The 72,089-nt window shown below is 43.7% G+C and overlaps 1 protein-coding gene across 1 annotated transcript; it reads right to left on the minus strand.

The window, feature by feature from the left end:
* Positions 1-957: 957 nt before the first annotated feature.
* On the minus strand, positions 958-50,122 carry LOC143956572 (B2 bradykinin receptor-like). The gene is made up of 2 exons (XM_077466781.1): positions 49,979-50,122; positions 958-9,065 (listed from the first exon to the last, which is right to left on the minus strand). Exons 1-2 carry the CDS (start codon positions 50,015-50,017, stop codon positions 7,995-7,997), a joined length of 1,110 nt encoding a protein of 369 aa, XP_077322907.1. The 5' UTR covers positions 50,018-50,122; the 3' UTR covers positions 958-7,994.
* Positions 50,123-72,089: the final 21,967 nt, after the last annotated feature.

Raw genomic sequence — 72,089 nt, forward strand, 5'->3', positions numbered from 1 at the left:
TTGTCGTCTGTCCCTCGTTAAAGCCGGAGCTGGGACCCCCCGATTATGTGACTATACTGGAGCCCCCTCAGAATAGGTAAGTATACAGATTCTTCCTTTCAAAGGATAGATAGAATTGGCTAAGGCCTGTTTCACATGGGCTTCAGCATGTATAAGAGCAGTGTGAACAGCAAGCATTGGCAAAGCATTTTCAGAGCTTTCAGCAAGCTTTGTTGAAGCTTTTAACCACTTCAATACCGGGCATTTTCACCCCCTTCCTGCCCAGGCCAATTTTCATCTTTCAGCGCTGTCACTATTTGAATGACAATTGCGCGGTCATACAACACTGTACCTATATGCCATTTTCATTTTCATTTTTCCCACAAATAGAGCTTTCTTTTGGTGGTATTTGAGCACCCCTGTGGTTTTTTTATTTTTTGTGCTATAAACAAAAAAAGAGCGACAATTTAAAAAAAAAAAAAAAAACACTATATTTTGTACTTTTTTGCTATAATAAATAACCCAATTTTTTTTAAAAAAAGCTAATTTTTTTCTCAGTTTAGGCTGATAAGTCCTGGCAGACCAGACAATTCAGAAATATATCAAGCCATAGCCTCAACTCGCTTACCGCAGATCACAATCTATGAAGGATCGTTTGGTTACTAGTCACTTTACGTTTAATCGACAAACCAGACCCACTAGAAGGGGTACCTTCCCTTGTGGCTCTTGTGATGTCTGTCAATTTATCTCTAACTCCTCTTATGTCCCCTTACCGAATGGATCTCAACACACTATAAAATATAATGTTACCTGTAAAACTATTGGGATAGTCTACTTGGCCCAATGTTCGTTGTATTGTGTTTATTTGTGATTATTCATCTTTTGCTTTTTTCTATTGTGTTACTCTAAATTTACATGATTTATATATATATATATATATATATATATATATATATATATATATATACTTATCATGGATTTCTTGCCTGACCTTCCACTGATAGTTTGGTATAATTAGTTTTTTTCGCATATTTGAGTATTTTGCTGTTTTCAGTATTTATCATTTGATTATATTACTTCTAAAGCCCTATACACACTATCAGATTATCTGCTGAGTTTTTTCCTTCAGATTTACCAAAACCATATAATATGAGGACAAACCTTAGGAGTTTCAATGTGTATGCAATCAGGCAGGCCCTTCTACTACATGGTTTTGGTAAATCTGAAGGAAAAACTCAGCAGATAATCTGATAGTGTGTATGGGGCTTAAGGCTTTTGCTGCCCCTGGCTTGTCTCCTTGCGTCTCATTTAATGATACATTTTCCCTCCTGGTAAACCAGCTCAGTTTCTCGCCTCCTGGTGCCTGTATGGACGCCCCGGGCTCTGTATTGTGGAAACAGCGCCCGTTATTGCAATGCCCGTGTTTACCTACGCCAGCTCTGTGTCAATGTTCCCACTCCCCTGTCCGGCACTGTTATTCCAGAGTATTCCATCTGACTTCTCTCAGCATTGTCATCGCTGGCAGTTGCGTCGAACACATTGTTGTGATCATGCATTGCCAGCCGCTAAGCACTCTGGGGATTGTAGGCCTTGGATACGGAGCGAGCTCCCGCACGGACAGTGCTTGGTCCGCTCTCCGTCGGCGCATGCGCGGTGTGACGTTTACGTCGCCGGTGTCAGCGCTTGAGCGCTGAGGGAGTGGGGGGTATATAAGACCCTTCAGCCCAAGGCTGTTTGCTGGCTCTCTGGGGACGCCGTCCTGTTATGCACACGGAACGAAAGATTAGTTTAAAGGTTTGACTGATTGCGATCCACACCTTTCCAGCCTTCCTTTTAGTTGATCTATTACAATTTTTGCTTATTTTTTTTCTCTCTTTGCAATTTTAGGAGCTTTATTATAAAGCCACCTGTTCACTGTATAGCCTTATTTAGGCAAGATTTCCATGTTGGATACCAACTACTGCCCTCTATTGGCGAATATACTTAAATATTTCCAATTAAAGTGGTTGTAAACCCTTACAAACCACTTTGACCTACAGGTAAGCCTAGATTGAGGCTTACCTGTAGGTCCAAGAAATATCTCCCAAACCTATATGGTTTAGGAGATATTTGTCCGAAGACGGGCACCGCTATCTACGGCGCATGCGCCATAGACAGCGGCGCGCAGGCGCACTGGGTGGGGCATCGTCGATGACTAAGATGCCGTGCAATTCCGCGCGTCTCGGTTCCCGTGCGCATGTGCGGGAGTGACGTCATCGCTGCTCTGGCGAATCACAGCACCGGAGCAGCGAGACCCACGGAGACCCATCAAGAAGATGGACGCTCGGAACTACAGGGGACAGCAGGGACTTCGCTGGCTCCTGTGTCAGGTAAGTGACACATAATGGACTACTATGCGATGTGATGCGATGCGATGCATAGTAGTCCATTATGCTTTGCCTTTGCAGGGAATGAAAGAGGAAGTAATCTCATCAGGGTTTACTTCCTCTTTAAGGTTCAGGTGAGCCTATCTATAAATTATTCATTCTAAATCCTTGTTCCCCTATTTTTGAAGAGGCCCGTGTTTTTTACGGTCTTGTTTTTGTGGTATTTTATTTTTTGTGTGCATTCAGGCAGCTTGGCTGTGTGTCTCCCTTTTTTCTTTTTTTTTTTTTCAAACTTTTTAGAATTTTGGGTGTCCCTGAGATGTAGTTTTCTACACTATTTTCATATATGGTATGTATGAGATTTATATTTCCCCTGCATATCATTACTTTATTTTTACGCTTTGATTTTTTTATTTACAAATTATGTTGATCGGCTTCTCCTCTACCCCCTGCAGTCACCATAGGTCAGTGATGGCGAACCTTGGCACCCCAGATGTTTTGGAACTACATTTTCCATGATGCTCAACTACACTGCAGAGTGCATGAGAATCATGGGAAATGTAGTTCCAAAACATCTGGGGTGCCAAGGTTCGCCATCACTGCCATAGGTGATATCTAGGGCTGGATGTTCCATTCCTTTTTCCCTCTTGGGATAGTTTTATTGAGTGTGGGCCTGCGGATGAGCCAGGGGTAGGTATTTAATTTCAAACATGATCAAGATATTTCCACAAAAAAACTATTCAAGTCTAATTTTTATACTGATTATTAGCCTATACGAACTGTCTTGGCTAGGGTATCATGCAGTACTCAATTAATTACTATCCGTAATAAATGATTGTTTGTTATTTATCACTATTCATAGCTGTTGCTCGTCTTCCTTTGGGTAAAAAATGGTTCCCCTGAAGAAGCCATGGTAATGGTGAAACATGTTGGGACTCCCTTGACCAGCGATCAAAATTGAGTAGACGATTGTTTTACTTTTTGTACTGTGGAGTGTCCTGTATTCTTGAGAACACTTATTTTTATGAATATTTGTCTGTCCAATAAAGCTGTAATGTTAAATTTTTATGTATTGTATTACATTTAATTGTTTCCCATTTTTTGTAATCTGTTAAACCTGTAGGCACCGTAATAATCCCCTTCTCGCCAGATCCACACTTTAGGCTGATATGTCTTCTTCTACATATATTTGGTAAAAAAAAAAAAATCAACGTTGTCTTTTTTTTATGTTTTGGAAGGTTACACTCAGAGCGCTGTTTTTGGCATTTTGTCATACTTGATATTATGGTGTGTTTTTTTTTCTAAATAAAATTGAAGTAAATTCAGCCGTAGTGTTCAGTTCACTGCGACCCCTTTGGAAGGCCTTGCCCTTTCTTTTTTCTTATATGCACTTTTTGTGGTCGCATGGACTGCGCCATATTGTTGATACTACATGGTGAAAGGTTGAAGTAATTACTACATTAATTATCTAAATAGTTGTATACTAATAGTGCAGTAGATCCGGGCGCCAAAATATTTTTTCACCTTTGCTGAAATCTCTGCAAATGCTTTTTCAAAGCTTGCTGTTCACGCCGCTCTTATACAAGCTGAAGACCATTTGAAACGGGTCTTATAATGGGGCTGGGAGTACATTTAAAGTGTTACTAAACCCAGGAGCCTGTATTCACTATATCTGGTCTCCAATAGTACATGGAAATGCAAATACTGTAGTACCTTGACTTTTAAGCATAATCCGTTCCAGTAGAATGCTTGTAATCCAAAGCACTTGTATATCAAAGTGAGTTTCCCCATAGGAATAGAAGGAAACTCAGATAATTCGTTCCAGTTTCATGGCTATTGTATGCAGTACCGCATGTGGCCAGAGGTGGGGGGGGGGGCGGCACCGGAGACACTTGAAAACCACTCGGGGATGGAGTGTGTCTGAGTGTCTCTGAGCATTTGAGTGTCTCCAAGCGACTCTGAGCCTCACCGGTGCCCCCACACATCTGACCAAATGCAGTACTGCACACCCCAGAGGCTTGAATCCTGCTTGTCTTGCAAACCGATGTAGACAGCGCTTGCAAATCGAGTCGGAATTTAAAAAAAAAGATTGCATTGAGAAACGCTCGTAAACCACATTACTCACAATCTGAGGTTATACTTTGTTAGTAAATATAAACGGCTAAAAACCTTTTCTCATCGGTAGTATATAGCAGACTTCTCTCAATGTCCAACCGAACACTGGCTAAAGCTTGTAGAAGGAGTTTTCATTCTCCTCTGACTGTCCTATGAGGCTGCAGGACCCCCGACCCTCCGTCTGGACAGTGCTGATTGGCTCTGTGCTGATAACATGCAACCTCCCAAAAAAAAAAGAAAAGAAAACTCTCAAGCAAAACACACCAAACTGAGCGCGTGCGGAGTGCCCCCGAGGCTTCCGTACTATTAAGAGAATGATTGGGGACAGTAAAAGAAGTGAAGGATCAGAGAAGACAGGCTCAAATAGCCTTTCTGCACAATTCAGAGGATTAACCTCTTAGGTTCCACAGTGAGAATAACAAGCATGCTTCACTGCATATACAGTACAAACTGATTGTGGGTTTAGTAATGCTTTAAGTATAGTTTAATCAAAAATTGAACTTCCTTTAATGACACAATAGTGGATTTGTATAGTATCCCCATGCACACAGATTTCCTAAGTTTAAACTTTCTCCAGCCCCCAACCAACCAAACATATTTTAATAGTACTGGCCCAGGGGGGGCAAATTCCCTCCTACGTCTCCGTCCTGTCTGCCCCCGATGAAAGCAGGAAAACATATTTTTACTTAAAATATAAATAAAAAAGCATTTTACACACTAAAGACAAAAAATTAAAAATTAAAAAAAAAGCCATAACTTTACAGTCAGAATAATAATGGCAGCAATGAAGAGATGTAGTTGACATTGCTCGGGGTTCATTGTTATGTACAAGGAGGGAAGTGCTACAGTCCATCCTATTTCACTTATGAAGATCGCCGTTCTGTGCAAGACTGGAAGTCGGAGAATGGCCCAGGCTGGTCACTTCTGAATAGGTTTGTGGACCTTGGCTTTAAAAAATAAAAAATGCAATTCCAGTTGACGGAAAAACACGGGGGATTCAGAAAAATCCATTCAGCTGGATACTGTACATGAGAAGAAAGGCAGGATTGTTTTTTTGTGTCCAACTTTATGCAGCAGAGGCAGCCATCTTCAAGGACTGGTTACACCAAAAATGTCCAGGTGACCGCCGCTCTTCTAATAAAGAAGTATACTGTGTCCTTTCAGTCTCATCTAATCCATGCATAGGTAGGATTTTTTGCTTCTGTAGACTTCGCTTTCCTCAAGGCCGTTAAACTGGCCATAAATGTTACTGTACAATTTTCTTTAAATGTATGAAATCTTTGTCATGCAAGGACCTACCTGAGTAATCTATTCAAACGGTCTTTAAAACCCAACTGAACTTTCGTTCTCAATAAGCTAAATGCTTTAGGTCAGTGATTCTCAACCAGGGTTCCATGGAAACCTAGGGTTCCTCCAGAGGTTGCTATGGGTTCCTTCGGCATTGGGCAATTTTACATAGTTAGTAAGGTTGAATAAAGACACCAGTCCATCCAGTTCAACCTGAGTGAGGTGTCTACAATTGTCCCTATCCCTGTACATTGCACACTCACATCGGTCCCTACCCTCAAGGAGCCCACAATCCGAGGTCCCCATTCATATACTAGGATCAATTTTGGACAGAAGCCAATTAACCAACCTACATGTCTTTGGAGTGTGGGAGGAAACCGGAGGAAACCCACGCAGGCACAGGGAGAACATGCAAACTCCAGGCAGGTAGTGTCGTGGTTGGGATTTGAACCAGTGACCCTTCTTACTGCCAGGTGAGAGTGCTAACCACTACACCACTGTGCCGCCTTAAATTTCTGCCTCTCAGATAAGTTCCCACTGACACCACCAATCTTTTTACCTATCTGTAAGGAGGTAATTCTTCCCAATGACCACAAGTGTAAGGACCATTCTTCCCAATGACCATCACACTAAGTTCCAACCCTTTCCCACTTTTCTAAAATTGTCCTTTTTGTTTTAGTCTGTATCGTGATAAAATTTGTCATCGCTTCCTGGCCTGATGACCATAAAAAAAACAGCAGGGGCTTCAGCACTGTATAAAAAAAACCAAAAAAACGTGTGTTTTTGCTGGAGTTGGGCTTTAAAGTACATGAGAACCCTAAATCAATTTTTCAATTTGTTTGGCTTCGTACCTCACTGTATAATTTTTTATTTTTTTTTATGACAGTTTCATACCTGGAGATCCTGCCAGTAACAGCACTTTCTGTTGCAGACTAACAACGCTAAGCCACTGCCTTGAAATCTGTAGGTATAGAAAATATCCCAAGCGCTGCACACCGTGCGAACCTGTTTCTCATACAAGTGATAGCAGCCTCAGCCCGGCTGTGTCTAAGCCCTTGTACACACGGTCGGAGATTCCGACAACCAAATCCGTCTGAGTAATTCCGACGGGTTAATTCCGGAAGAGGTCCGGAAGTGATGTTGCATACACACGGTCGGACTAAGTTGTTGGAAAATCCGATTGTACATAACGTGATGACGTTATTTCGTTACGACGGGACTATGTTCAGGCTAGTAGCCAATAGCTTTGGTCTAGGAATTTGATCTGAGCATGCATGGCACTTTGTCCGTCGGAGTAGGCTACACATGATCGGAGTATGTCCAATCGGAGCATTTTGTCGGAAAATTTTACCGGCAAGTTGGAGAACTTGGTCCGTCGGATATTCAGACGGAAACAGTCCGATGAAGACCACACACAGTCGGAATATCCGACAAAACGCTCCGATAGGACACATTCCGATGGAATCTCCGACCGTGTGTACAAGGGCTAAGCCATGTCCCCCAACGCAGTTTGCCCTGCTGGGCAAAACACAACGGAAAGGGCTTCGATGCGGCAGGGCTGAGGCTGCTATCACTTATGTGATGGACAGGCTTGCACAGTATATGGAGTTTAGGATATTTTCTTAGCCTCCAGAGTGCATAGAGTAAAGACAGACTCCTCACTCAGCCTGCACATGGCTATAGAAGCCTGAGCGGAGACCCAAAGCTTTACACAGGTTCCCACTGCCTTGAAAGGTAGTGTTAACATTTGTCAGCTGCCATGCAGACTCCTTAAGTTGGCTGATGGGCTGCCTCTCTGGTAGACCTGATAGGCAACCCAACGGCCAACTATAAGAGTGAACAACATGGCAGGCTGACAATGCTGCAGCCAAGCAAGGCAGTGGCTAAGCGTCATCAGTCTGCAATAGGAAGTATCATCACTGTCAAGATCTCCAAGTGAGAAATTGTGCAACAAATTTTTTAAAAAATTATTTGCTTTAAAAAAAAAAAAAACTGTCTGCAGTAAGGCATGATGACATGTAAACTAAAAAATAGATTTGGGGCTATACTTTAAAGAGCAGAAAAAAGATGCAGTACCGAATGGTCACCTCAAGTATGTAGATAACTGATGCATTTTTACTCTTTTTTTTTTTTGCATTAAGCCTTTCTTTGTAATGTTAGAGGTCCAAAGTGATCAACCCTCCAATGTACACAGCTTACTGGATCACTGAGAAAATCCCTTTAAAGCAAAACTCCAGATTTGTGCATTCAAGAGATGGACTTCTTTTTCTGACAATCCAGATAAAAGGAAGATTGCGTTGTGTCCATGGAATAATTTGTTTGAACTGAAGGGCTCCTCGTCCTGAGCCTTGTCGGCACCAGTGGCCGGTAGACCTCTAATGCTTTCTTTCTAAAATTATTTCCAACAATTACATACAGGAGTGGATTAATGCAGCTGTTACTGAAGCCAATGTAGGTCGATATTTGGTTAAAGACTTCATTGGGCTGTTTTACCGAACACTCATCGAAGACCTTCAACTGCAGCAAGGTGTCGATAAAAGTCGATATTTGGAATGGAAGCCAACAGGCTATAAACACCAGCAACACGGATAAAACTAACAACGTGGCTCTTTTTTCGTTATTAATTTCCTTAAATTTCTGCATGGTGTTATTTCTCAAGACATTTACAATCTGGAAGGAGCAAAATCCAATGACGATTACAGGTATCAAGAAACCAATAACATTTAAGATGATATTGTTTACAAGAATCCACTCGTTGGATGGAGGTTTTATGATGCATGCAGTGATGTTAAACTCCGAGACAAAGTCAACTTTCCGGAAAATAATTTTTGGTAAGCTCACAACTACTGCAAAGGTCCAAATCATGGCGCAGATCACTTTGGCCCACCAAGGTCTTCTCATCCGACCGACAGACATGGTCTTCACTAAAGCCAAGTATCGATCAATGCTGACCATCAACAAGAAGTAGATGCTGGCAAAGAGGTTTAATATGATCACGGTGTTCACAGCAACACATAAGAAGTCACCAAACTGCCAGGAGAACCCTCTAGAAATGGAAATGGCCCAGAAGGGTAGGCCGCTGACGAAAACCAAGTCTGCAGCTGCCATATTCCCCAGATAGATCTCAGCCACAGTGCAGCGACTTTTATGAAGCAAAAAGACTGAAATGACAAATGCATTTTCTATGAATCCTAAGATGAAGATGAACCACATGTAGACTGGCTGGTATTCGAACAGCCATAGAAAGCCTTCAATGGTCAAACAAGACTTATTTGATAATGTGGAATTTCCAGGCATTGTGAGAGGGGTGACTGGCTCCTGTAAGAGAAACAAAAGTAGAGTTACTGGATATCAAGCAAGCTTTTAGCTGGCCTTATCAATCTTTTCTCTAAATTATTTGTTGCCCTACAGCCAATCAGAGCCAACTTAACAGCATCATGGGCCCCTGGGCAAGTAATGCACTGGGGCCCCTACCAGCCTGGACCCAATTTACGCACCTACTCCCAAGAATTAACGTATAAATCATGGGTCTTCAAACTACGGCCCTCCAGTTGTTCAGGAACTACAATTCCCATCATGCCCAGTCATGTCTGTGAATGTCAGTTTTACAATGCCTCATGGGATGTGTAGTCCCGCAACAGCTGGAGGGCCGTAGTTTGAGGATCCCTGGTATAAATAGTTGATAGAATTAAACATATATTTATCTAGTACTTTAAATAAAATAGATTTAAAAAAACGTCATAAATCAAAAGACTAACAAAGGGCACAATAAGGGGGGAGGGGCAGATGGGCACAGTCATGGGCGGACTGACAACTCATGGGGCCCCTGGGCAATAGGAGATTGTGGGGCCCCCAGGCATTAGGAGATTATGGGGCCCACAGGCAATAGATTTGCCTCACAGCATACACACACAGACACACAATATACACACACCGTATACACACACTGAAAAGGTACTGGAGAGGCGGGGCAGATATAATCTTGGGAAACCACATATTTTTACATACTGTCCCTGGTTTTATTGAGGCTGGCAACCCTGATGGGGCCCATTAGTGGCATGGGGCCCTCGGGCAGTGCCCGAATGGTCAGTCCGTCCCTGGGCACAGTACAGTGTGTGTGGGGGGGGGGTCAGGAGGGCACAATACTGGGATCAGGAGGGCACAGTACAGATTCCAAGATGTCGCCCAGGACACAGCCATCCCAGGACAGCTTAGCAAAAAGCATGACTGTCCCAGCAAATCCAGGACAGTTTACAAGTATGATATAATGCAAGGTAATCATGAGACCCCCATGCACCTGGGGCCCCAGGACAGTGCCAAGGTGTGTTCATGCACTAAGACAGTCCTGCAGCCAATAGACCTCAAGAGCAGGAAGAATTGTATTACACAGCCCACCGAATGACACAACCCCTTCCACTCTTCTAAAAGAAAGGGGTCCATCTGGCTTATATAAATATAGGCTGCCACCAAATATTCATTGGAAACGCAGTCATTAACATGTTCCTGCAAGCAGAGCGCATATATGAGGCAGCACAGCAGATGTTTCTTAACACCGGGTTGCCACATTTATGCATCCATGGGGCTCTGCCTTTTGTGCCGAGAGCATACTGCACACTCCCAGCACACTGACAGCTTCCAGTCAGTTTATAATTGGGATCCAGTGTTATGGGCTATCACTCATGTGACTGCTGCAAAAGCCAATCACAGTGATTACATGATCAGAAGCTCCACCTCCCAGCATTAGGATCCTCTAAAACAGGGATATGCAATTAGCGGACCTCCAGCTGTTGCAGAACTACAAGTCCCATGAGGCATAGCAAGACTCTGACAGCCATAAACATGACATCCAGAGGCAGAGGCATGATGGGACTTGTAGTTTTGCAACAGCTGGAGGTCCGCTAATTGCAGATTCCTGGTCTAAAAAGACAGAGGGGAGGCAGTAGAAAGGGCTTAATGCATCCTGTAATATACAGTAATATAAAACAAAACCATTTCTAGTACAACTCTGCATAACATTCGCATTTCCCATGTGCCCAATTATTTTGCAACTATAGAAAAATACTTGTTGATCTGCCTGAAATCCAGTGTACTTGTAACCTATTGTTTAAAGTATATGTAAACCCCTTACCTTGTACAACAACTCATTCAGTTTAAAATAGAAATTAAAGGCAAAACATTTGTGTATATGCAGTATGTAAAAAATATAGATATCGTTTCCCCCTCTTTTAAAAGTGATCATATACCCTCTGACCGTAGCTGCATAAGGAGCTTAGAGAGCTGGGGGAGGAGAAACAGCAGCACACTGATCTTCTCCCGGTGAATGGCTGTGTGTGTGTGTGGGGGGGAGTTTCCAGAAGAAGTCTGAGCGTTGGAGGAGAGCAAACTGACCCCGCTTAGTGTGGTCAGTTTTTAATAGGAAATTAGGGGGACTGGCAGGAACACCAGGGATTTCATCAGTGGTCACTGGTGCTAAACTTTTTTTTGGGGGGGGGCAGCAAAGAAACCTCCCCCAGGTCCGCACTCAGCCCTCTATGGTCCCCCGCACTAACCCCTCTATGGTCCCTCCCACACTAACCTCTCTATGGTCCCTCCCACACTCACCCCTCTATGGTCCCCCGCACTAACCCCTCTATGGTCCCTCCCACACTAACCCCTCTATGGTCCCTCCCACACTCACCCCTCTATGGTCCCTCCCATACTCATCCCTCTATGGTCCCTCCCGCACTCACCCCTCTATGGTCCCTCCCGCACTCGCCCCTCTATAGTCCCTCCCGCACTCAACCCCTCTATGGTCCCCCGCACTCGCCCCTCTATGGTCCCTCCCACACTCACCCCTATATGGTCCCTCCCGCACTCACCCCTCTGTGGCTTCATCAGCTTCTCTTCCCGGCCAACCCGATTCACCTCCTGTCCTGATTGGTCGGGAGGACAAGCCGGAAGACAATATCGAATATTGATTCGCTAGTGTCACAAGTGGGTGGGTGAGCCCAACCTCTGGCTCTAATCGCATGCATTAAAAAAAAAAACGTATAAAAACCTAGGAATCTGGAGGCCCGCATGCAAACTAGGGGGGGGGGGCCCTGCACCCCTTATGGACTAGCCGCTCCTTGGTTTTACAAAAAGGAAGCAATACAAAGAGGACGGGATACTTTTTCATGCAAGTACATGGTACAGCAGACACATATCAGGACTATGAAATGTTGGGTTAGGTCACGTACGTGTAAAGGTAGGTGTCCTAATACTTTTGGTAGTATATTGTACAAAAAGTGGGCTTTATATACACTTTAAAGGTGCAAAAATAATCCCCATGTGAACATCCAGAGACGACGTGTACCAATGCCAAAAAAAAAAAAAGTTGATCCAGAGGCCTTCCTCAGGATCAACTGTGGGTATAGAATTGGGTATATGGGATTGTATGATTTTTTTTTTTTTTTGTGGTTGAACTGGATGGACTTTTTTCAACCTAACTATGTAACAAACCACTTCTCTTTTCATTATTTCCTGCATCAGTTCCTTTCAACATTTGTTTTATTGTGCAATGCCAAGACATGACATGTTTTTTTATGTAGTGCATGCTAAACGTTTCTTTACACATCATTTGCTATCATTGCTCCTATAAATCCTTTTTTTTTTTGGAATGGCGAATGTTGAACAGAGTGGGAGTTGGGAGGACTTTAGACTTTGTGGCGTTACGCTCTTTCCACAAGTTAGATTTCGAAGATCCTGCACACACTGGTACCTGTGCATTCATTAGAGGTGAGGGATGGTAGTTCTTTGTATTGTACACAATTCTGATTGTCATGTTTGGAAAGCAAGCCCATTGTGAACCATATCTCAAACTGTTCCAACACCCTGTTATTATTTCTCTTATTTCTCCTTATCACCTCTCCTAATTACTACTATAGTACCTGGGATTACTAGGGTTATCTATTGCATTATCCATCCTCTCACTCTATTTTTCATTTTCCGATATCCTTTTCACTCCCCCCCCCTTCTCTTTTCTTCCTTTTCCCCTTATGTCCCTTTTCTCTTCCCCCTTCCTTTTCCCTTTTTTTCCCTTTCCTCCCCCCCCCCTTTTCCCCCCTTCCCCCTCCCTTTTTCCCCCCTTCTTTCCTCCCCCCCTCCTTTCCCCCTCTGTTTGGTGTTTTCTTGGGGGGCTTTCTCTCCTTATTAACCATCCCCAATGGCCGTTGCGACCTCAATTATATATTTGCCACAAGTGTGGGTGGAAACCACAGATGTGGATATTCATACATATTGTTGTGTTTTAATGATTTATTATTATTATTATACAGGATTTATATAGCGCCGTCAGTTTACGCACCGCTTTACAACATTGGGGTAGACATTACAATACAATACAATTCAAGACAAGGGGAATCAGAGGGCCCTGCTCTGTTTCAAACGTGCCTCCCATGTCCGCCCCGGGGGTGGCAGACCCTCTTTGTTTTAGGGAGCCACCCGTGCCTTTATATGGGCTTCTCTTGGGGACCCCGATTGGTAAGCCGCGCTTTCATTTACCCATTTGCTATGACTATAGAAACTACTCCATATCTCTAACATTGTAAACCTTTATTGTATGTAATTTTAGTTTTGTATAATTTTAATTATGAGATGTTATTCATTTAACTCCCAGATGCGCCAAGAGATCTCCTGAAGAAGCGACTTAGTCGCGAAACTAGTAGAGAAAAAGAATTACCATCAACTTGGGCATAAGCTTTTGGAGCACCGGCTCTGTTGAATGGGGGGCCGGGCATAGTATAATTTTGTTACTACATTGGCCGTGCCATAAAACTGTAAAATGGCTGGCTATTAACAAACATTTTTAATGTAAACCCTTTTTCAATAAAATTGTTGTAATTTCTATGTTATTTTGTCTAATTGCTGGTATCGAGACAGTCCTCAATTCCATTGGTATTACATGGCAACGCACTCGGAGTAGTCCATGTTAATCCCGTCTCCAGGGCTGGACTTACCATTGGGCTTGACTGGGCTCAAGCCCATGGGCCCCGCCCAACAGGGGGCCCTGTGGGCCCCATCGAGATACATAGCCGATGTGTACTCGGCTCGGCTCCACTCACAGTCATGCTCAGTCCCACCCTACGATGGACATAATACAGGGACTGGGCGTGACTGTAAGCCGAGCCGAGTACACCCGGCTACTCTTGGCTCCGCTCGGGACTGCGAGAGGACCCGAGAGGTACCGAGATACACAGGACTCTGTATCTCCGCTGCACCATTTTTAAACTTCAAGCCTATAATGACAAGGCTGCAAATGACAAGGCTGCAAATGACACTGGACAAGGCTGCAGATGGATGGGCAAGGCTGCAGATGGACACTGATAAGGCTGCATTGATGGGCATTTAAATTAAAGCTTTTTCCTTAAACTTCCCTCCTAAACTTGGGGTGCGTGTTATGCGCCGGTAATGTATAGAAGGTAGGGCCCGAAAGTAACTCAAGCCCAGGGGCCCCCACCACCCTAAGTCCTGCCCTGCCCGTCTCCCCTTTTTCACATCATTTGCTATCATTGCTCCCATAAAAATTTTTTATTTTTTTTGGAATGGCGAACGTTGAACAGAGTGGGAGTTGGGAGGACTTTAGACTTTGTGGCGTTACGCTCTTTCCACAAGTTAGATTTCGAAGATCCTGCACACACTGGTACCTGTGCATTCATTAGAGATGAGGGATGGTAGTTCTTTGTATTGTACACAATTCTGATTGTCATGCTTGGAAAGCAAGCCCATTGTGAACCATATCTCAAACTGCAGATCAAGTACAACCTGTCCTCACTTAGAACACATCTCCTCTCCATTCCCACAGCCATTCATCTTCTGCTAAAAAGGAAACTATTTGTTTTCTTTTACATTTCGTGAAAATATATTTAAAGGAAAACCATAGGCAAGACGTAAAATTGCCACCAATGCTATCCCCTGTCTGTATATTGGTTTTGGAAGCAGCGCTAGGGAGAAAACTGATACTAGACACACACTTTTTTTACACTTTGTAATTTACATTGTCCCTTCTATTTCTTTTTTTTTTCTTTATTTTTCTCTTTTTTCTTTTAAACAAGGACAAAAACTTGCATGAACAGTCTTTCCAATGCTTAACATTACATTTCTATATATGTACAACACAAGATAAATCAATACATTCTATTCCCTCTATCTCTAGACTTCAATAAAATATATATATAAGTTTAGAGAAACAACTAAGTTAGTAAGTGAAAAAGGTAGAATTGAGAGGTTCGAAAACGAGATAAGACCTCCCTCTAGATTCCACCCACCCCTGTACTTTTGTGCCTGACCCTAATGCCGCGTACACACGACCGGACTTTTCGAGGGACTAGGTCCGACGGTCTTTCCAACTGACTTTCGGCGGAGTTCCGACGGACTTTCCGAATGAACGGACTTGGCCACACACAATCACACCAAAGTCCAACGGATTCGAACGAGATGACGTACGACCGGACTAGGATAAGGAAGTTCATAGCCAGTAGCCAATAGCTGCCCTAGCGTCGGGTTTATGTCTGTGGGACTAGCATACACACGAGTGGATTTCTCGATAGGAACTGGGTCCGGCGGAGTTCCGGCGAAAAAATGTGAAACATGTTCTATTTCTAAAGTCCGTCAGATTTTTGGACAGCAAAGGTCCGATGGAGCCCACACATGATCGAATTGTCCGCCAGATTCGTTCCGTCGGATCTTTGCTGTCAAAAAGTCCGGTCGTGTGTACGCGGCATTAGATGACGCTATCCCAAGACCTGGCCAAGATATAAATGCTAGCTTCGAATATTCCACCTACTTCCCCTATTTGCAGTTCATTTTCATTTCCCTCCTTGTCCCCCCCCCCCCAATAAAACAAACAACACCTCCCCAAATTCTCATCCTCATTTCTCCCCCCCCCCCAACCCCCATCTCCTCTCTAAATTACTTCAATTTGTTTTTTTTTTCCTTCCTCTGAAGAAATATAGCAGTTCCATGGTGTCCAGATTTCTAAATAGATTTTTTTTTTCCATGGCTGTCCATACTAGGTCTTCCATCCTGTTCACTCTTCTACTTTCTTGAGCCACATGCTCACGGTAGGCGGTTGTATCTGCTTCCATTTAAGGCTGGATGCCCACCTATGGCATTTTTTGTGCTTTTTGCATTTTGCAGATTTGCACTACAGAACGTGTTCCATAGGAAACCATGATAAATGGACTGTAGTGCAAATCTGCAAAATGCAAAAAGCACTAAAACTGCCATAGGTGTGAATGCAGCCTAAGCCCTTGTACACACGGTCGGAGATTCCGACGGAATGTGTCCGATCGGACCATTTTGTCGGATATTCTGACTGTGTGTGGTCTCCATCGGACTGTTTCCGCCGGAGTATCCGACGGACTAAGTTTTCCAACTTGTTGGTAAAATTTTCAGACAAAATGCTCCGATAGGACATACTCCGATCAGGTGTAGAGAATTCCGATTGGACAAAGTGCCACGCATGCTCAGATCAAATTCCTACACCAAAGCTATTGGCTACTAGGCTGAACGTAGTCCCGTCGTAACGAAATAACGCCATCACCTCGGATTTTCCGACAACTTTGTCCGACCGTGTGTATGCAACAGTTTCGGACAAAATCCGACGGATTTGGTTGTCGGAATTTCCGACCGTGTGTACAAGGGCTAAGTGTTATGCATGCCTTAGATGCATTCACTAAATGACACAGGATAGAATATTTTCCACGGAATCCCTGACAGATGCAAAAGAAATAACATCGGATCCTCACGTATTTCTACCTCACTACATTTTTAAATAATCTCTCGTACCTCTTTCCAGGGAAATATTTTTGAAGTTTTTCTTCTGGGGTTCTATACTATTGTGAGATAATTTTCTAATTTAGTTTCCTGTAATTTTGTACATGTCGCACTTTTAAATATGGTTTGTATCATATTAATTTTCTGATCCTCCGAAAAAGGTCCTCCCCAGATCTATTTTCTCATTTTCGGAAGAAAGGCAGCTGAAAATTCTCCAGTGGTTGGCCGCTTGCTAGAAATCTAGTTGAAAAGGACCTTTTCTATCCATCAATTCTTGCAATGTTGGCCATTTACCTGATCTTATGAAACGCAAGGCTTGGTATATTCCTCTTTTAATCGATACCTCAAAAGGTCCTTTCTGTGCGCCTGGTATAAATCGCGGGTTTCCTCGTATAGGGACCAAGGGTGAATTCTGTGTGGATAACCTATTCTTGACTTAAAGATTGTAGCATGCCTGTAGTGTAGGTCCTATTGTAGGATGCAAATTGGTATAAGGCCCCTTTCACACGGACGGCTGTTCTGCTGCAGTTCAGCATGTTTATTTTTTTCTGTGAAATTCTTCACAAAAAAAAAAAGTTTATATCTTTATGTTTGAAGCCTGAAATGTGGCAAAAGGTTGAAAAGTTCAAGGGGGCCAAATACTTTCGCAAGGCACTGTATGTATATGTGTGTATATATGTATATGTATGTATGTATATGTATGTATATATATATATATATATATATATATATAATTTTTTTTTTTTATTTATTATAATTCATTTTTTTTTTTTTTCAGAGACCCTAGGGAATAAAATGGCAATTGCTGCAATAATTTTATGTCGCACTGTATTTTCCCAGCAATCTTTCAAATGCAATTTTTTGGGAAAAAATACAATTCAATAAAAAAAAAACAGTAAAGTTGGCACAATTTTTTTTGTTTTAATGTGAAAGATGATGTTGCGCCGCGGGAATCGTGAGAGAATCGTGATCTATCTTCTAAGCAAAAAAATCGTGATTCTCATTTTAGCCAGAATCGTGCAACTCTACTTGATATCGGATGTCAAATTTCTGTAACACTAAGGTGCTCTATGTAGTAACTCCCTACACTGTGCTTGCTCTAGATTAGGCCAAACGTCCCTTCTATTGGGTGACCTTGGGCCTGGGCCTTGGGTGCTGGAAGGATCCCCCACAAGGGCCGTCTTTAATATTGATTGGACCCTGGGCAAAAATTTTCTTGCCTCCCCCTCCCCCCCTCCATGCAATTTCACTCTCCACTTGCTCTGAGACATACAACAAATAGCAGCTAGACTCAAAATCAGTTTACGGTATCAGATCAGGCAGTGCTTGGTTGCCAGAGGTTACATCATATCATTACCGCTTACTGACTGGTTGCTAGAGGTTACAGCACACATTACAGCTCACTGACTAGTTGCTAGAGGTTACAGCACATGATTTCTACTTGTTCGGTTGCTAAAGATTACTATACAGTCATAGGTGTGTGCAGCCTATTGCATTAGGGTGTGCACCCCAACAAATATAAGTGTGTGTGTGTATATATACTGCCAGTGTCACTAGAGCCATGGACACTGTCAGTAGGTCAGAGGTAGGTGTCAGTAGTTTTTATTATTATTATTATTTTTTTTTTAAATTGTATATTTTTAATATTTTTTTTACATTTTTATTATTATTTTTAACAATTATATTTTCTTAATTATTTTTTAACATTTTTTTATTATTGTTTTTAACATTTTTATTTTTTTAATGTTTTTTTCCAAATTGTTTTGGAGCCCCACTAGGGGGGCTTTGGTAAAATATCACGGGTCTAAACAGGGGGTTTCCACAGCACACAAGGTGATTAGGCACACCTGGCACACCCTGCGCGCACGCCTATGTATACAGTAATACTGCTCGCTGATTGGTTGCTAGAGGTTACAGCACATCATCTCCTCACTGCCTGCACACCATGCACTGGGGAGGTGAACGGACCCATCCCTAGACTAAAAACTCCTAGGGGTCCTAGAACTCTTGGGATCAGTGGCAGTGCTGGGGGGAGAGGAGGATGGCAATGCACATTTTTTTTACCAACTACCAATATAAAGAGGAGTTTCAACACCGGCCACTAATGTAATGGGGGTTTACACTGACCACTAATGTAATAGAAGCCTTCACAGTCACCACCAGTGTAAGGAGGGATTTACACTGACCACCAATGTAAGGGGAACATTGACACTGGCCACTAATGTAATAGAAGCATTCACAGTAACCACCAGTGTAAGGATGGATTTACACTGACCACCAATGTAAGGGGAATATTCACACTGGCCACTAGTGTGAATGAAAGAATTCTACACCAAGCACCAATGTAATGAGAAGATTTACACTGACCACCAATGTAGCTGAGACATTTAGCCTGTGTTCACGTTTGTGTGTGTCAGAAACGCATGCAAAATCACTTTCCTGACACTACAGAAACGTGCTGCCCTTTTAGCAGATACACAGCAGTGCCATCAATTGTTAATGCCACCCTCACACATCTGCTGACACGTGCCTTGGCACAGTGTGATTTTTGAAAAAGGGTTAGGGACTTTCTTCCGCATTTCTAGCGCATAGAGCAGCCCATTAAAATAATTGGGCTGCCCTGTACATGACCTACACCTTTATGCACCCTGTCATTACACCTCTGCATCCTAAAACTCTTGCTAACCTCTGCACCCCAAACCTTCCCCATCCTCTCCACTCCAACCCTCCCCCCCCCTTAACTCTACCTGCCTCCTCTGCTCATCGTTGCACCCACCTTCCTTAACTCTTTACATCCCCTCCTTGCTCACCTCTGCACCCAAAACTGTAATTACTTTTCTGTCTACCTCTGCACACCCCACACTACCCTCCCCCCACCAATTTGCTTACCTTTGCAGAACAGGCTGATGTTGGGCTTAATGAACACAGTTGCAGGCAGGACATTCAAGCATGCCCCTTTACCTCCCCAGTGGGCAACATTCAGTATAGGTGATGGTGGATATGAATGGCCCCCGATATTTACATATAAATGCCGCCGCTATTTACATATGAATTTCGGTTATTTGCATGAAAACACGGTCTGCAGGTGAGTCATCTGTACACAACAATAGGCTTCACACTGACATATCGGGGCACAGCACAAGACTAAATCTTCAAGGGACAAAGGAATTTAAACCAGGTTAGTTGGCAAGTAAGAGGCAGCTGCTTTGGGCCCCACAACAATGACAGGGCCCAAGGTAGCTGCCCCTTTTACCCTGCCTGAAAGACGGCCCTGTCCCCCACAACACATGGAGGAACCCCTTTCTGCCCTTTCTGGAGGCAAGGAGAGGACAGGTCAGCTGGGAGATCCCCTAAGGAGTGGGCTGGTGTGTGTTCAACCTGGGAAGACTGTGGAGAGAAGTTAGCCAGGAGGGTTAGTGAAAGAGGCAGATGCAGCTAGGTGGGCTGGCAGTCCCTGAAGAGGTGGTGCTGGGATCAGTGGTCACAGCGAAGTATGCTGGACACTGATTTTTTTTTTACCCCGGGACCTTGGGTTCCTACCTATAAAAGGCTGCCTGGGGCGTTTTGGGGAGCCCTGACCAATCCCCAACCTGGATTGGCAGGGGGTAGGCCCTCAGGGTCAGCCCAGCAAGGGAGGAGTTGTCGGGTGGAAGAGCTGGAGTGAGAGAGTGTGGAGGCTGTTGGGGCCTTTGAGGGCGCCCCCCAGTCTGGGTGGGGTTTGACCTTGGGCCTGGGCTTGGGTGCAGTCAGGAACACCTTCATGAACGCATGAAGGGGTCCTGGGGCAGAGGCACAAGAGAGAGCAAAGAGAGCACAGCGGAAGAGAGCACTATTAAGAGACTCCAGAGAGGACAACTGGTCGTAGCAAAGAGGGTTGGTGAGTGAGCACAGTCAGAAGGATTGGGGAGGCACGCCTCAGAGGACTGGAAGCATGCAGTCCGAGATGGGTACAGAACCAGAAGTGTGGACTGTGGTGAAAGGGGCAGCTAGGAAGGCTGGCGTGGCTGCAGAGATCGGGAAATGTCTCACTGCCTGTGATTAGCACAGCGCTGCGCCAACTTCCTGGCGGGCTCTGCACGTGGAGCGTGCGAACACGCCTGAGCTCATCTCTACTGTGCAGTACAGAAATGATCTGTTTCTGCTGTTCTCATGTCAATGACTCACACATCGAGCTCTTTACTGCCACCTCAGGCTACTATGTGCATGTGCACCCCTCGTGTGACAGTGATCTGCCTGTACTCTGCTTCTCAGCAACAAGTCAGCTTTGTGAAAACGAGCCGGGACCGGGTAGGAAGCTACAAGTAGGGGCTGTGACAGTAAGGGAGGGGGGCTGTTTGTGTACAGGGAGGGGCCAGAGGCTTGTGTATGTACAGATTTGTGTATGTGGGGCTGCCTCATATACAGGTGTGTGTGGGTGGCTCACATATATACAGGGGGGTATGTGTGTTGGGGGGGGTGGCTCACATATATACAGGTGTGTGTGTGGCTCACATATATACAGGGGGGTGTGTGTGTTGGGGGGGGTGGCTCACATATATACAGGTGTGTGTGGCTCACATATATACAGGGGGGTGTGTGTGTTGGGGGGGGTGGCTCACATATATACAGATGTGTGTGCGGGGGGGGGGGGCGCTGACATATATACAGGTGTGTGGGGGGGTGGCTGACATATATACAGGTGTCTGTGTGGGGGGGCGCTGACATATATATACAGGTGTGTGTGTGTGGGGGGTGGCTGACATATATACAGGTGTGTGTGTGTGGGGGGGGGGTCGCTGACATATATATAGGTGTGTGTGTGTGTGGGGGGGGGGTGCTGACATATATAGGTGTGTGTGTGGGGGGGGGGTGCTGACATATATAGGTGTGTGTGTGGGGGGGTGCTGACATATATATGTGTGTGGGGGGGTGCTGACATATATATGTGTGTGGGGGGGGGGGGGGCGCTGACATATATATATAGGTGTATGTGTGGGGGGGGGGGATGCTGACATATATATGTGTGTGGGGGGCGCTGACATATATATAGGTGTGTGTGTGGGGGGGTGCTGACATATATATAGGTGTGTGTGTGGGGGGGGGTGCTGACATATATATAGGTGTGTGTGTGGGGGGGGGTGCTGACATATATATATAGGTGTGTGTGGGGGGAGGGTCTGATATATATACAGGTGTGAGGGGGGCTGACAATTATACATGTTTGGGGGCAGATGACATATGTACAGGTGTGTGGGGGGGCGGCTGACATATATACAGGATTGGGGGTGGGCTGAGTGCGTACAGGTGAGGTGGCCGATGTGTGGATTCGGTAGGATGGCCCATAGGCAAGCCCTGGGATATGTTGGTGGTCAGGCCCGGGGGGGCAGGGGGGTGTGACCCAAGCCTAAAGCTGTGTAAGGGGCCCAAAAATTTCTAATGGGTGCCCTGGTGGTAACTATAGGCACAGTGACTCCAGAACTCATTCTATGAATAGGCCTTGCTGCTTTGCAAACAGTGATCAAAGAAAGTCACTTATATCATAGACAGTACTTCCAATCAGGAGTACAGGAATGCCACGTTATAGCTGCTAAATTACAGATCGGTACTGAGCATGATGGTGGTCTCTGGCAGAAAAATTTTGGATCTATAGCCTGAAAAAAAACATAGGAATCCCTCATAATGAAGAAGGCATTATCAGGTGAGCATGCACTGTACAAAGAGCACACACAACCAACAGATGGCCTATAACTGGAAGGCAGCGTGAGCGCATAGTAAGGTGAATGCAAGAAAGACCTTTCCATCCTGCAATTTCCATTTTTCCAGTCTGTGTCATTTTAAACAGGAAAGGCTGTTGATAATAACAGTCTGAAAATACTCTGAAATAGGAGCTTTGTGTTGCTAAGCATAAGCAAAGGTGTTGCACCCATACACAAATGATTCTGAACCTGGACACGGAATGCCACTATGCCTGTGCCAATGGAAATTAAACTTTGTGTGCCACGAAGGGTGTCTGATCAGGGTCAACGCTGACTTTTAAGAGGAAGTAAACCCTGATGGGTGTTACTTCCTCTTTCATTCCCTGCAAAGGTAAAGCATAATGGACTACTATGCATCGCATCGCATCGCATCACATAGTAGTCCATTATGTGTCACTTACCTGACACAGGAGCCAGCGAAGTCACAGCTGTCCCCTGTAGTCCGGCGCATCCATCTTCTCGGTGGGGTCTCGCCGCTCCGCCGCTGTCATTCGGCAAAGCCGCGATGATGTCACTCCCGCGCATCTGCACGGGAGCCGCCACTCGCAGCATATCGCCGTTGACCGCGGCGCGCTCAGTGCGCCTGCGCGCCGCTGTCTACGGCGCATGCGCCGTAGACAGCGGTGCCTGTCTTTCGGCAAATATCTCCTAAACCGTGTAGGTTTAGGAGATATTTCTTGGACCTACAGGTAAGCCTTAATCTAGGCTTACCTGTAGGTCAAAGTGTGTTGTAAGGGTTTACAGCCACTTTAACATTGCACCTATTTAGATTAATGTATAGTTTGGAGATGTTATTTAAATCTTTGGGGTCATATAACATTACAATGCTTTCTTTTTTAATTTATGTTTGTAAACCATGATTTTAACTCTATCCAATGAAAAACTTTTTACAAATTCTATGTGTGTGCCTATAAAGTCCATTTTCCAATTTCCAATCCCTTTTTTTTCCAAACAATATTGGTATATTGTTATCTGTGCATCTACAGTGTCACCCTGTGAGGATAAACCCAAAAATTCTATGTCTGGTCATTAGTAGGGATAATGAATGGCCTCACATATTACTACAAGTCCCAGGAGAGGATGGAGAACTACAAGTCCCAGGAGAGGATAGAGAACTACAAGCCCCAGGAGAGGATAGAGAACTAAAAGCCCCAGGAGAGGATGGAGAACTACAAGCCCCAGGAGAGGATAGAGAACTAAAAGCCCCAGGGGAGGATGGAGAACTACAAGCCCCAGGGGAGGATGGAGAACTACAAGCCCCAGGAGAGGATGGAGAACTACAAGCCCCAGGAGAGGATAGAGAACTACAAGCCCCAGGAGAGGATGGAGAACTACAGGTCCCAGGAGAAGATGGAGAACTACAAGCCCCAGGAGAGGATGGAGAACTACAAGTCCCAGGGGAGGATGGAGAACTACAAGCCCCAGGGGAGGATGGAGAACTACAAGCCCCAGGGGAGGATGGAGAACTACAGGCCCCAGGAGAGGATTGAGAACTACAAGCCCCAGGAGAGGATGGAGAACTGCAAGCCCCACGAGAGGATGGAGAACTGCAAGCCCCAGGAGAGGATGGAGAACTACAAGCCCCAGGGGAGGATGGAGAACTACAAGCCCCAGGAGAGGATAGAGAACTACAAGCCCCAGGAGAGGATGGAGAACTACAGGTCCCAGGAGAAGATGGAGAACTACAAGCCCCAGGGGAGGATGGAGAACTACAAGCCCCAGGAGAGGATGGAGAAGTCCCAGCAGGTAGGGAATGGGTTAACCTGATCTATTCAGGAGGTGGTGAAGAAGGTAAAAATCCCAGCAGGTCATAGTATATGTCTCCAAGGAGGATGACTGGCCATGTGATACTGGGACTTTTAGTCCAAGACATTGGGAATTGAATAAACCCGCAGATGTATAACTATGAGTCCCAGCAGACTAAAGTACAAAACTGTAAGGAGGTTATCTCCCATGTCTTCTTTTTGCATTGCTGGGACTTGTAGTCCTATATAATGGCAATCAACTCAAGTTCCACCAAATGATGTAGAACTGCAAGTCCCAGCAGGTTATAGCATGGTGCTACAGGGCTCCAAGGAGGATAGGTGCCCATGTGATTCTGGGAGTTGTAATCCCATACATAGGGGATTACATGAACCGAAGGCCCAGGAGAGGATGTAGAACTAGTCCCAGCAGGTTATAGTATATGGAGGATGGGTGCCTATGTGATGCTGGGACTTGTAGTCCCATACATATGGGAATTGCATAAACCTAAGTGCTGCAGAGGATGTAGAACTACAAGTCCCAGCAGATTATAGTATAAGACTCCCAACGTGGGTTAGCTTCCATGTCCTTTTTTTATTTTGCATTGCTGGGACCTGTAGTCCTATACAATGGCAATGCCATCAGCTCGAGTCCCAGCAGATGTAGAACTACAAGTCCCAGCAGGTTACAGTATAAGGCTCCAAAATGCTCATCACCGTCATGCAGCGGCGTTATGGTGTGCAATCTGTTGCAAACGCTGTGAGAGGCACAGCCAATCACTGTGCGGGATAAATATATTTGGATTTTGCACACATTCACACTTTTCTCAATGGTTCTGTCCTACGGTCTTCTTTTTTTTTTTCGGGGGGGGGGGGGGGGGGGGCACTTCAGAATTCTCTGTCTGTAGGCTTCTGAGATGTAAATGTCTAAGGTGTATTATAATGTACGTTTCTGAGTTCAGATACTTTTTAACCACTTAACTTTTGGAAGATTTACCCCCCCTTTATGACCAGGCCAATTTTTTATGTTACTTTAACTGACAATGGCGCGGTTGTGCCATACTGTAACCAAATAACAACATTTTTGTCTTTTTTTTCCCCATTAATAGAGCTTTCTTTTGGTGGTATTTGATCACCTCTGTTTTTATTTTTTGCATCATAGACAAAGAACGACCGTCAATTTTGAAAAAAATAAAAATAAACAATGTTTTTTACTTATAAGTGGGACTGAGATATTGCGGCGGACAAATTGAACACCGACACTTTTTGGGAACCAGCGACACTAATACAGCGATCAGCTCTAAAAATATGCACTGCCACTGTACTAATGACACTGGCTGGGAAGGGGTTGACATCACGGCCGGAAAAAAAAAAATACGCAAAACGTGGCAAAATCGTGGTAAAAACGCGTGTCCAAAAAACGTGACAAGCACCGCAAAAACGCTCAAAAGCAACATGCATAGATGTGAATCGAGCCTTAGGCCTGGTTCATGCCTATGCATTTTTTACTACAGTCCATTTAACATGGTTCCCTATGGATGTAGTTCACATCTGTGCATTTTATGGAAGGGGACTTTTTTTCAGGTTTTTGGTTCCATAGACTTCAATGGATAAAAAAAAAACGTGTATTGAAAAATGCGAAATGCACCTGGAATAGGCAAACTGCAAACCTGCATAGGTGTGAACCACGCCTCAAAGAAAGACCCCCCCCACTCAGCATTAGATCACAATCAACTTTATTGTTAAAGCGGGAGTCCGCCGGGAGTGCGCGTTTTTTTTTTTTTTAAAAGCCAGCAGCTACAAATACTGCAGCTGCTGACTTTTAAAATAAGGACACTTACCCGCCCAGCGCGCCCGCGATGTCGGCACCCGAAGCCGATCTCTCGATCATCTCTCGGGTGCTGCCGCCGCCATCTTGGGTATGGGAATCAGGAAGTGGAGCCTTTCGGCTTCATTTCCCGGTTCCCTACTGCGCATGCGCGAGTCACGCTGCGCAATGAGGATGGACCCGCTGCCTCTGGGATCTGTGTGTTTCCCAGCAGGCAGCGGGGGACTTTCGGAAAGGGGCCCCTTTCCGCAGAGAGCTATCCCGGAAGTGGGTGCAGATACCTGTACTGTACAGGTACCTGCACCCCCTCCCCCCTGAAAGGTGCCAATTGTGGCGCCAGAGGGGGGGAGGATTCCGATGAGCGGAGGTCCACTTTAGGGTGGACCTCCGCTTTAAGCCAGTGACAACCACTTCAAGAAGAACCTCATCTGACATAGTACTCCGGGTTTTATAAACACTCTGTTGCTGGTCACATTCATTGAAGTATTTACCATTTCAGTGAGCTGGAAAGCTGTCTGGTCCTAGGAGGAGTCTCTGGCGACTGTACAAAAAATAAAAAATAAAATAAACCAGGAGAGACAAACATTCCAAAATTAACATCTCCACCTCTCCCTGTTCCACTCTTCAATGTTTCCAGTGACAGATTACCATTTACTATAGCAATCCTCCCCAGGGTGCATAAAAAAATCTATGATTTTTATTAAAAAAATAAAAATAAAAAAGTCTGCTTTTTTGATTTAAATCTGATTTCTTTTTTATTTAAATCGATTTTTTTTTTTTTGATTTTTATCAAATTTCTTTTAATAAAATGTTTTTGGAGTAAAAATCTACCTAAAGATAGTTTTCTTTTTAAAATACATTAATCGTTATGTTTATTCAGCATGAAATGGAGCTTAGTTATGTAGCATGAGGCTGTATTTTCTGCAATATTTACATTTTTGGTAAACTCATTCAATGAATCCAAGCTCTGCAAGCTGAGATAACATGCACTGCCCTGATGCATTCACACAATTTCACAGTAACCGTGAGATAAAACAAAGTTCAGGAATATTCCTTTATCCCATTTGTTTTGCAAATCTATGTGCACTACAAACTGTATGATTGAATCGGTTCTGATGTCGCTGTTTTACTAACCTGACAGCTTATTGTTCTAAATAGGAAACCTTCATTTTGTTTACGAATATTAAATATTCTAACTACCAGCAAGAATAAGTCCTTACATTTAAAGAGCACCTGTCATTTCTGTTCCATCATGGCAGCGCCTGTTAGCGGGCGTTCCACTCACCTGCTGCCGCCACGTCCCTCACCTTGTTGTGTCACTGCCGCATCACCAGCCGTCCCATTAAAGTGAATGGGACTGTCGGTGAGTCTACAGCGGGTCAGAGGAGAAGCCCCTGCGGGACAGAGATGATAGTTGCTCTTTTAAAAAAATTATGATTTAACCACTTGCTGACCAGCCGCCACAGATTTACTGTGGCAGAATGGCACAGCTGGGCGAAATGATGTTGGGTTACATTGCTTCGCACTGTTGCCACTAGGGGCGCGCGTGCGCCGCTGCTTGCCCCCCCCCCCCCCAGCCGATGCAAGTGCCCGGCGGGTGCGATTGGTGGCGGGCTCCCACGATCGCTTGTGACACACTGATTTTCTGAGGGGAGAAGAGACTGATCGTGTGTTCATACAAGGCATGAACAGCGATCTGTCATCTCCCCTAGTCAGTCCGATCCCCCCCTTCAGTTAGAACACAGAGAGGGAACACAGTTAACCCCTTGATCGCTCCCTAGTGTTTAACCCCTTCCCTGCCAGTGACATTTTTACAGTAATCAATGCATTTTTATAGCACTGATCGCTGTATAAATGGCAATGGTTCCAAAAATTGTGTCAAAAGTGTCCGATGCGTCCGCCATAATGTCGCAGTCCCGATTTAAAAATTCACTGATCGCCGCCATTACTAATAAAAAATAAAATAATAATAATAAAAATGCTATAAATCTATCCCCTATTTTGTAGACGCTATAACTTTTGAGCAAACCAATCAATATACGCTTATTGCTATTTTTATTACCAAAAATATGTAGAAGAATACGTATGGGCCTAAACTGAGAACAAAATTAGCTTTTTAAAAAAATTAAAATAAAAATGGGGATATTTATTATAGCAAAAAGTACAAAATATTGTGTTTTTTTTTCAAAGTTGTTGCTCTGCTTAAAGCGCAAAAAAAAAAAAAAAAAACACGGAGGCAATCAAATACCACCAAAAGAAAGCTCCACTTGTGGGAAAAAAAAAAAAAAAAACGTCAATTTTGTTTGGGTACAGCGCCGCACGACCGCACACTTGTAATTTAAAGCAACGCAGAGCTGAATCGCAAAAAAAAAATCCCCGGTCATTGAGCAGCCAAATCTTGTGGGGCTGAAGCGGTTAAATAAAGCCTTTTTTACTAGTGATTTAAATCAAATCCACCCTGATCCTCCCTGACAGTTTATGGTTATTATTAGATGTGGTCATAGCAGGGGAGACTTATAGGCATTAATTGCTTCATTTACACCTGTTGGATATCTGAGTCTACTTTCGCTCCTGCTGTGAACCATTTTAAAGGACAATCCCCTAGACTGCTGTAGCGGCCATAACCCTTTGCAGGGCGGCCTTGACTGATTGGGCTTACCTGTTACCTCCACTCGGCTTGTTCTTCCAGGTCTAGGGGTTCCCAGGGTTGATACCCAACAAGTTTGGACGCTGACACCAATAAAGTCCTTTTGAAAGGTTTTTATTTGCAGGGGTAACATCTAAATAACAAAGTCTCGTATGGGAACAGAGGGCACGGGTGAAGAACTCAGGCCCCTTGAACTGCAGACATAACAAAGTCTCTAGTACCACCCAGAGAGTAACCACTCGCAGCTGGGCACTTCAAGGCTGAACAGATCTCTAGCCAGAGATTGTGGCAATCGGCGCTTTGACTCAGAACTTGTGAAATCTCTGACCTTGAAAAAGTTGTATCTGAAAGTGAACAGGAACCTTTTTCCTCAGTACCTGGAACGTTCTCTGTCTCCTTGATAGTACTGGAAAAAGCGTGGATTCGCCAATGTCCTTCCCAACTCAGCAACCAGGCACTTCTCAGGATGCCAGCTTGCCGGTGTTCTGGCAGATAGTGTCCTGCCATCATATAGTGTCCGCCCCGTACTGCGCATGCACAGTACGGGGCAGAAGAAGCTTCGGAAAATCTCCGAAGATGAACGCCGCCTGCGCCGTGAGTGGAGGTGGTAGCCCCACCATCCAAGCGGACATAGGGTTTGGAAACTTAGAGGGCCCCTCGCGGGCGAGCTTCGCTTGCCACGCTTCGGCCTCGCTGCGCTCGGCTCTTTTATATTCCAACTCTATGTCCACTTGGATGGTGGGGATAGAACCTGCACTCATGGCGCAGGCGCCTTTCATCTTTGGGTATCTTCAGAATCTATGTGTGCTGTGTACTGCGCATGCGCAGTACACAGCGGACACTATCCGATGGGGGACCATATATGATAGGACACCGGCCCTCCTCCGAAGAGTCCTCCCCCCGTCACTTCCACGAGCTGCGGTGCCCCTCCAAGCCGAGAGCACACCCGGACGCCTTGAATCCTCCCTCGGTTACTTCGCCTCGGACCAGCCAGTTCCGAGACTCGGGAACAGACGGATCCCTACCCCAGACCAGGCGGGTCTATTGGGGTTAGCCAACCGAAGCATGTTGCGGAGCGACGGACGCTCCCGTGACCGGGACCCCTCGCGGGGGCTACCCCGGTCCAGAATCAAGAACAGACCGCTAGGGCCTCACGAACTGACCACCCGTAAAACACATGACCTCAACATCTTAAGTACCCCTCCCAGACTCCTCAGCGGGGCCCCGGCACTCCCACTGTGATTGGCTCAGAGGAAGCGGATACCCAAAACATCCAACCAGGCCTGGTTCTGAGCCTGTCATGTGCACCTCACTGTACACATGACCAGGCAGAACTCCAACACAGCCCAGCCAAACTGATGCCAAAGTTACACCTACATAATTATGTCATCATGTCAAAAAATGTCATCCGCTACACTGCAAATCACAATGTAGAACTGTAGCATCGAAACAATTTTGCTAGTAAGCTTTTTTTCTTCATTCCCTGTTTTACTAGTATATTTTCTTTTCCCTAGCACTGCATGTAGAGCAGTATACACCTCCAGCGTCTATCAAATAGAAAAGAATGGAGCCTAGTGCCCTAGTGCCAGGCCGTGCCAATGAAAGCCTTCGCAGCAGGTAATAGCTCAGCTCCTATGAAGTTGGTATAAAAAGCTGTGGACTGGCAAAAGGGAATGCAGGGCTGTCATGGCTGAAACAGGACAAACCCAGAGGAAATGTACACTTATACACAACACACCTACACATTATGCAAGTGCAATATTGTAGGTTTGGATACATTTTTTAAGCTTCAGCTATTGAGCTCTATAAAGAAGTACAAATGTACAAATTTTGAATACATTTCAAATCGAATTTGAATACTTTTAAAATCAAATGCAAATAGTTTTCGAATCAAATTCAAATTTCCAAAGAGAATAAAATAGAATAGAAAATAAAAGAACAGAATGGAAAAGAATAGAAAAGAATAAAAAGGAAAAGAATGGAAAATAAAAGAACAGAATGGAAAAGAATAGAAAAGAGTATAATGGAAAAGAATGGAAAATAAAAGAACAGAATGGAAAAGAATAGAAGAGAATAAAAAGGAAAAGAATGGAAAATAAAATAACAGAATGGAAAAGAATGGAAAATAAAAGAACAGAATGGAAAAGAATAGAAAAGAATAAAAAGGAAAAGAATGGAAAATAAAAGAACAGAATGGAAAAGAATAGAAAAGAATAAAAAGGAAAAGAATGGAAAATAAAAGAACAGAATGGAAAAGAATAGAAAAGAATAAAAAGGAAAAGAATGGAAAATAAAATAACAGAATGGAAAAGATTAGAAAAGAATAAAAAGGAAAAGAATGGAAAATAAAAGAACAGAATGGAAAAGAATAGAAAAGAGTATAATGGAAAAGAATGGAAAATAAAAGAACAGAATAAAATATAAAATAAAGATATAGAATATAATAGAATGAAAAAACATAATAGAAAGAATATAGCCATTCAATAATAGAATAATTTTGAAATACAATGGAAAAGAATAGAAAATAAAAGAATAGAACATGATTTTAAAAAAAAACAATCAAATAGAATATAATCAATATAACCATTTCCCAAAAGTCGAATAAAACACATTTGAATTTGAATAGAAAAAAATTGATTTAAATAGAATATGAACTAAGAGAACAGAAATGACTAGAATTGAAAAGAATAGAATAAAATAAACCCATAGAATAGAATGTATATAACCATCTTCTGAAATTTGAATTTAGAATAGAATAGAAAATAAAAGAATAGAACAGAATAAAAAAACAATAGAATAGAAAGAATATAACTATTTCCTAAAATCTGAATAAAATTAATTTTAATAGAATTAAAAAGAATAAATTAGAATAGAATATAAAATAAAAGAATAGGATTGACTAGAATAGAAAAGATTAGAATAGAAAAACTATAGAATAGAAAGTATATAACCATCTTCTGAAATTCGAATTTCAAATAGAATAAATTTGAATTCAAATAGAACAGAAAAGAATATAAAATACAATAAAATAATTGAATAGAAAAGAATAGAACAGCATAAATAATAGAAAAGAATATAATAGAATGTGCATGTGTGGGGTTCCTCCGGGTTCTCCGGTTTCCTCCCACACTCCAAAGACATGTTGGTAGGTTAATTGGCTTCTGTCTAAATTGGCCCCAGTATGTGTATGTATGAATATCAGTTAGGGACCTTAGATAGTAAGCTCCTTGAGGGTAGGGACTGATGTGAATGTACAATGTATATGTAAAGCATGACGGTAGCACATGAAATAAATACAAATTAAAAAAATAGAATGAATATAACCATTTTCCGATTATTTTAATATATATAATTAATAAAGTCAAATTAGAATAGAATATCAAATAAAATAAAAGAATAGAATGGAATAGAATATAACCGTCTTCCAAAATTCAAATTTCGAAATTAATAAAATTTTAAATGCAATTCGAATGGCATTCGAAAAATTTGAATCTATTTCAATTTGAATAAATTTAAATTCAGAAAATGAATTAAACTAACAAATTTAACAAAAGCAAAACAAAGCATATTTTCCGTTCTGCACATGTCTATAAAGAAGTGGCTTTTTTTCAGCAAAAAGTAAAAAAACAGTATATAAACCCCAAAACAAAAATGTTATATATTGCAGCTTACTCTTACTTACTCTTAACCACTTGCCGCCCGCCATATAGCAAAATGACGGCGGCAAAGTGGTTTTAATATCCTTACCGGATGTCATGTGACGTGATCAGGATATTAAGAGCCGCTGCGCGCCCCCTGCTCTGACACCCCGCAACTACGATCTCGGTAAAGAGTCTCCGGGACAGAGGCTCTTTACCACGTGATCAGCCATGTCCAATAATGGCTGATCCGAGTGTAAATAGGAAGAGCCGGTGATCAGCTCTCCTCTACTCGCATCTGACAGACACGAGTGAGGAAAAGCCGATCGGCTGTTCCTCTGACAGGGGGGGTCTGTGCTGATCGATTATCAGCGCAGCCCCCCCCCCCCCGGAGGATGTCCACACTGGACCACCAGGACGCCACCAGACCACCAGGGATGCCCAGCACCAGGTATGCCACCCTAGACCACCAGGGATGCCAGTCAGTGCCCACGATGGATGCCAATCAGTACCCACAATGGATGCCAATCAGTGCCCACAATGGGCTTCACTGATTGGCATGCATTATTATTATTTGGCACTGGCATCCATCAGTACAATATAATACAATGCGTCCTATCAGTGCCCATCCGTGCCGCCTATCAGTGCCCATCTGTGCTGCCTATCCATGCCCATCTGTGCCACCTATTCATGCCCATCCATGCCAATCCGTGCTAGCTATCAGTGCCAATTTGTGCCACCTATCAGTGCCCATCCATGTCGCCCATCAGTGCCACCTATCAGTGCCACAATTTAGTGCCCATCAATGCCACCTCATCAATGCCACTTCATTGGTGCCACCTCATCGGTGCACACCAGTGCCACCTTATCAGTGCCCGTCAGTGCAGCCCCATCAATGCCCATCAGTGAAGGAGAAAACTTGCTTATTTACAAAGTTTTGAAACTGAAACAAAAAAAAATTCTGTATTTTTTTATTTATTTAGCAAAAAATAAAAACCGTAGAGGTGATCAAATACCACCAAAAGAAAGCTCTATTTGTGAGAAAAAAATGATAAAAATTTCATTTGGGTACAGTGTAGCATGACCGCGCAATTGTCATTCAAAGTGCGACAGCGCTGAAAGCTGAAAATTGGTCTGGGCAGGAAGGTGCCCGGTATTGAAGTGGTTAAAGATTACTCTTAATCTTTCGATGCAGTGGCTGCAATCATTTTCTTTTTCTTAGGCCGCGTACACACGGGCGGACTGTTCGCCCAACCTTGTCCGCTGAACAGTGTTTGGGCGGACAGTCCGCTCGTGTGTGGGCTTTCAGCGGACAGTTTCAGCGGACAGTTGGACGGACAAAGTCTTTCGGAAATTCCGAAAAACTGTCCGCTGAAACTGTGTTTGAGCGAACAGTCCGCCTGTGTGTGGGCCTGTCCGCTGTACTTTCGAAATGAGCGGACTGTTCCCGCTCGGAAAGTCCGCCCATTTCGAGCGCGTGTACAGGTAGGCGGGGCCCGCGAAGGAGACGTCGCGGGCTCCGCCGCCTGGAATGGGCTTAAAGGGGAACCCCAACGCCGAAAAAAATCGGCGTGGGGGTTCCCCCAAAGTCCACACCAGACCCTTGTCCGAGCACGCTACCCGGCCGGCCAGGAAAGGGGGGCAAGCGAGCGCGCCCCCCCTCCTGAGCCGTACCAGGCCTCGTGCCCTCAACATGGGGGGGTGCCTTGGGGAAGGGGGGCCGCGCGGCCCCCCCACCCCAAAACACCTTGTCCCCATGTTGATGAGGACAAGGGCCTCTTCCCGACAACCCTGGCCGTTGGTTGTCGGGGTCTGCGGGCGGGGGGGCTTATCGGAATCCGGGAGCCCCCTTTAAGAAGGGGGCCCCCGGATACCGGCCCCCCACCCTATGTGAATGAGTATGGGGTACAATGTACCCCTACCCATTCACCTGTGAAATAAAGTACAAAAAAAAACACAACACAGGGAAAAAATATTTTATTGCACAGCTCCGGGGGTCTTCCGTCTTCGGGGGTCTTCTCGCCGGACTCCTCCGCTATGTGTGTGTAGCTCTTTTACTAGCGGAGGAGTCCGGCTTTCTTCCTCCCCGCCGCCGGCCTCTTCTCCCGACTTCGGGGGTCTTGTCCCCCTCTTCGGTTCTTCTGCCGGGCCACCGCGCCTTCTTCTAGCTCTTTTACAGGCGGTGGCCCGGTCTTCTGTCGCCGCTGCCTTCCGTTCTTCTGTCGCCGCCTTCGGTTCTTCTGCCGGGCCGCCGCGCCTTCTTGTAGCTCTTTTACAGGCGGTGGCCCGGTCTTCTGTCGCCGCCGCTGTCGTCGCCGCCGCCGCCGCCGCCTTCCGTTCTTGTTCTTCTTCTTGTTCTTCTTCTTGTTCTTCTTCTTCTTCCCCAGGAGATGTTGACTCGACGAGCTCTCCGGCCGGAATGCCAGAGCCGCGCTGTGCGGTCACTTATATAGTGACAATGGGGCGGTGTCACATGGTATATGTCACATGGGTTGGTCACATGGTGACCCCGCCCCCTTACGATGTCATAGTCCCCATGTGACATCAACCCATGTGACCAACCCATGTGACATATACCATGTGACACCGCCCCATTGTCACTATATAAGTGACCGCACAGCGCGGCTCTGGCATTCCGGCCGGAGAGCTCGTCGAGTCAACATCTCCTGGGGAAGAAGAAGAAGAACAAGAACGGAAGGCGGCGGCGGCGGCGGCGACGACAGCGGCGACAGAAGACCGGGCCACCGCCTGTAAAAGAGCTACAAGAAGGCGCGGTGGCCCGGCAGAAGAACCGAAGGCGGCGACAGAAGAACGGAAGGCAGCGGCGACAGAAGACCGGGCCACCGCCTGTAAAAGAGCTAGAAGAAGGCGCGGTGGCCCGGCAGAAGAACCGAAGAGGGGGACAAGACCCCCGAAGTCGGGAGAAGAGGCCGGCAGGGGGGAGGAAGAAAGCCGGACTCCTCCGCTAGTAAAAGAGCTACACACACATAGCGGAGGAGTCCGGCGAGAAGACCCCCGAAGACGGAAGACCCCCGGAGCTGTGCAATAAAATATTTTTTCCCTGTGTTGTGTTTTTTTTTTGGGTACTTTTATTTCACAGGTGAATGGGTAGGGTTACATTGTACCCCATACTCATTCACATAGGGTGGGGGGCCGGTATCCGGGGGCCCCCTTCTTAAAGGGGGCTCCCGGATTCCGATAAGCCCCCCGCCCGCAGACCCCGACAACCAACGGCCAGGGTTGTCGGGAAGAGGCCCTTGTCCTCATCAACATGGGGACAAGGTGCTTTGGGGTGGGGGGGCCGCGCGGCCCCCCCTTCCCCAAGGCACCCCCCCATGTTGAGGGCACGCGGCCTGGTACGGCTCAGGAGGGGGGGCGCGCTCGCTCGCCCCCCTTTCCTGGCCGGCCGGGTAGCGTGCTCGGACAAGGGTCTGGTGTGGACTTTGGGGGAACCCCCACGCCGATTTTTTTCGGCGTTGGGGTTCCCCTTTAAGCCCATTCCAGGCGGCGGAGCCCGCGACGTCTCCTTCGCGGGCCCCGCCTACCTGTACACGCGCTCGAAATGGGCGGATTTGCCTCCGCCTTAGGTGGGCGAGTCCGTTCATTTCAAAAGTTGAGCGGACTGTTTGGCAAACAGTTCGTTGAAACAGTCCGCTCGTGTGTGGGCAAGTCCGCTCATGCAAATTTTGAGCGGACTGTTTGCCGAAACTGTTTGACGAACAAGGTTGGGCAAACAGTCCGCGCGTGTGTACGCGGCCTTAGACTCTTTATCTGTAACTTCCTCAAACAGACCAAGTTGTGCAGCAACTAGAGGATTGAAGCAACCAGTAAACACCATCAGGCGTGCTTACAATGGTCAGCTTTTAATCATTTAGGTAAAACAGTTATCCCATTAAGGTAAAACCTTTATCCCAAAAGAGAAAAAAAAGCCTAAAAAATCAAATAAATGCAATCCCACATATAAGGATTAGTAAAGCTCAATATACTACATTTTTTTATTTTAATACCACGTTAAGATTAGCTTGATAAACATGTGAAAATTAGCCCAGAGCTCCATCTGAAATAGGTGTATGTGAAATATTGCATGTGACTATAAAATAATAAAAAAAAGATAAAAATAAAAATCCTAAAAAGAAAATGTCTTTTTAAAAAAAAATTGTTTTTAGCCTTGCAAAAAGAACAAAGGAAAAAAATATATACAAAAACAATAAGGATTCCCATTACCCTTCCTAGTACAGTGTCAGTGTACAGCCTGGGGTCTCCAAACTACAGCCTGGGGGCCAGATGCGGCCCTTTGCTAGCCTTCATCCGGCCCTTGGGGCACTATTACTCCCAGTGCAATGAGGCACTATTACTCCCACTGACACCAACAATGGGGCACTATTTCTTCCACTAATACCAACGATGGGGTATTACTCCCCCCTCCTACAGACCACCAATACTGAGCCGTATTTGTTCTCACTGGTGCTTGGCCCGGGGCATTTTCTACCCCCACTGGCCAGAATCCAGCCTCCTAGGGTCTAAAGGACGGTAAAGTGGCCCTTTGTTTAAAAAGTTTGGAGACCCCTTGTCAGAAACCATGAACCAGACCGAGACAGAAGTACAATTAAATCATACTTGTTTATTAATAAAAAATAAAGGGTAAATAGAGAAAGCGTAGTCAAAGCATAGCCAGAGTCCAGTAACCGTATCGAGTAGTCAGCCAGTCCAGAGTTCAATAACCAGATCGAGTAGTCAGCCAGGCCAGAAGTCAGGGATCCAAGTAGAGGAACAGCAAGCAGGATAAGGAGCCAGAAGGGATGTCAGCAAGCCAGTCTTTACACAGAACCGCAGGAGATGGTTTCTTGTGATGTGACCAAGGCGAAGGCAGAGGTGAAGTGAGCTGGAAGGCTTTAAGTAGGCAGGTCAGACGAGCATGATCAGGAACAGCTGGGTGACTGTGGAGAGAGAAGAGAGCTGGCAATTAGCCGACAGCTGAGCAGCCAGCCCAGAGAAGGAAGGGCTAAGCCAGCCCTGACACCCATGGTGTACAGTATTATCACTGATCACTGTATTAGTGTCACTAGCGACGTCGGTGTCAGTTGGTGACCCTCCCAGATAGTGTCTGTTAGCGCCAGATTGCCCGCCACCCTATCACGTCACACTAAAAGTCACTGATCACCACCATTACACTATAGTGCCTATAGCTGCATAAATTCCACTATATATACACCATAGTTTGTAGACGCTATAGCTTTCACACAAACCAATTAACATACACTTTTTTTTATTTTTTTTTATTTTATTACCAAAGACATGTATCAGAATACATTTTTGCCTAAATGTATGAAAAAAAAAATAATTTTGAATTTTTTTTATTGGATATGTTTTATAACAGAAAGTTATGGGTACAGTGTTACATGACCGAGTAATTTCCAGTTAAAGTAGCACAGTGCTGAATAGTAAAAAAAAAAAAGCCCTGGTCACAAAGGAGGAAAAAAAGTTAAAGCGGTCAATAGGATGCTCTGCAGCTTGCTGCCAAGAGTGTGACCTGGCTGGCGAGCTCCCTGGTCTGTGCACAGTTTATCTCAAGAACCAGTTTACATTAAAACAGATTATATCAGTCCCTCGAGCATTTATAACAAAAGATCCAGAAGAAAAGGAAATATTTTATGCTGCCGTCGCTTAGCTGTTCATTTTTGCATGATTTTTACATGATGATGCATTTAAAAATTTCTATCTACAAGAAATACATCTTGAATAATTTTTATTCTAACATAATATTTCGGCAGGGCCATCTTTAATATTGATTGGACCCTGGGCAAAGCTTTTCTTGGGCCCCCCCCCCCCCCATGCAGTTTCGCTCTCCACCTGCTCTGAGACATACAATAATTAGCAGTTACACTCAAAATTGGTTTACTGAATCAGATCAGGCAGCTAGTGTGATTGGTTGCCAGAGGTTAGTGTATCATTACCGCTCACTGACTGGTTGCTAGAGGTTACAGCACACATTACGGCTCACTAATTAGTTGCTAGAGGTTACAGCACATGATTTCTGCTTGTTGATTGGTTGCTAGAGATTGCTGTGGATATGACCTCAGGGGGGCATGATATACATATCAATGCCGCCAGCCGCTGATATTTACATATGAATGCTGGTAATTTACATGTAAACACAGGGTCTGCAGGTGAGTCATCTGTACACAACAATAGGGCAGAGCTGGGCAGCGTTAGTAGCAGCACTTCACACTGAGATATCGGGACACAGCACAGGACTAAAACTTCAAGGGACAAGAGAATTTAAACCAGGATAGTTGGCAAGTATGAGGCAGCTGCTTTGGGCCCCACAACAATGACAGGGCCCAGGGCAGCTGCCCCTTTTGCCCTGCCTTAAAAACGGCCCTGTATTTCGGTGTAGGTAAAATATATTGTTTATAAAATATCAATTCTGCCTTTTTATTCTGTAGAAAATTAGGGAATAGTTGTTTCTGACACCATGACATGAGCTCGCCCACATACTGTAAACCTTGTGGAAGGCCTTCCCAGAAGAGTTGAAGCTGTTATAGCTGCAAAGGGCGGAGCCAACTCAATATTGAACCCTACGGACTAAGCCCTTGTACACACGTTCGGACATTCCGACGGAAAATGTCTGATCGGACCGCGTTGTCGGATAATCCGACCGTGTGTGGGCTCCATTGGACTGTTTTCGTCGGAATATCCGATGGACTAAGTTTTAGAGCTGGGCTATAAAACTTTCCGACAACATGATCCGATCGGACTTTGTCCGATTTGTGTGTAGAGATCGGACAAAGTGCCACGCATGCTCAGATCAAATTCCTAGACCAAAGCTATTGGTTACTAGCCTGAACGTAGTCCCGTCGTAACGAAATAACGTCATCACGTTCTGAACGTTCGGATTTTCCGACAACTTTGTCCGACCGTGTGTATGCAACAGTTTTGGACAAAATCCAACGGATTTGGTTGTCGGAATGTCCGACCGTGTGTACAAGGGCTAAGACTGGGATGGCATTAAAATTCATGTGTGTGTAAAGGCAGGCGTCCCAATACTTTTGGTAACGTAGTGTATATAAAACAAACAATTGTAAAAGCTTGTTAAGGACTATATAGCTTTAAAGAGGAAGTAAACCCTGATGAGTTTACTTCCTCTTTTTTTCCCTGCAAAGGTAAAGCATAAAGGACTACTATGCATCGCATCGCATCGCATAGTAGCCCATTATGTGTCACTTACCTGACACAGGAGCCAGCGAAGTCACCGCTGTCCCCTGTAGTCCGCCGCATCCATCTTGCTTGTGGCGTCTCGCAGCTCCACCGCTGTCATTCGGCGAAGCCGCGATGACGTCACTCCCGCGCATGCGCACGGGAGTCGACAAATGCGGCAGCTCCATTCTTGGAACTGCCGCGTTCAGTGCGCCTGCGCGCCGCAGACAGCGGTGCCCGTTTTCGGGCAAATATCTCCTAAACCATATAGGTTTAGGAGATATTGCTTGGACCTACAGGTAAGCCTTAATCTAGGCTTACCTGTAGGTCAAAGTGGTTTGTAAGGGTTTACAACCACTTTAACAGGGGTCTGCTTATGCATTTTTAAGCTTTTCTGCTGGAAACCAAAGTAAAAGGGCTGCAAAAACCACAGATAACTAAAGTAAGACGTGTGTGTTTTCTGGGCTTCTTTTTTTTTTTTTAGCCTTCCAATTGGCATCATCAGCACTGGTCCAGCCAGGACCCCAGAAAACGTTGTTTACGTAATTAGAATTACGCTGTGAAGTAATGCCAGTATGTACAAGCACTAAGAAACTTGACTATTTTGTATACATAATTATATCCTATGACCCTTCCAGGAAAACTGAGATAATGCTTGTTGCGAGTGCAAAAGGTTTGTTTATCCAATATAAAAAAATCACCCTTCACCGGAATTGTCCAAATTAAACTAAAGGCAAACTTTTGAAAAACTTTAAATAGCAATTAAAACAAAGAATGACTTTAAACTCCAGGCTTTTGTTTCCTTTAATATCTTTTTATTTTTTTGAACGCTCTCACCCCCGTCTCCATTTTCATTGCGGGCAGAGGATTCTCTTTCCCTTTTACATCCGGCAATTGTTGCAGCTCCTGTACAATGAGCAGGAAGATCCCGTTCCTGCACACTCAGCGCTCGACCCTCAAGCCTTGCACATGTGAAATTAAAGTGGAGGGCCACCCTGAAAAAAAAAAAATACATTAAAAATTAGAAAAAAATCAGAAAAAAAAAAAAATGAAAAAAATTTATTTTTAACTTACCTGCCTGTTGCTAGGCACATCATCCTAATCTGCCTCTTCCTCTGCGGAGATCTTCTGGTCTTCTCTCCTCCGTGCGGCGTCTTCTGGGTAATGGGTCGCGCTTTGTGTTCCGGGAACTATGTGTCCCAGAACACAGCGTGCCCCATTCACAAAGCGCTGCGCGACTCGCGCATGCGCAGTAGGAAACGGGCAGTGAAGCCGCAAGGCTCCACTGCCTGTTTCCCTTAGCCAAAATGGCGGCGCCGGGACCCGAGACCGAGGTTTGCAGCTGCTGACTTTTTCATTTTTTTTTTTTTAAACCGGCCCTCCTCTTTAATCTCATCTGCTGGGAATGAAAAGCCTTTTCCAAAAGTGTTCTTGAGAGATGCTCTAAGACAGGGGTGTCCAACCAGTGGCCCAGGGGACACATGTGGCCCGCTGAGCCCTCTGATGTGGCCCGCGACCTCTTGCGCTGGGATGGCAGGTTGGCAAGCTCCTGTCTTTCTCCCGGTCTGCTCATTGTGGCCCACGACTGGTTACTAAGTTGCTTAAGTGGCCCTCGCTCTTCAAAAGGTTGAGCACCCCTGCTCTAAGATCTCACAATATCTTGCAGTTTAATCCCGAGATCTCCCGGGAAAGTACTGTTCATGTATTTCCAACTGGGCAGCTTTGAGGTTCTGGCTACATCACCAGCGCCTATTGAGTACCAGGAAACTGGGGAAAAAATGTAAGTTGACATTTAAAGTGGAATCTTGACCTCTGTTTAATCTACAACTGCTATGATGCTGCACATGTGATCAGGTATGACACCAGCCATTGGGTGATTTTACCGTTTGGTTGAGAGCACATCCAATGGGGGTGTTACATCTCCGGCACGTGCCGGAGATGTAAATTTTTTTTTAAATTTAAATGGAGGGTTTACTTCCGCTTTAATTTTACATATCACTTAAATATGTTTAGTAGGGATGAGCTCGGTGTTCGACTCGAACGCATTTTCGACTCGAACATCGGCTGTTCGTCTGTTCGGCGAATTCAGAACTTTGTGGACCGTTCGCACCAAATTCATGTGGCACAAACGGCCCACAATGCACTACACCATCGCAGTGCATTGCTGGCTCATGATTGGCCAAGCATGCACTGTGACCCCGCATTCTTGGCCAATCACAGCGCCGGCAGCGAGGAGAGCCATAATTGGCCACAGGCAGGATGCCTGTGGCCAATAATAGCTCAAGGGGGTTTAGTACACGCCCCACCCTATATAAGGCTGCCAGCGCGGCGGCCTTGTGTAGTGCGTTCCGGTGTGCAGGGAAAGAGCTAGATAGGCAGGGACAGTGTGTTCTTTTCTCAGGCATCTGCAGGAGTTAGTGGGTGTTGTGTGCCTCCAGCACAGCACAGTATACACCTGTATCTACCCTTTATTGCTGGTGTTCTCTAATACAGGCATCTGCAGGAGTTAAAGTGGGTGTTGTGTGCCTCCAGCACAGTATACACCTGAAGATACCCCTTATTGCTGGTGTTCCAAACCTATTAGCTGCACTGAAAAAAAAGATTTACATAAATTTCCACCAAAGACAAATGGACTTAGTGGGACATTAAAGTGATGAATCAAAACAATCAGTGAAATGGCCTAATCCAAAAACAAAACTAATAACTTATTAAAGCAATGAATAAAAAATATAGTCCCGGAAAAACCGGTCCAAAAAGTAAAGTCCACCAAATATGCTTGAATCCTTAATAATCTGTTATTCGTGACTTCACACAAAAGAAACACCCGGAAGCAGTGACAAGTTCCAAAGGAAAGATCCTCCACCACTGTTCACACTGATTCTGAGATCTCTTTTTAGGGAAATCTACAAGAGCTTGTGATTCCTTTCACAGACCGGGGTTCACTTTAAGAGTCAGGAGGGTAGTTCCCACAACTGCGTCCCAGATGGTAACAAGGTATTCTAGGCAGTATTCCTCCCCCATGTAGAAAACAGAAAAGCCTCCATAGTGTAACTCTTACACAAAATATTTATTAAATAAAATAATTTATCGCACTTACAAATGTTTTTTCATAAAAGCACTTCAATTAAAATCATCAAGGCAGCCGGCTCATAGACGCTGCCCGTGTCTTCTGGGTCCAGCGTGGTATGCGGTGACATCAGCACGTCACTCCTCCGCACGCCGTTTCGTCACAGATGACGTCTTCCAGGGGCACGTGTGTCTTTTCTTGTGTCTTGTCTTTTATTTAATAAATATTTTTTGTAAGAGTTACACTATGGATGCTTTTCTGTTTTCTACATGGGGGAGGAATACTGCCTAGAATACCTTGTTACCATCTGGGACGCAGTTGTGGGGACTACCCTCCTGATTCTTAAAGTGAACCCCTGTCTGTGAAAGGAATCACAAGCTCTTGTAGATCTCCCTAAAAAGAGATCTCAGAATCTGGTAAGCGACAGTGTGAACAGTGGTGGAGGATCTTTCCTTTGGAACTTGTCACTGCTTCCCGGGTGTTTCTTTTGTGTGAAGTCACGAATAACAGATTATTAAGGATTCAAGCATATTTGGTGGACTTTACTTTTTGGACCGGTTTTTCCGGGACTATATTATTTATTAATTGCTTTAATCAATTATTAGTTTTGTTTTTGGATTAGGTAATTTCACTGATTGCTTTGATTCATCACTTTAATGTCTCACTAAGTTCATTTGTCTTTGGTGGCAATTTATGTAAATCTTTTTTCAGCACAGCTAATAGGTTTGGAATTGTTATTTTGGTGTGGGTATCTCACATAATTTAGTTGCAGCAGTTAAATATTTATTCACATTTTTTTAGGACAGCGCAGTATCACATTATTCTATTTATAGCTGGTGTTGTCTGTTGCATATCTTGCATATCTTGTATATTAGCCTTTCGAGTCCCATAGACTTTAATAGGGTTCTAAAGTTCGTACAAATTTTTGGTCCGTTCTGGTTCTGGTGCGAACCGAACTGGGGGGTGGGGGTGTTCGGCTCATCCCTAATGTTTAGATATAAATTTAGAATATTTACAGTTACACCTTTAAAGAGAAAGTAAGTAAATGTAAAGCATAATGGACTACTATGCATCGCATCGCATCGCATAGTAGTCCTTTATGTGTCACTTACCTGACACAGGAGCCAGCGAAGTCATCGCTGTCCCCTGTAGTTCCAAGCGTCCATCTTCTTGGTGGATCTCCGTGGGTCTCGCTGCTCCGGCACTGTGATTCGCCGGAGCAGCGATGACGTCACTCCCGCGCATGCGCACGGGAGCCGACACTCGCGGCATATCGCCGCGATCTGCGGCTTACCCAGTGCGCCTGCGCGCCACTGTCTACGGCGCATGCGCCGTAGACAGCAGTGGCTGTCTTCAGGTAAATATCTCCTTAACCGTATAGGTTTAGGAGATATTTCTTGGACCTACAGGTAAGCCTTAATCTAGGCTTACCTGTAGGTCAAAGTGGTTTGTAAGGGTTTACAACCACTTTAACAATCGCTACATTATTCATTACAGGTATTTATAAAGGAATGTCAATTTGCACATTCAACAGAAATTATGAAAAAAATCTGTGCTCGGTCATATACTGCAAAAAGGAAACCGTTGGCAGCCGCTTATTGAACTGTGGTACCAGCTAGTGTACAATATAAAACATATATAATCAGCGCTCAAAGGTAAAGGGGATTGTGCAAAAATACTCAATAAAAAACACATAAAGCGCAAGAAATGCCTCCTAAAAGGATATTGTGTAGTGTATTGGAAAACGAATGACAACAATGTATATAATAAAGAGAAAACGTGTCCGTGTGCATAGAACTTGTATGCAGCATAATAACCAGCAATCATCAGCAAAACAGCAATAGACAGTCCATAATTGGTGAATAATCCATGAGTGAAGTAAATCAATCCATCTAGAAAGTTCACAGTGCAGTGTAAACAGGTAAAGGGATCCATCACCAGCAGCACCCTCCTAAGCATGCCTCTTACCATATTTGCAGGACCATGCGTTTTAATTCTCAAACAGGCACAAACGGACAAGAACAGCTTATCATTCAGGAAAGAGATCACAGATCCCATAAAGTTACTTGAAGAAACAATACTGCCATAGTGAAGCCCATCAAATGGTCAAAATGCTTTAATATAAAGTGTGGCAACAATAACCTCAATACAGGTGATATACAGCATATATACATGTGATACCACTGGGTAGCGGCTAGGCATGAGTGATCCGGTCCAATCCCGACACATTTCGTCACCAGTGGGCGAAGATGGGCCAAGTGACAGACATCACACTCCAGGGAATCGCCACTGTTCTTGCCTGTTTGACCATTATAACTTATGGTCCTGCAAATATGGTAAGAGGCATGCTTAGGAGGGTGCTGCTGGTACATTGCACTGTGCACTTTATTGGATGGATTGATTTATTTCACTCATGGATTAGTCACCAAGTATGGTCTATCTATTGCTGTTTTGCTGATTTATAATGTTGCATACAAATTCTATGCACACAGACATGTTTGTACGTTATTATATATTTTGTTGTCATTAGTTTTCCAATGCACTATATGGCATCCTTTTAGGAGACATTTCTTGCAACTTATAATGTGTTTTTTATTGAGTTTTTTATTTTTTTTACCTTTACCTTTGAGGGTTGCTTATATATCTTTTCATATACTAGACATTTACATCAGTTCCTGCCCTTAAGAAGCTTACAATCTAAGGTCCCTAACTCACATTCATACATACACATACTAGGGCCAATTAAGACAGGAGCCAATTAACCTACCAGCATGTCTTTGGAGTGTGGGAGGAAACCAGAGAACCCAGCGGAAACTCACACATAAACATAGGGAGAACATGCAGACTCCTGGCATGGAGCGCTGTGGTTGGGAACCACGACCCAAGTGCTGCTAAGTGGATGTGCTAACTTAGCCACTGTGCTGCCCACCATCACAGCATGCATTCAAAGAAAACAGTGACTACATGTTCTTTATTCACTAGGAGTCATATTTAAAAAAAAAAAAAAATATATAAAAAATGCATAGCTATTTGTCCAGTAAAATTTGCATTTACATTTGTAGATTTGTTTAGTGCCAATTGGGTAAAGTTGAATGTTCTCTACACGATACTCATTCATAAAAGATAAAAAATACTGCATTATGATCACTAGAAGGAGCCAAGGATCAGTATTTATTTCCTATGGTCCTCAGCTCCATTTAGTGATGGTATTTCCCCAAATCATTCTATTTTTTTATGAATGAATCAAATTTGAACTGTAATGGAAATAGGAGATATTTGTTTTTGCCCCTTTTGCCCAGTACGGATGTACCAGCAGTTTCTCTGGATAAACAGCTATGCAAACATTTTTGATTTCTTTATTTTTTTACAGATACACCAAATACTCAAACGCATAATAATAAAAAAAAAATACTAAAAACATATCCACATTTTCCCAAAACCAAACAATTATTTCCCCATTCCTTCATTCAATTTTTCCATTATATTGGACCCTTCATATAGGATAAACAGGTTTGTGCTGCAGACATGAGTCCGCTCATTGAAACCAAGCATAGCGAGCATTAGCGGAAGGAGGATGAGCGCACTCTGTAGTACAAATGGTCCCCCAACAGGGAATTGTGGTGAAGCTCTGTCAATGCTCCAACCTCTCATGGGAACCAGATGCTTCAAGATAGAGCTGTAATTGTATAAAATTACCCTTTACCCTGAAATAAGAAATTGATTCAGACTTTTAAGCAATATTGCTAAGACAGCTACCTGGTTTTAATAAAAATAAAAAAATAAAAAGATATATTATATATAGTTACATTGTTGGTAAGGTTGAATAAAGATACCAGTCCATCCAGTTCAACCTGTGTGAGTGTCCACAATTGTCCCTATCCCTGTACATTGTGTGTCATGAAGATGCTCAGGTTATCAGTGGTGTACCCTAAGGTTCATTGCTGGGACCCTTACTTTTTAACATCTTTATAAATGATATTGGGTCTGGGATGAAAAGTAACAGTTCTGTCTTTGCAGATGACACTGAGCTATGCAGTGGAATAACGTCCTTACAGGATGTCTCCAATTTACAAGCCGACCTCAATGCTCTGTCTAATGGGGCGACTATGTGGCAGATGAGGTTTAATGTTGAGAAATGTAAAGTTCTGCACTTGAGGGCTAAGAATATGCATCATATATACTAGGGGGAGTACAACTGGGGGATCCATAGTGGAGAAGGATCTGGGGGTTTTGGTAGATCATAAGCTCAATAATAACATGCAATGCCAAGCTGCGGTTTCCAAAGTGAGAAAAGTCCTTTCTTGTATTAAGAGAGGTATGTACTCCAGAGAGAGAGATATCATTTTTCCCCCCTGTTCAAATCATTAGTAAGACCTCATCTGGAATATGCAGTTCAGTTTTGGGCACCAGTTCTCAAAAAGGATATTGGGGAACTGGAGAAAGTGCAGAGAAGGGCAACCAAACTGATAAGAGGCATGGAGGAGCTCAGCTATGAAGAAAGATTAGAGGAACTGAATTTATTCTCTCTTGATAAGAGGAGATTAAGGGGGGATATGATGAACATGTACAAATATATAAGGGGTCCATATAGGGAACTTGGTGTCGAGTTATTCACTTTACAGTCAACAAAGAGGACAAGGGGGCACTCTATACATCTAGAGGAAAAGAGATTTCATCTCCAAATACAGAAAGGTTTCTTCACAATAAGAGCTGTGAAAATGTGGAATAGACTCCCCGCAGAGGTGGTTCTGGCCAGCTCAGTGGATTCCTCTAAGAAGGGCCTGGATTATTTCCTAAGTGTACGGAATATAACTGGGTACTGACATTTATAGGTAAGGTTGATCCGGGGGAAAACCCGATTGCCTCTCAGGGGATCAGGAAGGAATTTTTTTCCTCTGCTTTAGCAAATTGGATCATGCTCTGCTGGGGTCCTTTGCCTTCCTCTGGATCAACTGTGGGTTTAGAATTGGGTATATGGGATTGTATGATATAATTATTATTTATTTTTTTTTGTGGTTGAACTAGATGGACTTGTGTCTTTTTTCAACCTAACTTTGTAACTATCTATTATATCATTATTTATATATTTAAGGTACCCATATAACGCCGTCAATTTACGCAGCACTCCACACACACACACATACATCACATCGGTCCCTACCCTCAAGGAGCCCACAATCCAAGGTCCCCAACTCACATTCGTATACTAGGGCCAATTTTGGACAGAAGCCAATTCACCTACCAGCATGTCTTTGGAGTATGGATATATATATATATATATATCTGACCAGTAGCAAATAAATACCATCTAATCCCAGTTTTGTTTAACCACTTGCCGACCGCCGCACGACGATGTACGTCCATTTTTTGAAGAGGGATATCTCGGTAACGGCAGCAGCTGCGGCCACAACCGAGATATCCATCTCTTCAGGCGGCGGTCGGCTGTACGATAACGGTGGTCTCCGCGGCGGATTCGCCGCGAGATCACCGCTATCGGCGGCGGGAGAGGTGCCACCCTCCCTCCCGCCGCCCTCCCGCACCTTCCGCCGCTTACCGGAGCCGTCGGTAACGGCGGAGGCGATCGGGTCCTTCCGTCTGCTGGGCATAGAGACAAGTGAGGCTAAGATGGCCCCCACTCGTCTCTATACCATAGGAGGGCGGAAGCGACGTCAAAACGTCACTTCCGCCCATACCTCTTAAAGGTATTTTTTTTTTTTTAAATGTCAGATTTTCTTTTTTTTTTTTTTTTTTTGCATTTTAGCCCAAATATGAGATCTGAGGACCTTTTGACCCCAGATCTCATATTTAAGAGGACCTGTCATGCTTTTTTCTATTACAAGGGATGTTTACATTCCTTGTAATAGGAATAAAAGTGATCCATTTTTTTTTTTTTTTTTTTTTTAAAGTGTAAAAATAAATTAAAATAAATAAGAAAAAAAAAAAAAAAATTTAAAAACACCCCGTTACGATGAGCTTGCGCACAGAAGCGAGCGCATACGTGAGTAGCGCCCGCATATGAAAACGGTGGTCAAACCACATATGTGAAGTATCGCCGTGATCGGTAGAGCGAGAGCAATAATTCTAGCCCTAGACCTCCTCTGTAACGCAAAAAATGCAACCTGTAGAATTTTTTAAATGTCGCTTATGGAGATTTTTGAGGCTAAAAGTTTGACGCCATTCCACGAGCGGGCGCAATTTTGTGAAATGTGTAAGAGAATATATTCTATGATAAGGAATAACAATGAGCTTGGGTTTGATTTGAGCCCGAGCTCGTCTGAACCTGGAAGTTGGCTGTCATTGCTGGACCAATGAGTCGCAGGTATGATATTCCCCGACTTACACAAAGGGACGGGGATGCCGGTGACATCATTGACCCAATATGACCATGTGTCCTCCACTTTGTATATGTGCAACTGCAAAGGGTAATCTCCCACCCGCAGCTCAATGGCCCGAGCAATGACTGCCAACTTTTAGGTTGAGACCGAACCCAAGCTGCATCCTAGTGAGGGATGGTATATGCAAAAGGTGAAGGCAATAGGGCAAAGGTAAAGGTGATAGGGCATAGGGATTACCCTTGAGTCTGCAGTAAAGCATTGTTACTTTACATTGCTAAAGTATGCACATGTTCTGGATTGGGCTTTAAAAGGACCGTAGTGGTCCCCTGGAGAGGCACTGTAGCACAGCAAGATGTCGTCTATATAGATGCAATAAGCCCTTGTACACACGGTCAGACATTCCGATGGACAATATCCGATAGGACCGTGTTGTCGGATAATCCGACAGTGTGTGGGCTCCATCGGACTGTTTCCGTTGGAGTATCCGACTGACCTAGTTTTCCAGCTGGGCTATAAAATTTTCCGACAACATGATCCGATCGGACTTTCTCCGATCATGTGTAGAGAATTCCAATCAGACAAAGTGCCACGCATGCTCAGATCAAATTCCTACACCAAAGCTATTGGCTAAAAGCCTGAACGTAGTCCCGTCCTAACGAAATAACATCATCACGTTAAGTACGATCGGATTTTCTGACAGCTTTGTCCGACCGTGTGTACAAGGGCTAATACTTTGCATTCACATTATAAATTACAGGTTGACTTTGCTAAGGCAAAGAGAAAAAGATACAACTCTTAACATTAGATCCGAAGTCCCTTTTTTCTGTCCTGACTTCGGTAAAATAAAAACTTGTTTGGATACTTTACGTTTTTACAGGGAACACGTTTTAATGAGCTGGATTTATTACCAGCAGCAAAATTAGCCTGCTGGTAATAAATCCAGCTAATTAAAATACAGAAAAAAAAAGTAACACCTAAACCGCAATGTATAAGAATAGTTAAAAAAAAAATATATTTCATGGTCTTAAAAACTTTTCCAGACATCACAGCCAAGAACACTCATTAACATTAGAAGGGAATCTGAACTCTCCCACTTTACTTTTATTCTTAACATAATTAAACAAATCAGTAATCCAGCTACTGTGATGTTGCCTTTTAGTTGTTTTTTTTTTTTAACTATGACATTTTTTTCCCTCGTTACAGAAACATAATTATTGCTATTATTAGGAGAAAATGTGTATACAGTACCTTATAAACATGGGAAACCCCAGTGGTTATTCCAGACATAATGCAGCTTAATTCCTGTGTGGCATAAGTGCGGAGTGGAGGAAACCTGGAAGAAGATTGTGCATGTGTGTCTGTGCATGTGTGTGTGTGTGTGTGTGCGTCTGGTATCACACCCCTAGCTGAACTGAAGAGGGCGGCTCTTTCAACGCTGAACTTTCAATGGAACATTCACTGGCTCTGTGCAAGTTAAAATGACATCAGCTGGGCCAACACTGACTGATCTTTTTTTTTTTTTTTTTTTTCTTAAGAATATATTATAAATAAAATATAAGTAATTAAAGAGAAAGGATAACGCCTTTTCGTATTTTTTTTTTTTACGTTTTCAAGCTGATGTTATTTATATTTTTTCATTTGAAATCAAATATATTTAAAAAAATAAAATAAATACTAAAATAAAACAAAAAAAAAAAAATGTTGTTATTTAAAAAAACATCAGGTGTATGTAAAACCAAAACTATATTATAAATAAAATATAAGTAATTAAAGAGAAAGGATAACGCCTTTTCGTATTTTTTTTTTTTTACGTTTTCAAGCTGATGTTATTTATATTTTTTCATTTGAAATCAAATATATTTAAAAAAATAAAAATAAATACTAAAATAAAACAAAAAAAAATGTTGTTATTTAAAAAAACATCAGGTGTATGTAAAACCAAAACTTTTTTTTCCTTTCTGAAGAATATATTATAAATAAAATATAAGTAATTAAAGAGAAAGGATAACGCCTTTTCGTATTTTTTTTTTTGTATTTTACGTTTTCAAGCTGATGTTATTTATATTTTTTCATTTGAAATCAAATATATTTAAAAAAATAAAAATAAATACTAAAATAAAACAAAAAAAATGTTATTTAAAAAAACATCAGGTGTATGTAAAACCAAAACTTTTTTTTTTTTTCTTAAGAATATATTATAAATAAAATAGAAGTAATTAAAGAGAAAGGATAACGCCTTTTCGTATTTATTTATTTATTTTTTTTACGTTTTGAAGCTGATGTTATTTATATTTTTTCATTTGAAATAAAATATTTTTTTTTTAAAATACTAAAATAAAACAAAAAAAATGTATTTAAAAAACATCAGGTGTATGTAAAACCAAAACTATATTATAAATAAAATATAAGTAATTAAAGAGAGAGGATAACGCCTTTTCGTATTTTTTTTTTGTATTTTACGTTTTCAAGCTGATGTTATTTATATTTTTTCATTTGAAATCAAATATATTTTTAAAAAAAAAATAAATACTAAAATAAAACAAAAAAATTTTGTTATTTAAAAAAACATCAGGTGTATGTAAAACCAAAACTTTTTTTTTTCTTAAGAATATATTATAAACAAAATATAAGTAATTAAAGAGAAAGGATAACGCCTTTTCGTATTTTTTTTTTTTTTTTACGTTTTGAAGCTGATGTTATTTATATTTTTTAATTTGAAATAAAATATTTTTTTTTAAATAAATACTAAAATAAAACAAAAAAAAATTTTATTTAAAAAACATCAGGTGTATGCAAAACCAAAACTATATTATAAATAAAATATAAGTAATTAAAGAGAGAGGATAACGCCTTTTCATATTTTTTTTTTTGTATTTTACGTTTTGAAGCTGATGTTATTTATATTTTTTCATTTGAAATCAAATATATATATATTTTTTAAAAATAAATACTAAAATAAAACAAAAAAAAAATTTTGTTATTTAAAAAAACATCAGGTGTATGTAAAACCAAAACTTTTTTTTTCTTTCTGAAGAATATATTATAAATAAAATATAAGTAATTAAAGAGAAAGGATAACGCCTTTTCGTATTTTTTTTTTTTTTTTTTTTACGTTTTGAAGCTGATGTTACTTATATTTTTTAATTTGAAATAAAATATTTTTTTTTAAAATAAATACTAAAATAAAACAAAAAAAAATTATTTAAAAAACATCAGGTGTATGTAAAACCAAAACTATATTATAAATAAAATATAAGTAATTAAAGAGAGAGGATAACGCCTTTTCGTATTTTTTTATTTTTTTTTTACGTTTTCAAGCTGATGTTATTTATATTTTTTTATTTGAAATAAAATATTTTTTTTTTTAAATAAATACTAAAATAAAACAAAAAAAAATGTATTTAAAAAACATCAGGTGTATGTAAAACCAAAACTATATTATAAATAAAATATAAGTAATTAAAGAGAGAGGATAACGCCTTTTCGTATTTTTTTTTGTATTTTACGTTTTCAAGCTGATGTTATTTATATTTTTTCATTTGAAATCAAATATATTTAAAAAAATAAATAAATAAAACAAAAAAAAATGTTATTTAAAAAACATCAGGTGTATGTAAAACCCAAACTTTTTTTTCTTAAGAATATATTATAAATAAAATATAAGTAATTAAAGAGAAAGGATAACGCCTTTTCGTTTTTTTTTTTTTTACGTTTTCAAGCTGATGTTATTTATATTTTTTCATTTGAAATCAAATATATTTAAAAAAAAAAAAAAATAAAACAAAAAAAAAATGTTATTTAAAAAACATCAGGTGTATGTAAAACCCAAACTTTTTTTTCTTAAGAATATATTATAAATAAAATATAAGTAATTAAAGAGAAAGGATAACGCCTTTTCGTTTTTTTTTTTTTTTACGTTTTCAAGCTGATGTTATTTTTTATTTTAATTTTTTAATTTTTTTATTGAGGTAAACAGGGTAACAGACATACATAGTCATATCCATGTCAAACTGTGAATGTAAACCAACGTCTCATTCAATTTCACAGAGATTTAACAAGCAACAACAGTAGTGTCCTGTTATGATCGGTCACTATAAAGGTTCACATAAACAGATAAATGTAGTTACTTAGTACAATAGAAACGTAATATGTGACGTGGGCTCAATATGGATTGAGTTTTCGATCTATTGATCACGTATAGAGCAGATATCTAAAATGAGCTTTTAATATGTCAGTGTGACATATACCTATAATATCTATCGTAAGCACGGATAGGAAGAGAAAGGTAAGGGAAAGGACTAATTCAACTGTGTTAGGTCTAAAGTCTCTAGTAATCAGGAGTTTCGTACAATATGTACATCTAAATAAGCCAACAAGCATCATTCTGGAGATCCAGCTCTACTGTACCTATACAGTACATTGGTTATAGCAATAAATAATATTTCATTTCCTTGGAAGGTACCCTTATGTTTAGAGCAGGGAGTGGGGAAGGTGGGGGGGGGGGGGGGGGGAAGGGATAATGTAGGTTACTGAAGTGGGGAAATAAAAGGAAGGAGGGGGGGAAGAGGGTAAGGGGAGGATGAAATAAGGGGGGAACCTAGATAATATCAGATTGAAATCAGTTTGAAATCGTTTTGAAATCATTAAACCATTGCTTCCGGGCTCTCCTGAGTGGGTTATTAGAGAAGTGTAGGGGAAGCCCAGAACAAGGGAGACTAGACCAAGCAGGTATAGTCAAGTACTATTGTTGCATTATGTAGAGAAGTTTAATGCAGTCAGCTATAACAAATACATGTTGAGTGTGGGGCTATAAAAGTAAGTGACAAATCGCTACTCTCTTGGTTGTACTTATGCCGCGTACACACGAGCGGACTGTATGGCGTACTTAGTTTGTCATACAATCCGACGGACAGTCCGTCATACTTTCGACTGAACGGACTTGACCACACACGGATGCACAAACAGTCCGTCGAAAAGCTTGCGCGATGACGTGTACAGCACGTACGACGGGACTAGAAATAGGAAGTCCAATACACAGCAATGCAACCTTCCGCCGTGTAAATCCTTTCTGGGCATGCGCCATTCTTAGTCCGTCGAACTAGCATACTGACGAGCGGATTGTCCGCTGAAACCAAAGTACGACGGACAGAATTTCGAAAAATCCGAAATACTTAGTACGCCAGACTGCACGCTGAAAAAGTCCGCTGAAGCCCACACACGAGCGGACTGTCCGCTGAAATGTGTTTCGACGGACTAAGTACGCCATACAGTCCGCCCGTGTGTACGCGGCATAAGAGAAGCTGCAGGTAGCGTTCAGGCAGGTCTTAAAAGGATATCTTTAAAGTCAGAAAGTGGACTCAAAGTGTTTCCAGCATGTCCATTTTTGGTTGAATTTGTGCGGGGTGTCTTTGGAGATGTTTATCAGTTCTTCCATTTCGGCGATCGCTTGGACTCTCTGAGCCCATTCTTTAAAGAGGAAGTAAACCCTGATGAGTTTACTTCCTCTTTCATTCCCTGCAAAGGCAAAGCATAATGGACTACTATGCATCGCATCGCATCGCATCGCATAGTAGCCCATTATGTGTCACTTACCTGACACAGGAGCCAGCGAAGTCGCGCTGTCCCCTGTAGTCCGGTGCATCCATCTTGTTGGTGGGGTCTCTCAGCTCCGCCGCTGTCATTCGGCGAAGCCGCGATGACGTCACTCCCGCGCATGCGCACGGGAGCCGACACGCGCGGCAGCTCCATCGCTGAGAATGCCGCGCTCAGTGCGCCTGCGCGCCGCTGTCTACGGCGCATGTGCGCCGTAGACAGCGGTGCCCGTTTTCGGGCAAATATCTCCTAAACCATATAGGTTTAGGAGATATTGCTTGGACCTACAGGTAGGCCTTAATCTAGGCTTACCTGTAGGTCAAAGTGGTTTGTAAGGGTTTACAACCACTTTAATGGAAGGGCTGCTTTGGGATTTCCAATGTCTTGGAACACAATTGTTTTGCTGCGTTAATAAGGTGAATAATGAGGGACTTCCGGTAAGATGTACTACATATAGTGGTATGGTGTAACAAATACTGAGCCGGGGGAAAAGGTAAATCGTAGGTCGTAATCTTTTGTATCAGATTGTGAACATCTCTCCAAAAGGATTGGATACGAGGACAATGCCACCAGATGTGTAATAGAGTCGCCTCAGACATTTGACATCTCCAGCACGTATCAGGGGTGCTTGGGCTCCACTTGTGTAAAAGTGTTGGCGTCCTGTACCATCGTGTTAGAAGTTTATACCCGTTCTCTTGGGTGGAGACGTTAAGGGAACCTTTGTGTATATGGAGAAAAACATTTTCCCATTCCTCCTGTGTCAAGATTACCCCTAAATCCCTTCCCCATGCATCGCGAGTTTTGGAAGTATAGGGTGTTTGATTTTGGAAGAGAAGAGAGTGTGTTTGGGATATAAGATGAGATTGAGGTGCAGAGGAGGTACACAAAGATTCAAAAGGTGTCAAATGTCTGGAGCAGTCTTGGGTTTTAGCAGTGGCTTTTATATAATGTGAGAGTTATTGGAAGGTCCATGGTGGTATGGGGGGGGGGGGGGGGTTTGTTGTGACATGGCTAGTTGGTGAGCTGTCAGAGTCATCTCATTGGAATAAAAGTGACGTAATTGAATCTGGTCATGTGACCAGTTTTTCTGAAGAAAGTTTGTATGCATTCCTGGGGGGAAGTCTGGGTTAAGTTTTATCGATGTAAGTGGTCCAGGAACGGAAGAGATTGAGTATTTCATACATACTGTGCGAAAGCATTGCAGTGTTGGTGCAATAAATGGATGTGAGTCGGTGTCCCTATTGTAATGTGAATGTCTCAACCATGGGAGTGATCGTAGAGGTAGTTTGGTAAAAGACATTTCTAAATTAACCCAATCCTTCAATGTTCCAGTCCACAATTCTGGTCAGGTGCGTGGCTGCATAGTAATTATACAAGTCGGGTAAGCCTATTCCCCCTAGATATTTAGGTAGGGTGAGCTGGGAATATTTAATTCTGGGTCTATGTAGTCCCCACAGAAATTTGGTACAAGTCGATTTATATGCTTTAAAGAAAGCTGGGGGGAGGCGTATTGGTATTGCTTGTAATTAGGGCTGTGAAAATTAAAGATGAATTCTTCGATTAATCGTTAATTTCCCTAATCGTCTTTCAGGACAGCCACTATGAGAGATAGACTCCTCCTCTTCCTCTGGAAACACTGCGCCAGCCCATAAATTCTTACTTCCCCTGCCGGACCTCAGTTATTAGTGTTTCCTCCGGCGGGGAGACACTGTGCAAGGAACTAGGCCGATCAGTCGGGGAGGCTGTGGCCATTTTTGACGTTAAAGAGCCCGGTGGATAGAAGCAGGGGCTTCGTTTTAAAAAAGCCGGGTTCAAACCGTTCGCAACCAAGGTCCGCGTGTCGGACGGGTCGAACGGTTTACTTACCTTCACCAGGTACTGCCACCCCTTCCGAGTCGAGCGCGGCTTCAGGTCGTGGGGGACTCCTATCGCGTCTACAGGGACGCAGCTGGCAAGCCGTTCGGATGATTTCCCTGTACGGGGGTACAGTCCGCCTCCTTTTTTTTCTTGAACCGAGCGGGCCGAACGACGGGCGACGTCGTATCCGGCGGAAAACGAAGGCTTGACCTCGATCGACTTCCGGTTCCGGGTCGTGGAGCTGATAGGAGGGCCGGGCACAAGCTGGAGATGAGTTCAGAACGCGCGCAGGCAGCGTGGAACTCGGTGTTAAGCAGCCACCTGCAGTCATGTCGGAAGCCGAGGCTCAAACGACCGACTCTGTCTCCAGCATTCCTAAGGTAAGAGCGCCCTGGGGAGGGGTTCTCTCTATCTAGGATCCCCCCACCCCAATGTATGGTTCTATCATGGGTGGGGGGCAGACCCCCTGGGTGGCCAGGGGGGAGGGGAGGCTCAGATCCCTTCGTTTTATAAAAAGGGTCTAGTGCACTCCCAGGGTTGTATCCCGAGCTTTTGATTGACTCTGTTTTTTCTGTTTTTTCTTTTTCCTTTCTTTTAGAAAGCTGCGGAAAAAACTAGGTCTACGCATAGCTCTAGAAGGAAGTGTGCCTCCTGTAGGGACATTTTAGGGGAATCTTGGACCAAGGTGTTGTGCAAAGGCTGTATTGACTCCCTTGTTAGGGAAAGGGAATCTGAACAGGAGTCAGGACTAGCAGCTTCAGTTAAAGAGCTCTCGTCCACCTTCTCTTCTTTTAGGTCCCTTTTTGAAAAATTCCAGCTTCCCACGGGTCCATCTCCCCAGGATACAACCCCACCTCTAGCACAGAGTTCTGCCCCGGTCCAACCCCCTAGTGTAGGGGGGACAGAGGTTGCAGGCCCTTCAGGGACAGATAGGGAACTTCCAGACAGTTCCTCTTCTGATTCCGAGGAGGGTTCCGAGGGGGAGGACCAGGATGGGTCCAGGAAAGCCTCCAGATATAAGTTATCCCTTGATGAGGTAGAGGACCTCTTAAAGGCAATTTATACAACCCTCGGTATCCAGACGGATAAAAAGCCCCTTACCCTGCATGACCAAATGTATTCTGGTTTGGGGGAGCCAAAGAGAAGGGTGTTTCCAGTACACGATGTGTTAATGGAAACAGTTAAAAAGGAGTGGCAGGATCCGGAGAGAAAACCCTTTTTATCCAGATCCCTCAAAAGAAGGTTCCCATTTTCAGAGGACCCGGCATGCCTTTGGAATAAAAGTCCCAAGTTGGATGCCGCTTTCTCCCAGGTCTCCAGACACACAGACTTGGCGTTTGAAGACATGGGGGCGTTGGCAGATGTCATGGATAAAAGGATTGACTCTCTGCTTAAAAAGACGTGGGACTCGGCCATTGGCAATCTTAAGCCTGAAATGGCAGTTACAGTTGTGGCTCGCAATTTAGAGCATTGGCTCTCACAGATCCAACAACATATTGAGGCAGGCACAGATAAGGAAACCATTCTGTCATCCTTCCCTACTATGCTGCGAGGGATCTCTTACATAGCAGATGCCTCTGCTGAGTCCGTCCGCATGTCGGGCAGAACGGCGGCTCTAGCCAATTCGGCCAGAAGGGCCCTCTGGCTAAAAACATGGCCAGGGGATAATGCCTCCAAGATAAAACTTTGTGGGATTCCCCTCACGGGGGACCTCCTTTTTGGCCCAGGGCTAGAGACGGTTCTAGACCGGACAGCGGACAGGAAAAAGTCCTTTCCTCTCAAACGGAAAATCCCTGTACCAACAAAGAAGGGGTTTCGTCCGCAGGGGCGTAGGGAAACCTCTAAACCAGAGACAAAAAAGAAAACCTGGCCCCAAAAAGGCAGGGGCAGAGGAGGGGCGATTTTTCGCCCTCCTATCCAGCCCAGTAAAACCCAGTGACAGTCCAACTACAGTGGGAGGAAGACTGGGGGCCTTTCTTCCACAGTGGGAAGCAATATCCCCCAATCAATTTATTTTAGGGGTAATAAGAAGGGGGTACCTCTTGGAATTCCTAAGACCACCCCCTCAAAGGCTCCTTGTCACGCATCTACCCAGGTGCATGGTAAAGGCCGAGGCCTTGCTAGAAGCTCTGAGGGAGTTAGAGAATCAGGATGTTATTCGCAAGGTCCCGAGAGCAGAAGAGGGAAGGGGGTTTTATTCTCACGTCTTCATAGTAAAAAAACCCTCAGGGAAGTTCAGGCTGATTCTGAACTTAAAGCCTCTAAACGCTTCAGTGACATACAAGAGATTCCGCATGGAATCGATCTTTTCAGTAAAAGCGCTCCTGCCCCACAACTGTTTCATGGTGTCTCTGGACCTAAGGGACGCGTATTTGCACATCCCTATAGCGGAGGCCTCGCAGAAGTTTCTACGCCTTGCCATAGATCTGGGCGGGGAAACAATACATTTTCAGTTTCAGGCCCTGCCATTCGGGCTATCCTCTGCACCCCGCATTTTTACCAAGGTCCTGGCAGAAGCCATGGCCTTTCTTCGGCTCCAGGGGGTATGTGTAATTGCCTACCTGGACGACCTGCTTCTGTTTGCAGCATCCCCAGCTCAGTTGGTCAAGGATCTCAATCTAACCAAAAGGGTCCTTACAGACCTGGGGTGGCTTCTGAACTTGGAAAAATCCAGCCTGATCCCCTCACAACAGATCTCCTATCTAGGTTTTCTGTTGGACTCAACACTGTTGAGAGTTTTTCTGCCAAAAGAAAAGGTACAAAAACTGGACAGTGCGGTGGCCTCTCTTCAAAGCAACCAGCTGGTTTCCATAAGGGTTCTGATGTCAGTACTAGGTCTCCTTACATCCACCCTTCCAGCAGTACAGTGGGCAGGGCTACACTTTCGTCCCCTACAAACCTTCATCCTAGGGGTGTGGGACCACAGTCAGGAGGCCCTAGACACCCTGGTACATATTCCCCTCCAGGTAAAAAGATCCCTCTGGTGGTGGAGGAAAGTGACAAATCTGTCGCAGGGTCGTCTGTGGCTCATCCCGGTTTCGCGGGTAGTAACCACAGATGCAAGTGGAAAAGGCTGGGGGGCACATCTGGGTTCCCTTCTAGCCCAGGGCACTTGGGAAGACGACGAGTTGACTCGATCGTCCAATTGGAAAGAATTGAGGGCAGTGGGACTAGCCCTCAGATTCTTCAAAAAGGAGCTTCAGGGTCACCACATTCAGGTGCGGTCGGACAATTCGTCCGTAGTGGCCTATCTGAACAAACAGGGTGGCACCAGAAGCGGAACCCTGTTGTCTTTAGCAACAGAGATTCTGTCCTGGGCCGAGACCTACACCCTTTCGCTCTCAGCCGTTTTCCTGAGGGGAGAGAAAAACGTAGTAGCAGATTTTCTCAGCCGAAAGAAGCTGAGGGAGGGCGATTGGGTTCTCAACCAGGAGGTCTTCAATCTCATAGTAAAGAGATGGGGGTCTCCGGAGGTGGACCTGTTCGCGTCCAAAAACAATGCAAAAACCCCCTGTTTTTTCTCCCTAAAAAGGGGAGAGGGAGCTCTAGGGGTGGATGCCTTGAGCCAAGATTGGCATTTCGGAACTTGCTATGCCTTCCCACCTCCAGTGTTGTTGCCAGCAGTTCTGAGGAAGTTTCAGATGGAAAACACATCTCTGATTCTGGTGGCTCCACATTGGCCAAAGAGAGCATGGTTCTCAGTACTAAAACGGTTGGCGATAGAACCTCCCCTGCTCTTGCCCCTTCGGGACGATCTCCTCTCTCAGGGGCCAGTCCTATGCCCACAGGTACACCAGTGGAAGTTAGCGGCCTGGCTACTGAGGAGGGTTTGTTAAAATCTAAGGGATTCTCAGAGAGACTAGTTTCTACCCTTCTGGACAGTAGGAAGAAGGAAACTCGCCAGATCTATGAAAGGGTCTGGTTACGTTTCAACAAGTGGTGCGCAGAGAGCTCTTTCTCTGTACGAAGCTCCTCCGCAGTGTTGGAATTTTTACAACGTGGGGCAGATAAGGGGTTATCCATCAGTACCCTTAGAGGCCAAGTATCAGCCCTTAGTGTTTTTTTGGAGGATCATTTGGCTACCAATCCATGGGTAGTCAGATTCTTTAGGGCCCTGTCCAGACAGAGACCGGTCCAGGGTCTGTCCTTTCCCAGATGGGATTTATCTTTAGTTTTGCAGAGTTTAACTGGACCCCCCTTCGAACCTTTGAAGGAGTGTTTTCTGAGAGAGCTTACTCTGAAGACAGTATTCCTGGTAGCAGTAACAACTGCCAGGAGGGTCAGTGAGATGGAGGCCTTCTCAGTCAGGGCTCCCTTTTGTGTTATTTTTCCGGATCGGATAGTTTTAAAGACCGATCCAGCCTTTTTGCCGAAAGTGGCATCCAGCTTTCATAGAAGCCAGGAAATTGTTTTGCCCTCTTTTTGTCCCAATCCCTCCGGTGAGAAGGAATTAAGATTTCATTATTTAGATGTTAGGAGATGTATCCTACACTATCTGGAACTGACCAAGGCATTCAGAAGGTCAGATTCCTTATTTGTTTTGTTTTCCGGGGCCAGGAAAGGTTGTAAAGCGTCCCGGCGCACTATTGCTAGGTGGCTCAGAGTAGCCATTGAGCAGGCTTATTCAGCAGCAGGGAAAGAAATCCCAGTGGGTATTAAAGCACACTCCACTAGAGCTATGGCAGCCTCCCAAGCAGAAAGAGCAGGAGCTACGCCAGAACAGATCTGCAAAGCAGCAACATGGTCCAGCTATTCCACCTTTGTTAAACACTACAGAGTGGATCTGGTGTCGGCAGGTGAGCAAACCTTTGGGCGGAAGGTTTTGCAAGCTGTAGTCCCACCCTAACTGGTAAGTGCTCGCTTATCCTCTCATAGTGGCTGTCCTGAAAGACGATTAGGGAAAATTAGAGTTACGCTTACCGGTAACGTCTTTTCCAGTAGTCTTTCAGGACAGCCCTAGTTCCCACCCGAAAATTGGGGGGAGTCTTACAAAGACCAGAGCGCAGCAAGATAATAGTATTTGATAAATATGTTATTAATGTGTTCTTGTGTCTCCCCAGCTGGCCGGAGGTATTCTCGATATAACTGAGGTCCGGCAGGGGAAGTAAGAATTTATGGGCTGGCGCAGTGTTTCCAGAGGAAGAGGAGGAGTCTATCTCTCATAGTGGCTGTCCTGAAAGACTACTGGAAAAGACGTTACCGGTAAGCGTAACTCTAATTTTTTTTGATCGATCAAATTATTTTTTGATCGATCACATTTTTTTTTGATCGATCACATTTTTTTTTTGATCGATCAAAATTCTTTTGACCGGTACTCACCTCTCCGCCGACTTCCCGGGTCTTCAGGGAGTTCCGCCGGAGATCCTGTGACGTCACCGGACTCCTCTCCCCTTCCCCAAGTGCCTCCGTCTGATAACGAAGGGAAGGGGGGAGGAGTCCGGTGACGTTGAAGTTTCTGATTGAACGTAACGTGTACAGGGGAGGAGCTACGTATGGCGCCCCCCGCTGCTGCCCTATGGAACTAACACGATTGTCAGCTTTACATGCTGTGTTTTTATCATCTTTATGTGAGTAGTTTGTGTTTGAACACAAAAATTCAATCTTATTCTTAAGTGGTGAGCACTAAGATCTTTTCTTTCTACCCATGACCTGAGATTGTGAGAGAAGTTTATGGTCCGTGTTAACCCTTTTGATACCCGCATGCATGACCACCTGTTTGCACAGGGGTCCATGCCATAAGGTGAGAGTAATTCGTTAGACCGGAGGTGGAGAGATAGTCACGCTACTGTGGAAAAAAAAATTACTTACGTCAGTGCTATAGTTTGAATTTAAAATGTTTGTGTGAACTGAGAAGTTAAGTCATGGATTGTGAAAACTAAGTAGTGTCAGGTGATTATATATAGTGTATACCACATTTACCACTGACTTATGCAGAGTTGCAATGCAAGGAGATCAGCTAAAAGTAGTTGGATCTGTATGTGCGTTTATAATTAATCGAAATTAGTCGATTTAAAAAAAATATTGATTAATCAAACACAACATTTTTGATCAGTAACAGCCCTACTTGTAATACATATAGAATGCGTGGTAGGACGTTCATTTTTATGACAGCAGCTCTTCCAAACCATGAGAAGGGGATTTTATTCCACTGTTGTAAGTAATTTTCTTTTTTTTTTATTTTTTTTTTTTTTTTTTAAATTGTATTTTTATTGAAAATATAAAGATAACAATGACAAAGTGTTTGCATAAATGCACAGGTAAACAGTAAGTCCATCATATAAAACAAATCAGAAACAGAGAGGGGGGAGGGAGGAGAGGGGAGGGAAGAAAGAGGAGGGGGGGGGGAGGTAGGATATTTCAGCACATTCAGTATATCCTCACATAAATTAACAATTATTTGTGGTACAAAACAGCAATCGTCACAATCAAATAGGCATAGGACAGTGAGCAGGAAATGTGGAAACTTCATTCCTTTAGAAGGGCATGGAACAGTGTGAACGTGTAATTTGAGCCTTAAACTCAGCGTAGGAGGTCCAAACTCAGAAGACTATATTAAGTAGCAGTATATAGTTTAGAGCGATACCACAGATCCCAAATCATTGAGAACTGAGGCATAGTGTCATGGACTATGGCTGTAAGCTTTTCCATACGGCCGATATGTTCTAGGTTCTGCAAGACTTGGGGGAAAGTGGGCGGGGTACGTGATAGCCACCGTATAGGGATAGCTCTCTTAGCTGCTAACAAAATAAAGGTGGCAAGCTTCTGAGCATGTCTAGAGAGTCCAGGAATCGGAAACCCTAGTAAGAAATACAGAGGGTCTAATGGGAGGGAAATCTCAAACAAGTCTTGGACGAAGGATTGTATTGTAATCCAAAATGGACGGATCAATGGGCATGCCCAGAAGATATGGAAATGGGAACCTATATCACCCCGACATCTCCAGCACATCGCAGGGGTCTTGGGATCATATTTATTTAAAATTTCAGGCGTTCTATACCAAAAGAGCAGAATCTTGTAAGCCGTTTCCTTCTGTTCCACACAGCGGGATGTCTTAGAGACGGCCTCCCAGATTCTCTGCCATTGTGGGAGTAGGATGGGATGTTCTAACACTTGCGACCACTTACGCATATATGAATGAGAAGATTCTGTAATGGGCACCGATTCATGGAGTATTCTATAAATGTCAGAGATTAAATGGGCCTGGTATGGGCCCTGAGCACATAAAAATTCAAATGGAGTTGGCTTATCAAGACAGAGAGTGGGGGATTTAGAAGCAAAGTAGTGTCTGATTTGCAGATAGGAGTGGAAGAGTTGTTTGGGAATTTGGTGCTGTTTCTGCAAGTCCGCGAATGATAGAAGCCTCCTGGTGAGCGGATGCACTATATTGCGGAGTTGAAACAAACCAGCTTCGGACCAAGGAATCACTCTATCATATGCTAGGCTGTCTGGGATATCTGGATTAAACAGTATGTTTAGCAAAGGAGGGGTTGTAAGTAATTTTCAAGTTTTTTGAGGATGGTCGGGTAGTTTATTTTATAGAGGTTAGTGAAGTCGCTTGGTATTTTGATACCCAAGTAGGTTATTTCTCTATCATTCCATTGAAAAGGAAAATTCGTTTTGCATTGAGTCACCGAGTCAGATGTAAGGGAAATGTTAAGTGCATATGATTTATCGAAGTTAAATTTGAAGTTGTAAATCAGGGCGAACTGGAGGAATTCTTTTAAAAGGACTGGGAGAGTGGTATGTGGGTCAGATAGAAACAATAGGATATCGTCTGCGTATGTAGCTAATTTACTAGTCTTGTTGCCTGTATGAACGCCCGTGATATCGGGATTTTGTCTGATGCTGTTGAGCAGGGGTTCTAGGGTCAGTATAAACAGCATAGGGGATAAGGGACAGCCTTGTCTAGTCCCGTTTCTGATGGAGAAGGCACTCGACAGGGTGTGGTTGACTCTAATTTTTGCGGATGGATTCGGATAAAGGGATTGAATAAAATTAAGCAATTGAGGTCCAAAGCCAATGTGACGTAGGACTTCATGCATGTAATCCCAAGCCACCCTGTCGAAAGCCTTCTCCGCGTCAAGGGACAGGAAAAAGCTCTTCTGTTTGGTCGTTTTGATTAGGTGATGAATATTAATGGCTTTTATGGTATTATCTCGGGCTTCCCTGCCCGGGACAAAACCTACTTGATCCAATGAGATAATTGAGGGGAGAACTGTTTGGAGCCTATTAGCAAGGATTTTGGAAAATATCTTGACGTCCACATTAAGTAGGGAGATTGGTCTGTAATTACCGGTTTGTGTGGGGTCTTTTTAGGTATTACTACTATATGCGCCTCTAGCATTTCAGGTAAAATATGATTATTAGTATTCAGTGAGTTGAACGCTTTCATGAAGGGATTTCTCAAGGTGTCCGAGAATGTTTTATAATACGCCATTGGAAGCCCATCCGGCCCTGGGCTTCTGCCTACTTTAGTTTGTTTGAGGGCTATATCCCACTCTTGTTGACTAATGGGACCTTCCAGACCATCTACAAGGTCGGCATTATTCAACTTAGGGCAGCGGTGTTCTAAAAATTTTCGTATCGATTGTAATCGGGTTGTGTGAGATTTATTTGAGTCGGTGGCTCCATGCAAGTTATATAGATTGGAATAGAAGTTTTCAAATTCTGTCGCAATATCCTTATTTGCAGTGAGTTTAGACCCTGACGAAGACTGCAAGCAATGAACATTCAATTTAGATTTGTGGGTTTGTAGTGCTCTGGCCAGTAAGTGGCCACACTTTCTTTTCACCCTTTTGTTCAATTCCGTTTGAATGGAAGTACGAATCTCTTGCATTTCTGAGAGAATTTGAGAGGCAAGGGTTTGTTTATGGACAGTTTCCAACTTTTTGAGTTTATCGAAAAGATCTGAAAGGTATGCTTTCTTTTCTTTCGCAATCTTTGCGGAAATGGAGATCAGTTTACCCCTCACCACACATTTGTGAGCAGCCCATTGCGTCAAAGGTGAAATGTTAGGAGTGTCGTTGTTTGCAAAATACTCTGTTAAGCATTGGTGTATTTCAGTAGCATGCAGTGAGTCTGTTAAGATGTGTGGATTCATTGTCCAGATATGTGCTCGTTCCTGGGCTTCTGGGAGTGTTAAGCCGCGTACACACGGGCGGATTGTATGGCCTACTTAGTCCGTCATACAATCCGACGGACAGTCCGTCATACTTTCGAATGAACGGGCTTGACCACACACGGATGCACAAACAGTCCGTCGAAAGCTTGCGTGATGACGTGTACAGCACGTACGACGGGACTAGAAATAGGAAGTCCAATACACAGCAATGCAACCTTCCGCCGTGTAAATCCTTTCTGAGCATGCGCCATACTTAGTCCGTTGAACTAGCCTACTCACGAGCGGATTGTCCGCTGAAACCAAAGTATGACGGACAGTATTACGGAAATTCCGAAATACTTAGTACGCCAGACTGCACTCTGAAAAAGTCCGCTGAAACCCACACACGAGCGGACTGTCCGCTGAAATGTGTTTCGACTGACTAAGTTGGCCATACAGTCCGCCCGTGTGTACGCGGCTTTAATGTGATTGATACTGGGTGGTGGTCGGATATAGTCATAGGTTCAATTTTGGCTGTAGAAAGAAGGGGGAGGTCAGGCTGGGTAAGAAAGATATAATCGAGTCGAGAGTATCGGTTATGAGGGGCTGAGAAAAAAGTCTTTGTCTGTGGGATTTAGGGTACGCCAGGTATCATGCAGCATGAGGGATTGTAGGGATAACTTTATCTGTCGGAGAGCTCTGTACGGTAAGTGTGAATTACCAGCTGAGGTGTCAAGAAGTGGTTCTAAAGGGACATTAAAATCTCCACCAAGTATTACAATCCCGGATTGGAATGTGGTAAGTTGAGCAATGGTTTCTCGAAAGAAAGTAACTTGAGCTGAATTTGGACTGTAAATATTAGCCAATGTTATGGGCTTACCGTGCCATATACCTTTCAGGAAAAGAAACCTGCCTTGGGTATCTCTCAGCGAGTCCGTGATTTGTATAGATACATTTTTGGACAATAATATAGACACCCCTTTTGGTTTTGAATTAGGCGTAGTCGCATGGTAGCTGGTCGGGTAATAGCGATTAGAGAGCTTCGGTGTGGCCTGAAAGCTAAAGTGAGTCTCCTGTAGAAAAATCACGTCCGCCCGCATACCCTGAAGACTGGATAGTACGCGGGATCTTTTTTCTGGGAGGTTCAAGCCTTTTGCGTTCAGGGAGACTATTTTTAGAGAGTTAGGTTCAATCATAATCTTTGAGGATGACATTGTAAGCAGATGATTAGTATGGTAGGAAAGTCAGGAAGTTGCGTGTTCCCAGTGGTAGGTTATGGTAAATAGTTTGAAATAGAAGTAAAAAAAAAAAAAAAAAAAAAGGGGGGGGGGTAAAGGGGGTCAGAGGAGGGGGGAGCACCAGAAGGATCAGAAAGTAGGAAGCAGTAAGGGAAGACTTTGGGTAGGTGCAGTCCCACCCCCAAGGTATCCGGTCAGATATGGAAAGGACACCTCTGGGAGGGATATGTAGATTATTGGGGTCGGCAACTATAAGTAAGTTATACCGATTTTTAATCCCAATAAGGGTCAGGCAATTCTCTTTTGAGATTCCTGTGTGTGGGAGTGTTTGGCGGTCGAGAAAAAATGATTTCTATGAGTAGTGAGGATAGAGTCCCGTGAGGGCTAAGATGTTGGGAATCAAGGCAAGCAATTGGCTTATATGTGTGGGTTATAAGAAGGGGAGGGGTTGAAATAACAGTAGCAAAGTGTTTTGCTGGGAGTTAATATCATTTCTACCGAGTAGGAGGACAGAGAAGGGGGGTAACTTGTAGTCAGTGTAGATCATGAAGGCCCCTATGCACCAATGTGATAGGGGGTATGTATCACAACTATCTGAGAGCAAGTGACTATGACATAGCTCAGCATATTAATTTTCATAATGTCTGATAGGATTGGTTAACCCTGTTAACTATTCACTTACTGGAACCTAGTTAATGACTGTAAAAGACCAGCCCTAAAAAAAAAAAAACAGTCAGAATAAAGTGTAAATAAACCTTCAAACCATGGTATAACATAACTTCTGTTTCAGCATTAACCATTGTTGGAAGAATGCGAATGGATCAACAGTACTCTTCCTGTATACAGGGTGGTCTGTACTGCCGAAATGCCCTCTGAGGTACCTCTACCTTTAAAATACCAACTCGAAATGATGATCGGTTGTGTCCGCTCGATCTCATTGTAAATGGTCGGTGAAGGGGACCGTTTCACGTTAGAAGAAGGGGTGCAAGCACCCGTTCGTGTAACATCGTGATTAATAGCAAGCTGGGCACAAATATCAAGAGTGGTCAAAGTCAAGACCCAGTTGATCACGACACAAGGGGGAATTCTGGAGTCAAGCAGATCACAACCGACCATATCAAGATAACACCTATGAGTTAGAAATTAACAGTATTAAGGGCCGGTTCACACAGCGAGGCGATGCGAGGCGACACGACTCGCCTCGCCTCGCTCCCGCAAGTCGCCCCCGTTCTGTACAATGGAACCGTTCTGAGAGGAGCGACTCGAGTCGCTCCGACTCAGAAAAAAGGTTCCTATACTACTTCTGGGCGACTTCGGGGGCGACTTGCATTGACTTCTATACAGAAGTCCTCTGCAAGTCGCCGCTGAGGTCCCCGCAGGTCGCGGCGAGGCAAGTCGGAGACGCCTCGCCGCGCCTCGCTGTGTGAACCGGCCCTTATGTGATAGGTGTAAATCTAGGTAAAATTACTGATGATCACTATGTGTGATGAGTCAACCCCTTAATGAGACAGGTCCCAATAAGGGACATGGCTATTAAGATCAGCGGGAGGATAATCACCCATTATCATCATATATATCAGTGACTATCACATCATAGAATAATCTGGTCCTGGAACAAAATTAAGGCAAGTAGCTCCTGTGTTAGGGTGTAGAGAGAAACAGTATGTCCAAGTCCTGGTCATCTTGGGAAAGTGTGATCGGGATAATACTTACAACCGTCCTTGCATTCAATGAGAGTAGAGGAGTAAAGTTAGTCACAGAAAACCATTACGGTCCAAAAACACATGCTATGCGTTGGTCAGAAGTTCCGATACTGTGTCAGTGCGGCCGAGCTTCCTGGCAGGTACATCTTATCGAGGCAGAATGGCAATAGAGAGTCTAGGCACCAATAGCTGTATTGTCGTGTGGCACGGTGGATAGGGAATCAACGCACGTGCCCATGTGGTAGGTTGGGAAAAGAGTCAAAAAGAAAAGATGAAGAGTATCTGGCAGATAGTCAAAGAAAGTCAGGAAGAATTGGCATTTAGAGGGTCAGAGGCACATAGTGATTACTTAGCTGAAGCGCGTCGAAAAGTAAGACGGGGATATGTCCAGCAATGCTCTATGTCCTCCTCTGTCTTCTATGGTCCGAAGATGCTGTAGGGCTCGTATTCCTTGGCATTCCCGCTGGGCTTGGTGGAGAAGGAGGGTGATGTTGTCTGCGGCGACGGCTCAGACTGAAATTTCCCGCTTCAGCAATTCCATCCATTGATTCTGTTCTACGCAAAGGAGATAGGCGGAAGTCACTGTACCAATCCGGTACCTCTACCAGTGGGATGTGAAGAGAATGACAGAAGTGTTCCAGATCTTCTGGAACCTTAAGATTAAAGACGTGACCATTTACGGAGGCTGATAAACAGAAAGGGAACTTCCATCTATATGGGATCGCTCTAGCTCTCAAAACAGCCAATAAAGGCTTAAGTTCCCTTCTTCTCTGAAGCGTGATTGTAGACAGATCTTGAAAGATCTTAATTTCTGAGCCTTGGTGTAGTAGTCTCCCAGTGCTTCTGGCTTTTCTCATTATTTCCTCTTTCAGAATAAAGTCAGAGAGACAGCAAATGACATCTCTGGGAGGATCAGTCTCTCTGCCTCTAGGGCGTAAGGCTCTGTGAACACGTTCCATCTGAATTAATGTGTCAGGGGGTCGGTCAAGCAGACCGTTGAAAATGGCTGTGATTTCTCTCACAAGCTGAGGGGAGTCAATTACTTCGGGGAGACCTCTTACCCACAAATTACGTCTCCTTCCTCGGTTATCAAGGTCTTCCACGTGTCGGTTCATATCCCGCAGATGTATTGTATTCTGAAATTTGTTGCACTTGACACAGGGCCGCATTATGGCGGGCCTGCGTCTCTTCTACCTCCTCCACTCTAAGGGCCATACTGTGGAAGTCTTCCCTCAATTCTGAGATTGCCGCTGACATAGCAGATTTTATGTCAGCGGCTATGGCGCGGAGATCTGCCAGGCTCAGGGCTTGATGTGTGTCTGAGGCAGAGGGAGGGTGTTGAGGGCTGCGGCTTCTGGAGCGAGGTGTCGCTCTGCCTTGTGAGGAGGCCTCGTGAGCTGCGGCCTGCGCATCCTGAGGCGCTCCCCGGGTCCGCGAGCGGAAAATATCCGGGATGTGCTGGAGAGGCGGAAGATCCGTGCCCCGTGGTGACCCGGAGCGGACCGCGGAGGCATTTGGCGGTGTACTCCCCATCTTGTTACGCGGAATAGCTGCCTGGCTTATGTTCGCTGGACCTCTGGGACCGGGAGCTCTCATTCAGGCGTCCATCTTCTCTCGGCGCCAAGCCACGCCCCCCTGTTATTTATATTTTTTCATTTGAAATCAAATATACATTTTTTTAAATAAATACTAAAATAAAACAAAAATAAAATAAAATGTTATTTAAAAAAACATCGGGTGTATGTAAAACCAAAACTTTTTTTAAAGTTCTTGATAGAGTAGGGAGTTGTTAGAATAGGGGTTCTTAATCGTATTTTTTTGATTACATCCCTAATAGATTTCCGACTATGTCCTCATACCCCGCCCCCCCCCCCTTTCGTGTTTGAAATCTTAATTTCTACCAATTCTAAAAAGTTATCAATAGCTTGTTAGTTTACACAAGGATAGCCAAGACAAAAAAAATTAATAAATAAATAAAAAAAACACAGAAAAAAAAAAATCATAATGATTTTATTGTGTTTATTACAAAATTTCAAAAGTTAGCTATGACTAGCTGTCAAAACATGGATTTGAGATACAATTACGGAGACTTTTACTTATATGTCTCCATTGCTGTTCCGGAACTGATGTTAAAGCATTTGTTACCCCAGCATTTCATTTTCTTGATATGTGTCTGCTGTACCATGAACTTGTATTAGAAAGTATCCTGTTCTCTTTGTATTGTTTCCTTTGTGTGAAATCCCTGGTGTTCCATACTAAGCAGGAGAGCACATCATGGTCAGTTCTCTAGCTATGCTGGGAACTCAACCTGCTCTCCTCCAATGATCAGACTTGCCCTGACATGCCCTGACATGCCCCCGCTACACAGCCATACACTAGGAAGCTCAGTGTACTGCTGTTCCTCCCTCCAGCTCTTATGCAGCAGAGAACAGAGGGATTGTGATCACCTATAAAAAAAAAAAGGCGACAAAAAGGTATTTATAATTTTTTTTTTTATATCTATACACAAATGTTTTGCCTTTCATTTCTATTTTAAACTGAATGGATTGTATTACAAGGTGATCATTTACAATCATTTTAAGTGGTTCCTATACAGGAAGAGTTCAATATTGGTTTGAATATAGATCTGTGAAGTCACTATCCATCTAGTGTTGAGCCTTGATGGAGGGAGTGACGTTGCCCTCAAAAACACGTTGCAGACATCCCAAGTCTCCAGCTTGGTGCGGGAGTCTCCCTCATTTCTGCGGCGGCTCCTGCACACCCGCAAGCGCCTCGCGATCTCCCGGGAATGATCGGTGCGGCAGGAGGAACAGCTGTGAACATCATCTCCTTTGTAAAGATTTTTAGCTGACAGCCGCTTCTCCTTCTCTCCCTCCCGTGGCTGTCAGCTAAAAAGCTATACAGGGAAATCGGTGATCACAACTGTTCCCCCGCCGAACCGGTCATTCCCAACTGTTCTGTGTGATCCTCCCCTGGCCCCCTCCGTGTCCTTCTCTGCCCCCCCCATTCTCCCCCGGCCCCCTCCGTATCCTTCTCTGCCCCCCCCCCCCATTTCCTCCAGCCCCCGTGTTCTCTTCTGCCGATCATGTCCTCCTTCTCCGCCCTCGTCCCCCAGGACTGGCTCCTCTCTCCTCCCGCCAGTTGCGGGGGGGGGGGGGGGGGGGGACTGTCAGGATTTGGACACAGTGAGCGAGATCGCTCCTGTGAACTGTGATAACTGAGCAGAGTAAACTGTGTGTTACTCTGCTAAGTTTATGAATGAACAGGAGCCTCTGTCTCGTGTTCATTCATCTTTAGTGCTGAGAATGGGACTGGGGGGAATGTGTCCTCAATCCCTTTGTCTGTTTAGACCCCTGACATCTCACCAAAGTCCCCCAAAAAAATATGAGTGGAAAAAAAAAAAAAAAAAAAACTACTGCCACCGCTCTCCCCTGCCAACACTGTCTACTGCCCCAACCCCCTCCTCCCAAAATGCATTGTGCAAAAAAATTAAAAACAAATTAAAATGAAAAAAAAAATCAATTATTAAAAAAAAAAATACAGATACAGTCCACTGCCATATACCACCCATCCCCTTCCCCAGAAGCACTGTGAAAAAAAGTGAAGCGCCACCTCCCTGAAATTAGTTTTTGCAGGTTGGGATGTCTGACGGTAATTTTTATAGGACTTTTTTTTACCAACAATTTTTTACCAACAATTACTCTTTCATCCGGGTTTTGGTCTGGTGCTTTTTTCTGCATTTCTATAATTTTATTACATGTCATCTACAAAGACCAAGCTGATGTCTACACTTTGATTTCAGACTATACAATGCAGAGAATTCTATTTCAATTGTTTTAAAATTATTCCGAAATTCATTTCCATTCCCG

The sequence above is a fragment of the Lithobates pipiens genome, unplaced genomic scaffold (assembly GCF_037356315.1).
Source record: "Lithobates pipiens isolate NorthernLeopardFrog02 unplaced genomic scaffold, aLitPip1_a1.2 Scaffold_37, whole genome shotgun sequence".
NCBI lineage: Eukaryota > Metazoa > Chordata > Amphibia > Anura > Ranidae > Lithobates > Lithobates pipiens.

Bases quoted from the DNA above. Each gene is read 5' to 3' on its own strand.
- LOC143956572 (XM_077466781.1), bottom strand. From the start codon at position 50,017: ATGTCTGGAATAACCACTGGGGTTTCCCATGTTTATAAG. The intron at 9,066-49,978 runs GTACTGTATACA...TTTCTCTTACAG, and splicing joins GGGTTTCCCATGTTTATAAG to GAGCCAGTCACCCCTCTCAC.